Source organism: Amblyraja radiata, chromosome 24 (assembly GCF_010909765.2).
Source record: "Amblyraja radiata isolate CabotCenter1 chromosome 24, sAmbRad1.1.pri, whole genome shotgun sequence".
NCBI classification, from domain to species: Eukaryota; Metazoa; Chordata; class Chondrichthyes; order Rajiformes; family Rajidae; genus Amblyraja; species Amblyraja radiata.
The window spans coordinates 1,619,531-1,691,619 of NC_045979.1; the positions used below are offsets into that span (position 1 = coordinate 1,619,531).

The window sequence follows — 72,089 nt, forward strand, 5'->3', positions numbered from 1 at the left end:
TAACGGTGTATTGTTATGGTCTAAGTGTTCCCAGGAACGTCCCATAATGTGTATTAGCATTTGCTTTAGGATATGAGTTCTCAGTTATGTCACATGGTCATAATTCATATATTTCCAAAAAAAATTAACAACCCCAAGAGTCCAACTTGAAGATGAAAATTCACTCAGGTGAGAAGAATGAGTTTTCCCCCACAGAACAGCCACAAACTCCTGCATCTGCATCCCAGCGTGCTCAGACAGCTGGCAAACAAGATTTGATCTTGAACCTTGAAACTAACCAAAATCTCAATTAAAGAGAGAAGAAAGGATGAAGTTGGAGAGTAAAGAATGGAGGCAGATACATTACATATAGGAATTGAAGGAAGCAAAGAACATCTGACCTAAGGTAGACAAAAGTGCTGGAGAAACTCAGCGGGTGCAGCAGCATCTATGGAGCAAAGGAAATAGGCAACGTTTCGGGCTGAAACCCTTTGGGTTTCGTCCCGAAACGTTGCCTATTTCCTTCAGGGTTTCAGCCCGAAACGTTGCCTATTTCCTTCGCTCCATAGATGCTTTTCCCACTGAGAGTAGGGAAGATTCAAACAAGGGGACATGACTTGAGAATTAAGGGATAGAAATTTAGGGGTAACATGAGGGGGAACTTCTTTACTCAGAGAGTGTGCTGTGGAATGAGCTTCCAGTGAAGATGGTGGAGGCAGGTTCGTTTTTATCAATTAAATATAAATTGGATAGTTATATGGACGGGAAAGGAATGGAGGGTTATGGTCTGAGTGCAGGTATATGGGACTAGGGGAGAATACGTGTTCGGCACGGACTAGAAGGGTCGAAATGGCCTGTTTCCATGCTGTAATTGTTATATGGTTATTATATGGTTATATGCTGCTGCACCCGCTGAGTTTCTCCAGCACTTTTGTCGACCATCAATTTTCCAGCATCTGCAGTTCCTTCTTGAACATCAGACCTACATGAGAGGCCAGAATTTAAAGTGTGTAGAGGTCACTGAGTCTTGTCGGGCTGGAAGGAGTTGAAGAACTGGAGAGGAATGCACTGTTCCAATTTACAGATCAATGTCTTCAAAATTGGACCAACAGTGTAAGTAAAAAAATTGAACGATACAAGTTAGTACACAGGCAAAGATGAGTCAGCTCCATGACACAGTTTATTTTTGGTATTCTTTAGTCCCGAGAGATGGTGTCAGTTACGGAATTTACACCAATTTCTTGACTCATCAGATAATACCAGGTATGGACCTGTAATGTTCTTAGTCTTTAATAGTTTACTTTCACATTTTATGTAGATCTTCATTACAGAGTGAGTCACTGGGTAGAACAATGACCATTGGAGTTCAATAATGACAAATTCAATACATGACTTATGTAAAACTTAATAACTGTTGTCACTGGAACTGAGATCACTTTATTTATAAAATATAAAATATCCAAATAATTTAACATGACTAATGTCTTTAACCAGATATAAACAAGACACATCAGAAGAGGATATGTCCCATTCCAATCAGTTCAGATCTGTGGTGCATTTTTAGTTTAGCGATACATCGCGGAAACAGGCCCTTCGACCCAACAGGTCCCCAACAACCAAAGGTCCCTTACGCACACTGACAATTTATACTTATGCCAAGCCAATTAACCTATGAACCTGTACGTCTTTAGAGTGTGGGAGGAAACCGAAGATCTCAGACAAATCCCACATGGATACGGGGAGAACGTACAAACTCCAGACAGACAGCACCCGTAGCAGGATTGAATCTGGGTCACCGGCACTACAAGCGCTGCAAGGCAGCAACACTACTGCTGCGCCACCGCACCACCATGAGACATTCGGTCATAAGATCATGTCATAGGAGCAGAATTAGGCCATTCAGCCCATCAAGTCTACTCCGCCATTCAATCATGGTTGATCTATCTTTCCCTCTCAACCCCATTCTCCTGCCTTCTCCCCGTAACCTTTGACACCCGCACTAATCAAGTACCTGTTAAACTCTGCTTTAAAAATATCTAATCTATTTTAGTTTAGTTTGTTTAGTTTAGTTTAGTGTACTGAGGTACAGTGAAAAGCTTTTGTTGCGTGCTAACCAACCCCCACAGCCTTCTCTGGCAATGAATTGCACAGATTTGCCACCCTCCAGGTAAAGAAAGTTCTATTCACCTTTCTAAAGGTATGTCCTTTCCTTCTGAGAAACGTGGAAAAATATGAATGTTGGCTGCCGGCCAATGAGTCATGGTCCTCATTCTTCATGCATGGTATCCTGGATTGTGAGGAAAGGATGAACAAATAGCGAAGAGTATGTGACCTTTTTGAGATATTGAAGCTGCTAATATATTAAAGCTTAATTAATGCAATGAAGTTAAATTATATTTCTACATTGGGATAAAGATTCAAATCAGGAAATAAACCTTATTTATTTGAACCTGAAATTCTGATCACAAAGGTGGTGGATGCATTGTCAGTTTCCAAAATGTGTAGAAGTGTTGCTACAGATTGGAAGGAAGCAAGAATAACATCACTACTTCAGAACGAGGTGAAACAAACAGGGAACTATAGATTATTTAGTGTGACATCAACAATAGGGAAATCTTGGAATCAGTTATTAAGGAATTAAGGAACGTCTGAAGAAGGGTCGAGACCAGAGGTTTGATGTAGGGTCTTGATCCGAAACATCACCCATTCCTTCTCTACAGAGATGCTGCCTGTCCCGCTGAGTTACTCCAGCATTTTATGTCTATCTTCGGTGTAAACCAGCAACTGCAGTTCCTTCCTACACATTAAGGAAGTGGTAGCAGGGCACTGAGACAAAAGTAATAAAATGATTAGGAAAATCACCACATCCCCAAGCTCTTTGTTTCTCCATACCCACTATTTACAAGTGGACAGAAGCATCGAGTTATTTAAAATTGCATAACTCTTCTGATTTAAAGTATTTTCATATACTTGTCACTCATGTGTTTGAAGAAGGGTCTGGACCCAAAGCATTCCCAATGTGCCGTTGAGCTCCTCCAGCACTTTGTGATTTGCAGTGGGTACTAAAAGCTTATTTTGAATATATATAATGCGTGCAGATTTGTCAGTCTGACTGCTGGAATCTGACGCACTTTGAATATATTGGGGTTTCCATTGATTAGGAATTCTTCTCCAATGACGTTGGTTACACAATGTCCGGCAATAGCAAGTGCAGCAATAGGAGAAAGGTCGCATGAAAGTCATAGAACTGTACAGCACAGAAACAGGACCTTTGGCCAAACTTGTCTATGCCAATCATGTTGCCCCTTATAAACGCGGCTCCTTCCCATTCATGAAGCTGTCCAAATGTCTATTAAACATTGTAATTGTGTCTACCCCTACCACGTCTTCTGGCAGCTCATTCCATACGACCACCTCCGTCTTTGTGAAAATCTGCTGCTTCAGATTTAAAGTACTTTCATATACTTGAACGTGATTATCACTCAAATCCTTGCACACCTATCTTTATCAATGCCCTCCAGTTTTAGACTCCCATACCCTATGAAAAAGACTGCGATCATTCACTTTATCTAATCCACTCATTATTTTATAAACCTCCACATCTCCCCTCAGCCTCCAGTACATCAGGGAATAAAAGACCCAACCTACCCCGTCCCCTAGGAGGTAAAATTCCATTTAATTGGATTATCAAAATAAAACACAATAACATGTTGAATAATGCTGAAACAGCCAACTCCCATGATATATCACTAGAGATATGAGAAGTAAATGAACGTTAATAAACTGGGATTTTAAGAGTGTTAGGATGAAGGAATTTGTGAGAGATAAAGAAGATTGATTGTGCTGGGATTGTGAGATTTATAGTGTGATAAATTATGAAGTGGAGGAAATGAAAAAGGAAGATAATGGAGTCAAGGGATATGGGGAGAAGGCAGGCATGGGTTATTGATAGGGGACGATCAGCCATGATCACAATGAATGGCGGTGATGGCTCGAAGGGCTGAATGGCCTCCTCCTGCACCTATTTTCTATGTTTCTAAAATGTATACTGGTGATTGTAACTAATTGCGTCAGTCAGAATGTTTGTGTTTAATTTTATTGTGTATTGTGTGTTCTTTTTTGATTGTACCGCTGCTGGCAAATTCATTTCACTGCACTTATATGTGTATGTGATGAATAAAACTGATTGATTGATTGATTGATCATCTCAGAAAAAAGACAGTTCAAATGTTACAAGGAAAAGCAGGAAACTCCCAAACTGCCCAATGTCCTTGAATAAAGGGTGAGAAAAGATTCACTTCATTTTCTCCAGCAGCTCTCAAGGTGAAAGTGAAGCCGGAAGTTTGACTGGCTCGGATGCCATGGATCTAGGTCAGATACATCCTGACATCGTCACCAGAGAGAAGCACTTTACATTCTGAACTCACAGGCACAACTGATGCAATGATTTGCACGGAGACAAGAGACTGAAGAGTCTGTACATATATGAAACATGCAGTGACACGGCAGGCACATGCTCCCAAACACGCAGTGACACGGCAGGCACATGGTCAATAAACACATGCAAATATCAATGTAATACAAAAATATACATGGACATAAACATACCACATATACCCATTTAAGTGAACATGTTTTCATCTTGGTATATGCATTTGTGGCATGTATTTGGCTGTTGCCACATTTCCCTGAAAAAAATACACGTGTGCACACAAACACACACAAATACACACACATGCACACGCATAGAGTCATAAATGCAAATTGAACCAGGTACACACTTAGACATGAACAGGTGTCCACATTTGCACCTGTACAAACTTACATGTACTGTATACTCATGCAACTGCATGTTCACATATATTAAAGAATATTTTTATTGCAGAGTGTAAATGCATGTATGTTTCCTATACATTGAACGATAATTTTTATTCCAGAGTATGGCATCAAGAAGTCATTGGTATTTTCCGCACTAGGTGATGTATGTGTGTAGCCTGTAGACATGTCACACACACGTCTGTGTTTTTATAGATAGACAAGTGTAGGAAGGAGCTGGAGATGCTGGTTTAAACCGAAGATAGACACAAAATGCTGAAGTAACTCAGCCAGACAGGCAGCATCTCTAGAGAGAAGGAATGGGTGAAGTTTCGGGTTGAGACTCTTCTTCAGACTGATGTCAGGGGAGAGAGGGATACATAGATAATGAAGTGTAAGGTGTGAAAACAGGCAAAACGGTTGGGGATCAAGGAAAATGTAGAATGGATCAGTGTTAGCTGGGAGATAAAATGTAGTCGGATAGTCAGACTGTCAGACTTGTATATGTGAGCAGCATGTGGCCACGTTACACACAGTCTGTCAGGAGGCTGAGTCTGTCTTTCCACCTTCCATGCTAATGGTGCGACACACATTGTGATAGAGTGACACTGAGACTTGTAGCCAATGACTGACACCTGCATCCAGTGTTCTCAACATCCCTCTCCCCAGTCCATCATCCCTGCATCGTCCCACAGAACTCCTATCCCCTCATTTACTTCTCGTTTGACCATGAAGAATGATCTTGACCCGGAACATCACCTTTTCTCTAAAGATGCTGCCTAACCCAGCCGAGTTACTCCAGCACTTTGTGTCGATTGCCAGAGGAGGCAGTTGAGGAAGGTACCATAACAGCATTTGGAAGACATTTGAACAGGTACCTGGGTAGGAAAGCTTTGGAAGGATATGGACCAAACACAAGCAGGTGGTTTAGTTTAGACAAGTTCAGTTTATTGTCACGTGTACCGAGGTACAGTGAAAAGCTTTTGTTGCATGCTATCCAGTCAAAGGAAAGACAATACATGATTACAATCCAGCCACTTCCACTGTATAGATACATGATAAGGGAATAATGTTTAGTGCAAGGTAAAGCCAGCAAAGACCGATCAACGATAGTCACCAATGAGGTAGATAATAGTTCAGCATTGCTCTCTGGATGTGGTAGGATGATTCAGTTGCCTGAGTGGGATTAGCTTAGATGGGTCATCTTGGTCTACAAGGATGAGTTGGGCAGAAGGGGCTGTTTCTGTGCTCTATGACTCTAAGTCCTGGCTTTTGCTGCAGTGCATCTTCTGATGTACACATTGCAGACACTGCACTGAGGGAGGAAAGAGTGTCCTTCTCAGGTAAAGGCTAGACTGCTCTTCCAATAGACAGCTGTGCCCTGGATACATCCACAGCTCAACAATGACCTGTGCTGATGTCAGCATTGAAGAGTCTCATTATGAGCCTGGAAGGTGTGAAATGTGTCGCTGTGCTCCCATCCATCCCACCCGGGCTGCCCCTGTGATTTATCTGTGTCCCGCTCGCTGCAGCGTATGATGACAAGGGGTCACCTTTACTCACTGGCCGTTTCACAATGTAAATCACCAACTCCTGCTGGTCCTCTTTGACATTCAAATCTCCATCTCAAGGTGAGGCTGACTCATGCGCAGAATCTCCAAACATTTCTATGTTTTATCATCGAAATATCCGAGGATGGGTCACGCGCGGGTGAAATGTAATGTAACAATCCTACTGCACTATCTTCACATAAACATGACCAGTGTGAAGATGCACCTATATTGCCCAATCTAAAAGACCCCGAGCTGGTTAGGCTTGCATTAATTACAAAATTAAACTCCCTTTACTCTGCCCCAGACTCTCTAAGATCAATTTAACCCTGGTGAAATACCATCTAAAGCTCCATCAACATTCTCCCTTCAAGCATGATACTGCAATGTGTGATGGTTAGAGATTAAAGCTGCCCGTGCAGCCCTGTCCAATCCTACTTCCTTTCTACACACCCAAAGACGCAAGATTGCTTCCATGCAGTTGGATGGACGGGCAATGGACATGACTGATCAAGGCAACAGGACACTATACTTACCCTTTGGTTCTGGATTCTCCACAATCCCAACAGGTTGAATTCATTCTGCAGTTTCACTCTGTGGTGTTTTCCAACGCTGCCAACTCTTAATTATTTATTGAAATGATTCTTGGATTTGCTTTGTTGGGCTTTTTTTCCAGCTCCCACAATGTGGTTTCACTTGATAATTTAATGTGTCTACAAGCACTTTAAATACAGGCATTGAATGCAAAAATAAATGCAAGATCTTGCATATCTTGGGTTAGGTCTCAGCTGGAGTTTTGAGTCAATTTCTGGCCACACACGTTATCTGGGAAGAAAGGGCTGCAGAGAGTTTAGAGGAACGATGCGTGTGATTAAGCAAGCTGAGAAACCAGAACAGCGAGGGTAGTTCTTGGATTAGAGAAAGTTAAGATATGGACAATGCGTTAAACATTTAGCAGAGAAAGTGGGTGGAAGGATGGATTAGTAGACTGGAGGTCATAGGTTTTGTATTATCAACATTGTCCACATCTCAAGGATTGATAAGATCTGGGATAAGGATGGCAGAGTGGTGCAGAGATAGAGCTGCTAGCTTACAGTGCCAGGGTCTCGAGTTCGATCCTGACCTCCGATGCTCTCTGTATGACACTGCAAAGATGTGCAGGTTTATAGGTTAATTGGCTCCTGTAAGTTGTCCCGACTATGTGTACGGGTGATATCTGGTTGGCATGGACTCAGCGGGCCGAAGGGCCTGTTTCTATGCAGCATCTCTAAAATAAACTAAACTAAACTAGTCTGAAGAAGGGTCTCAACCTGAAACGTCACCCATTACTTCTCTCCAGAGATGCTGCCTGTCCCGCTGAGTTACTCCAGCATTTTGTGTCTACCTTCGATTTAAACCAGCATCTGCAGTTCCTTCCTACACAAGTGGAGTTGTAAGTGAAATGTTACGAACAAGATGCTTGTGATCTTGGCATCAAAGAGGGTAGACACTGCAAGCAAAGGGCAGACTGCCTTGATGTATACACCATCCTTCCACCTGCAATGTGAGTCACTGCACTTTTCTAGACCTTGCTACTACAGAAAATATATTTGAAGCTTCTCTCCCATGCCAGCCTTTGTCTTTCACTGGATGGACCGGCTTTTCAAACCTCAGTTTGATCTCAGTGATAATCTCTTCTGATAATGACCTTTTGTTCTTTCAGCCTTGGGATCTCGAATTTCAGGGCATGTTCCTCAGTTTAGTTATGCAACATGGAAAAGCTATTTAAAGTGCTTAATCCAGGTAAATTTTAATGCTTAATCCATGTAAAGACTCACACAATGAATCAATATGTTCCCACTGTGTTGACATGGAAACATGGAGTGGGACTGAATGGGTGAACACACCTGATGGGAAGCCATGCTTGAAAGGAATCCAGGTCAGAGAATCATGGTCACACTGTTGTCACCTTCCCTTCTGGGAGTGTGGCTCGAGTTAGGTTTATCCTTTGGTGCAGTTCATTTGGCGGCACACTGATACAGCTGGTAGAACTGCTGCCTCACAGCATCAGATACCCAGGTTCCATCCTGACCTCAGGTGCTGCCTGTGTGGAGTTTTCACGTTCTCCTTGTGACCAGGTGGGTTTCCTCTGGGTGCTCCGGTTTAACATAGAACTAATGTCAATGGGTGATCAACGGTTGGCGCAGACTCGGTGGGCTGAAGGGCCTGTTTCCATGCTTTACCTTTCAAATTCAAATTCAAATTTTGAATTTATTTCCTATTCACTGATTTGGACTATCAGCAACCAGAGATTTAGACGAGGTTGTTTTTATTGTAGTTAGCTCTTAGGTAATTCTATTTTAAATAACCTGATAGTTCTGGGAATTAAGATTTATTGGGTATATTGATTTATTGATATATATACATTATTGGATACATTTTTGGAACTAGAAACTGTTGCCCTTTGGAGAATTGTGAGCATTTTCCACACACCACCCCTTTCTGGAAAATCCCTGAACAATATATTTGTGTCCTAAGGAGGTCATTGAGAGGTTCATGTTGTGGAGGATTCTGGCCAAATCCACCATTAGGGGCCGAGGCAAAGATCCAAAGACTAAAGATGCCACTGTGCTAATACGCAGATCTTTAGAAACATATAAACATAGCAAATAGGTGCATGGGAGGCCATTCGGCCCTTCGAGCCAGCACCGCCATTCATTGTGATCATGGCTGATCATCCACAATCAATAACCCTTCTTCCCATATCCCTTGACTCCACTAGCCCCTAGAGCTCTATCTCACTCTCTCTTAAATCCATCCAGTGACTTGGCCTCCACTGCCCTCTGTGGCAGGGAATTTCATAAATTCACAACTCTCTGAGTGAAAAAGTTTTTTCTCACCTCAGTCTTAAATGACATTCCCTTTATTCTAAGACTGTGGTCCCTGGTTCTGGACTCACCCAACATTGGGAACAACATTGGGAATCTTCACGACCCTCTGGGATTCAACAAGTGCAGTGATGGACCTTAGTTTAGTTTCGAGATAGAGCACGGAAACAGGCCATTCGGTCCAAAGATCCTACAGCGGAGCTATAGGATCTTTGCTTCAGTCTACCGAGTCCATGCTGCTCATCAATCACCCGTTCACACTAGTTCTATGTTATCTCACTTTCTCATCCACTCCTTGCACACTAGGAGCAATTTAACCTACGAACCCACACGTCTTTGGGATGTGAGAGGAAACTGAAGCACCCGAAGGAAACCCATGTGGTCACGGGGTGAATGTGCAAACTCCTCACAGACAGAACCGGGTGCTGTGGGCAGTGGCTCTACTAGCCACAGGACCACCCACTATGCCAGATCTCTGGGCTTCCAGAACATTCTGATACTGCATAGGAAATCTAGAAATGTCTGAGACTCTCATGGCATCATAGACTGGCACAGATACGGAGCCTTCGCCCCACCTATCCACGGCAACAGTTATGCCTAATCCCATTTGCCTGCATTAGATCCAGATCTCTTTACTTGTTCGCTACTTGTCCAAATGTCTATAAATGCTGTAACGGTATCTGCCACTTCCACTTGCTCTGCTCCCTCCTTCATAGAATCCTCACATCATCTTTACACTTATTCCTCTCACCTTAAACCAATGCTATCCATTTTTAGACTCTCTCATCAACTGAAAAAAGTATTTCTCCAATTTTAGCCTATCTATGCTCCTCGTCATTTTAATAAACCATTACAATCCTCAGCCTCCCGTGAACAGGGTGTGATCTCAGGGACTCTGTCTGTGAGTGGTACTTTCTGTGAAGGTTGTTTGAAAGCTCTGGAATTGTCCAGGGTCAGTGTGCGGTTCAGTTTAATATTGTAATAGTAGTTAGTAGTTATTTTATTGTCTCGTGAACCGTGATGTAGTGAAATACTTTGTTTCAGATACAATAGAATGAAATCCTACTCTACATAAGCATTGTCATACCTAAGTAAAAGTGTGTGGTGATTGAGTAGATTCTGTCTAAGCCCCTACACAAAAATACGCCACAATCTTGCAGTTTTTTCATGTATCAACTTCTTAAATATATCGAGTGTTATCTTGGCTTTAAAGGCCCATTGTCCCTGGAGAAATCTGCCTAACCAGAAATTATTTTTCCTCTTAGGATTGTCCGGTGGTAGATTGGTGCTGCCTGTACAAGCTTGAGGGGAGTGAAACATCCCAGTCCCCAGTGTTTGTGAAGTCTGCTGAACAGCTGTGACCGATGCCGAAGAACAGTAAAGTGACCCAACGGGAGCACAGCAATGAGCCCATCACGGAGTCTGTGGCCGACCTGCTGGCTGGGGAGGAACCCATGGACTACAAGCGCAGCGTGCTCAACATGGGCGCTGCCCCGCCCGCCAAGAACAAGGACATGGAGAACCCCGCGGAGATCGACGACAGGCCGGCCTGGAACAACAAACTGCAGTACATCCTGGCTCAGATCGGCTACTCGGTGGGTCTGGGGAATGTCTGGCGTTTCCCCTACCTGTGTCAGAAAAATGGTGGAGGTAAGGACCAGCCGACGGACTTCCATCACCCGTGCACGGTTTTACACAGTGTATTTCTCCGTGAGTGTCAGTGAGCTGGAGAGGAGGCACAGGCACTCAAGAGGTCTCTGGGTGTTGGGCAGATGGAGAGAGAGGTGAGAAGAGACCATGGGATGAGACCAAGGGAGGAGTGAGAAGGCAATGAGGGAAGTCAAGGAGTGAGTGAGGCAGGTGTTTAGTTTAGCTTATTGTCACGTATACCGAGGTTCAATGCAACGCTTTTGTTATGTGCTAACCAGTCAGCAGAAAGACAAAACATGATTAAAATTGAGCCATCCACAGTGTACCGGTACACGAAAAAGGGAATAATGTTTAATGCAAGATAAAGTTCAGTAAAGTCCGATTAGATATGGTTCGTTCGAAGGTCTCCAATGAGGTAGATAGCAGCTCTGGTCTCTGGCTGGTGATAGGATGGTTCAGTTGCCTGGTAACAGCTGGGAAGAAACTGTCCCTGAATCTGGAAGGATGGAGGAGAGATTGAGGAATGGAGATTGGATTCCTCCACCACTTTGTCAGGTCAAAGTGCAGCAAGGAACACCCATAATGCAGATGGAGTGCAATTGGGGAAATGTTGTTTTTGCGATGGGTCAAGCCAGCTGTTCTACAATATTCCTTATTTGACCCATCTGCCGATGTCGCATAGCTGATTTGAATGTCATGTGGACTTTTGTTAGATTCGTAAAGTTTCTCACTTGTACTTGCCAAAGACTAATTTATGCAGATCAAGTTAATGGCCTGCGATTTAATGATGGGATTAGTTGGTAAGAACCAGGTCTGTGCCAGAAATTACTGAAATTAATTCCTAGTTAACTCCCATTTTCTCTGATCGTGTTGCGTCGAGGAGAAACTAAAAGGTTATTGTCTTCCTGCTTCTGTGGTCCAGAGTCCAGTGGACCAGTAACAGGACAATGACTTGCTGAAACTTTACGGGACTATTAACACAATAGCACATAAATAAATATAAAATAGTCAATAATACAATGCTAATAATCAGTAATACTAGGTAGCCAGACCATAATAGTGCAAAACCGAAGACCTGTAAAATAAAGTCTAGAGGATGGAGAAACGAGGAACTGCTGGTTTAATACAAAAAAGACCCAGAGTGCTGGAGTACTCAGCGGGTCAGGCAGCATTTCTTGGCGACATTGATAGGCGACATTTTGGGTCAGGAGCCTTCTTCAGTTGAAAGGATCAAAATAAATATTTGGGACCAGATGAGGGGAGGGAGAGGCGGTGAGGTGAATGTTGGAGCACATTGTGGTAATGGAGCTCTGTGGTTTAATATGGAGGGTAGTTGAGTAAAATGGCTGAATTACTTTATCCTCTGTGCTGACCTTGTGAAAAAGAAAGACAGTGGAAGGGAAATGACTGTGTGGTTCATAGGTCATGGGAGGGGAAGTGTTATAGTTCTGGTGGAACGGAGAGGAGGTTTTAAATAAGAGATGATTATCTCTAGATTTGTTCACCACATTGCTGCTCCTCCTGTTTGGTACAGCTGGCATCTCTCTCCTTAAAGTAGGTCAGTACCTCATCATGTGCTTTAGAGCAGATAGCGACCTGTAACTGAGATTTCTTCACTGTTAAAGATCAGAATGTTCTCCAATCTTCTGCAAATTTCCTGCCTACAATCTGTGCACAAAATCATCAAAATCACTGTTGACAATTTCTGCTGATTTCTTCTAATACTGCTGTGTATTATCAAGCTGAATGATTTAATTGCAGCATTGAGGAAGACTGAATGTCATGCATTCATTTCTAATCCCATCTGCCGCTGACACTTTCTACATTACGTCTTTGCTGAGATCTTTCTCTTTTTATCCATTCCCCTGTTAACTAATATTGAACTCTTTGCTTCAGCAGCTACTGGAATTAATGTATTCTTAACAACGACACACACACGATGGGGGGGGGGGGGAGTCTCACTTCTTTGCACATCTTCAATATGTACTTTTGTTAGCCGGTTGGAAATGCTTCCTCACATTAGAACCGATTTCCATTCAATTTCTTGCTAGTTCTCTGCCCAGTTTTAATCATCCACAATTCTCACACATTCATCATAACCTTAATTCCTCACTCCCAATCTCTTTTGAGTAAATCTTTACTCACCCTAATTGCAATATCCTTCCATTATTAGTCGTCCAAGAGCTGTGAGCCACGAAACAATCCAAAGAAATAAAGATATTGAGCGAGCTCATTGCCATTAACAGTTCAGTGTCTATTTACAAAACTCAGTTGCTGCTTTCCTGACTAATTGTAGACTGTTTTCTCAGCAACCCAAGTAACAATTATTAAAGGACTGCAGAGGGCAGCGGACAAAGTGGGAAATGCAACTACTGTTTTACTTATCTGAACATGAAGCCAGAAATAATGAATTTGGCTCTTCCAAACTCCGCATCATATCGTCAGCCACCAATTGTTCCACTAGATCTTCACTTCTTTCATCCAACTTCCCATCCAGGTTTAGTTTCGTTTAGTTTACTTAGAAATACAGCCAGAACACTAAGTCTGTGCTGACACTACCCAACATACTAGCGCCAATTTACAATTTTTACCAAAGCCAATAAACCTACAAACCTGCACGTCTTTGGAGTGTGTGAGGAAAATGGAGCTCCTGGTGAAAACCCTTGTGATCACGGGAAGAACGTGCAAACTCCGTACAGACAGCACCCGTAGTCAGGATCTAACCCAGTTTTTACATTAAATGTTATGTTGTAGCGCCATGCTCTCAGCTCCAATGTGTCCCAGAGCTAATGAACAGCTATTAGTTTAGACAATAGCCCGCTTCATGCTTGTCTAACTTTCTATTTCAGTGACTCATTTGTATTGTCAGTATAAATTGGTTCAGATTTATCTCTCTAAATTCCATTGTATGCCAGCAGCTACTGAGAGGCCAAGTTAATCTCTTCCATCTGGCCCACTTTCATTTCCCATCCCGTGGCTGCTATTTCTGCTTCTGAGCCAAGACAGTGATCCAGGTTGGGTGATGTCACCAGAGGAGGACTAGGAGAGGTCAGCAGATGAGGTCATGGTGAGGTCACCAGGTGAGGTCATCATGAGGACAGCAGAGGAGGACTGGGTGAGGTCACCAATGAGAAGACTTTGTCAGGTCACCAGAATTTTAGTTTAGAGATGCAGCGTGGAAACAGGCCCTTCCATGCCAACCAGTGATCACCTTATAACCATATAACCATATAACAATTACAGCACGGAAACAGGCCATCTTGGCCCTTCTAGTCCATGCCGAACACTTATTCTCCCCTAGTCCCATCTACCTGCACTCAGACCATAACCCTCCATTCCTTTCCCGTCCATATACCTATCCAATTTATTTTTAAATGATAAAATCGAACCTGCCTCCACCACTTCCACTGGAAGCTCATTCCACACAGCCACCACTCTCTGAGTAAAGAAGTTCCCCCTCATGTTACCCCTAAACGTCTGTCCCTTAATTCTCAAATCATGTCCTCTTGTTTGAAACTTCCCTACTCTCAATGGAAAAAGCTTATCCACGTCAACTCAGTCTATGCCTCTCATCATTTTAAAGACCTCTAACAAGTCCCCCCTTAACCTTCTGCACTCCAAAGAATTAAGACCTAACTTGTTTAACCTTTCTCTGTAACTTAGTTGCTGAAACCCAGGCAACATTCTAGTAAATCTCCTCTGTACTCTCTCTATTTTGTTGACATCTTTCCTATAATTTGGCGACCAGAATTGTACACCATACTCCAGAATTGGCCTCACCAATGCCTTGTACAATTTTAACATTACATCCCAACTTCTATACTCAATGCTCTGATTTATAAAGGCCAGCACACCAAAAGCTTTCTTTACTACCCTATCTACATGAGATTCCACCTTCAGGGGACTATGCACAGTTATTCCTAGATCCCTCTGTTCAACTGCATTCCTCAATTCGTTACCATTTACCATGTACGTCCTATTTTGATTTGTCCTGCCAAGATGTAGCACCTTGTACACTAGCTCTATCCTACACCCTAGGAACAATTTACAATCTTTATCCAAGGCAATTTACCTACAAATCTGTACGCCTTTGGAGTGTGCACCCAGAGGAAACTCACGCCGTCCAAGGGAGAACATACAAACTCCATACACACAGCACCCATAGTCAGGATTGAACCCGGGTCTCTGGCGCTGTAAGGCAGCAACTCTGCTGCTGCGCCACCGTGCTACCCCAATATTTGATACTGAACCAAATGTGTGTTTTCATGAGGGAAATGCATAGCAGCGAATACTGGTGGATGTCCACTTTGTAACATTAGAATAGAGTACTGACAGGCCTGGAGAAAGGTCTCGACCCGAAACCTCACCCATTCCTTCTCTCCAGAGATGTTGCCTGTCCCATTGAATTACTCCAGCACCTTTAGGTATGTGAAGAGGAAAAAATTAGTTAAGACCAAAGTTGGACCCTTGAAGACTGAAAAAGATGAATTTATTATGGGGAACAAGGAAATGGCCTTGTTGAGCAGGTACTTTGGATCCGGCTTCAATAAGGAGGACACAAACAATCTTCCTGATATCTAGTGGCCAGAGGATCTGGGGTGACGGAGGAACTGAAGGAAATCCACATTAGGCAGGAAATGGTAGACAAAAATTGAGAAACTCAGAAATTCAGATTGAAGAAAGGTTTCGACCCGAAATGTTGCCTATTTCCTTCGCTCCATAGATGCTGCCTCACCCGCTGAGTTTCTGCAGCATTTTTGTCTACCTTCGATTTTTCAGCATCTGCAGTTCCTTCTTAAACAGGCAGGATACTGTGCTGAGTAGACTGATGGGACTGAAGGCTGATGAATCCCCAGGGCCTGATGATCTGCATCCCAGGGTACTTAAGGAAGTGGCTCTAGAAATTTTGGATGCATTGTATTGTATTGTATTGTATATCTTTATTGTTATTTTCCTGAGTACTCACATACCCAGAGGAAACAAAAATACGTTACTCAAACCAGTGTCCATTCAGTGTGCAGTAAAAAATAAATAGAAATAAAAATACATATATCATGAACATGTTTAACACTACTCTCAACTAAACATCAACAGGCGTTCCGATCGGCAGCGGCACGACAGTAGCTCTGTCCAGCTTGGTGGTTGGTGCGCGATACTTTGGCAGGGGGCAAAGTCCGTTTAACAGTCTTATAGCCTGCGGGAAGAAGCTGAGGAGCATCCTGCTGGTTTTGCAGCTAATGCTCCTGTACCTCTTCCCAGATGGCAGGATGGAGAATATGTGATGCGATGGGTGGTAGGGGTCTTTGATGATGGAGATGGCTCTGTTGATACATCTCTTCCTGTATATGTCCAGCAAGAAAGGGAGTGGAGCACCAATAATCCTGCTGGCGGTCTTCACAATCCTGTCAAGTTGGTGCCGTTCGTACGCCTTGCAGCTCCCGAACCAGGAAGTGATGCCGTTGGTTAATGTGCTCTCGATTGTCCCCCTATAAAAAGTTCGTAGATGTGTAGTGGGGAGACCTGCTTTACGTAGTCTTTGGAGAGGGTGTAGTCGCTGCTGGGCTCTCTTGACCAGTGCTGTGGTGTTGGTTGTGGACATCAGGTCATTGGTGATAAATTTTCCAATGTTCTATATATTCAGGATCAGTTCATATGGATTGGAGGGTAGCTAATGTTATCCCACTTTTTAAGAAAGACGGGAGAGAGAAAACAGGGAACTATAGACCAGTTAGCCTGACATAGGTGGTGGGGAAGATGCTGGAGTCAATTATAAAAGATTAAATAGCTGCACATTTGGATAGCAGTAACAGGATCGGTCCAAGTCAGCATGGATTTACGAAGGGGAAATCATGCTTGACTAATCTTCTGGAATTTTTTGACGATGCAACTAGGAAAATGGACAAGGGAGAGCCAGTGGATGTATTGTCCCTGGACTTTCAGTAAGCATTTGATAAGATCCCACATAGGAGATTAGTGGGCAAAATTCGGGCACATGGTATTGGGGGTAGAGTGCTGACATGGATAGAAAATTGTTTGGCAGACAGGAAACAAAGTAGGGATTAACCTTCAGAATGGCAAGCATTGACTAGTGGGGTACCGCAAGGCTCGGTGCTGGGACCACAGCTATTTACAGTATATATCATTGATTTAGATGAAGGGATTCAAAGTAACATTAGCAAATTTGCAGATGACACAAAGCTGGGTAGCAGTGTGAACTGTGAGGAGGATGCTATGAGGGGTGGGAATCTTCACATGGTCCACCCTGTTTTGACGAATGCAACCAACCTGGCGTGCACAATCAAGTAAGATCTAATAGAACAAGTTGTCCTACAACTTTAGGCTGTGCACGCCATACGCAAGAAGAAGAAGGATGCTATGAGAATGCAGGATGACTTGGACAGGTTGGGTGAGTGGGCAGATGCATGTCAGATGCAGTTGATAAATGTGAGGTTATCCACTTTGGTAGCAAAAACAGGAAGGCAGATTATTATCTAAATGGCGTCAAGTTGGGAAAGGGGGAAGTACAGCGGGATCTGGGGGTCCTTGTTCATCGGTCTATGAAAGTAAGCATGCAGGTACAGCAGGCAGTGAAGAAAGCGAATGGCATGTTGACCTTTATAACAAGAGGAGTTGAGTATAGGAGCAAATAGGTCCTTCTGCAGTTGTATAGGGCCCTAGTGAGACCACACCTGCAGTTTTGGTCCCCTAATTTGAGGAAGGACATTCTTGCTATTGAGGAAGTGCAGCGTAGGTTTACAAGGTTAATTCCCGGGATGGCGAGACTGTCATTAACTGAGAGAATGGAGCGGCTGGGCTTGCACACTCTGGCGTTTAGAAGGATGAGAGGATATCCTATTGAAACATATAAAATTATTATGGTTTTGGACACATGTTCAGGAAACATGTTCCCGATGTTGGGAGAGTCCAGAACCATGGGCCACAGTTTAAGAATAAAGGGTAAGCCATTTATAATGGAGATGAGGAAACATTTTTTCCCACAGAGAGTTGTAAGTCTGTGGAATTCTCTGCCTCAGAGGGCGGTGGAGGCCGATTCACTTCAATAATTGGGTACACAATTGGGGAACACGACTTTCACTGTATAACGTTGGCTTATAGTTTTGTTTGGGTGGAGATACGCTCCCTCACACAGGAGAAAGTGCTTTGGGTTGCAGGTCTCTGGCTGGTGATGGATATGGGTCTGACACAGTGTGTTCCCTTCTGGGGTGGACGCACCTTACTGGACACAACAGTGGCACAAGACAAGCCACCGATTGAACAGTGATGCTATAGTGGGACTAGACACTGTGGGTAGCAAGCATTTCAGGGGTTATATTTAGATGACTGAAGATCACCACCCTCCGTACAGGCCGTTGCTAAATCTGCGCTCTGAGGAGCACCTGCGGTGTGATCAGATGGCAGACCTGTTTCTGGCACAAGTTCACTGAATCCCTGAATAAATGAAGTTGTACATCATGAGTCACAGGAGGATGTGGGAAACGATCCAAAATTGCCCGCAGCATTTGTTATATTATGAAAGTGTATTTACAGCTGTGACAATCGCCTGGGAACTGGCAGAGAGGAAATGTCCCTATTTCACTGCGGCAGAATACTCTGCATATCTGTTTCTCAGCTAGCCATCTCCTTCTCGTGTTTGTTGCGTGTATTTGTCAGCCGGTGTCTTCATGAAGCTTCCCATGGGACATCTTCCTGCGTGCTGCACTTCCTGCCCACTGACTCCATCCATTCCACTGACATATCTCTGAGGGGCGATAGAGCCTCCCCAGAGATAGACACAAAGTGCTGAGGTAACTCAGTGGGTCAGGCATCATCTCTGGAGAAATAGGAGACGTTTTAATTCAGGACAATTTTTCAGACTGAAAGTAGGTGGGTCGGGGAGGCAGGAAAGAACTGGAGGCGAGAAAAGACCAGGACAAATCAGGGCCGGCAACAGATGACCTTAGGCAGGGTGGTGCCCTAGTAGGAATATGGTTGGTGAGGGAAGGAGTGATCTCAAGAGAGATACAATGTGGTGAAATGTGGGACTGGTTGGGCCGAAGGAAAGGGGGTCAAGTGAGGAGGTGAGTGTTAGCAGAAGATACTTAAAATTAGAAAATTGGATTGGAAGATTTATTAGAGAGGTTGTAGCTCTAGAAGCTGACCAGATCCACTGATGTATCCAATGAGTTTCCAGCTTCTGTTCCACAATCTGTGTTGTAAAATTCCAATTATTAACATTATCGCAATCGTCCCCCACTTCTCCTCTCCTTTCATCCAAGCAGTTGCAACCTCTACTGGTGGCTATCTAGCATGTTCTGAATCTAACTTCCTGCAACCAAACTGACATCATCTATCCTGGTTGGAATCAATCCCGTGCAAACAACAACCATGATCTTGTGACAAACTGTATTTAAAACTCCCAGCTCTGGTTTTAAATTCAAGTTAATAGCTTCTCGTAGCAGAATTGGGCCATTCGGCCCATCAACTTCTTCATAGGCTTCACTTGTCTTTAATTCAGGGCCGTACGACCACTCTATCTAGAAGGAAATGTCATTCCTATTAGCATTGAGTCTCCCACTTTCTACAACTTATCGAGTCACAGTCAGACAGCGTGGAAACATGCTCTGTGTTACGTTTAGCTGGATCTGCTATGGGGTCACGTGAGGCAGGGTAGTAAGATTGTTACATCTAACCCGCGAGTGACCTACCCTCAGACGTTTTGATGATAAAACATAGAACGTAGAAATGTTTGGAGATTCTGCGCATGAGTCAGCCTCACCTTGAGATGGAGATTGAGGACCAGCAGGAGTTGGTGATTTACATTGTGAAACGGCCAGTGAGTAAAGGTGACCTCTCGTCATCGTATGCTGGAGCGAGTGGGACAGGTGACAGGTAAATCACATGGGCAGCCCGGGTGGGATGGATGGGAGCACAGCGACACATTTCACACCATCCAGGCCCACAGTGAGAGTCTTCAATGCTGACATCAGCACAGGTCATTGTTGAGCTGTGGATGTATCCAGGGCACAGCTGTCTATTGGAAGAGCAGTCCAGCCTTTACCTGAGAAGGACACTCTTTCCTCCCTCAGTGCAGTGTCTGCAATGAGTACATCAGAAGATGCACTGCAGCAAAAGCCAGGACAGAGTCAAAGAGCACGGAAACAGCCCCTTCTGCCCAACTCATCCTTGTAGACCAAGATGGCCCATCTAAGCCAATCCCACCTGCTTATGTTTAGCCTATACTCCTCCAAAACTATCCTAACTATACACCTGTCCAAACACATTTTAAATGTTGTTATAGTACCTGCCTCAACTACCTGCTCTGGCAACTAATACATCCACCCGATGTCCCCTAGTTCTTGATTCCCCCACCCTGGTAAAAAATCTATGCATTCACCCTATCTAGTCCCCTCATGATTTTTTACACCTCTTCAAGAACACTACTCAGCCCCGTGAGTTCCAAGGTCTTAGCCTGCCCAACCTCTCACTGCAACTCAGGCCCTCAAGTCTTGGCAACGTCCTCCGAAATCTGCACCGCATTTGTCCGCATCTTTCCTACACACTAGGGCCAACCAGCACATCTTTGTGATGTTGGGGAAACTGGGGTACCTGGCGGAAACCATGGAGAACATGCAAACTCCACAGAGACAGCGCTGGAGGCCTCTGTGCCTTGACTGTGTTGTACCTGCTTATGGTCACTGAAGCACAGTCACTGAAAGTCATTTTGCATTCAAACTCGGCTTCAGATTTCTGCTTTGCAGCAGTATTTGCTAACAGCCCCAGAGACACGACCAGTGGCTCTCAGCTGTATAGTGTGTGGAGCTTGACTGCTAATTCATGAGCGTGTCTAGGGCACCAAATTAGATGAATGATTCTTTGTCAGAGTTTCAAAGACTTGTTCTGTGGTCAGAATAAAAGTGTGATGTGGATTGGCACTGGACTGTATGAGCTGACTACCTTCCAGTGAATTCCAATAATGTTCCCAGTTTCATGATGTAGTCCTTTGGATCACATTGTTATTCCTTGTACTTTTTACTGAGAGAGTAGGGAAATGGACCTGGATAAGAAGAATGAGAAGATCTGAAGAAGAGCCTCAACCTGAAACGTCACCTCCAGGGACGGTGCCAGACCCGCTCAGTTACTCCAACATTTTTGTGTCATTTCTTTGTAAATCGACATCTTCAGTTCCTTGTTTCTACAAAGAAGATGGGTTAGGAGGTGATGGTTTGGGGAGATGTGAGTTAGAGGGGGCAGGGCTAAAGTGATAAGGCAAAGACCATTGGTGTGCTTTAGGGTGAGGAGAATAATATAAAGGTGCAGTCGCAAGGCGTTGGAATTAGATCCCGTGGTGAATGATGGAGGGCATTGGATCAGGGGCCGGGGAATGGGATCATGGATCAGGTAGAGGTGAATGTTAAATAGCGTTGATGAGGGTGGGTCCAAGAGTGAAATTTAGTGTAGAAATGCAGCATGGATACAGGCCCTTCAGCCTACCATGAACATGCAAACCACCAATCATCCGTTCACACCAGTTCTATGTTATCCAATTTTTGCCTTCACTCCCTAGACACGAGGGACACATTTGCAATCAGCCTACAAACACGCACATCTTTGAGATGGGGAGGAAACCTGAAAACCCACGCGGTCACAAGAAGAACATGCAAACTCCACACAGACAGCAGCCGAGGTCAGGATCGAACCGGGGACTGGCACTGAGGCAGTGGTTCTACCAGTTGCACCACTGTGCCGCTCTGGTTATAGGTTGCAATTTGATGTGGGTACAAGGAACTGCAGATGCTGGTTTAATAAAAAGACACAAAGTTCTAGAGTAACTTAATGGGTCAGGCAGCATCTTTGGAGAACATGGACAGGGGATGTTTCGGGTAGAGACCATTCTTCATGTCGTGCGACTTTAGACTTTAGACATACAGCATGGAAACATGCCCTTCAGCCCACCAAGTCCACGTCAACCAATGGAAGGGCCTCGACCCAAAACGTCACATTCCATCTCTCCAGATGTTACAATTTTCTAATGAAGCCAATTAACCTCCAAACCAAAATGTCTTTGGAATGTGGGAAGAAACTGGAGCACCCAGAGGAAGCCCACGTTGTCACAGAGAAAACATGCAAACTCCATACAGACAGCACCCATAGTCAGGATCGAACCTGGGTCTCTGGAGCTGTAAGGCTACAACTCTGCTGCTGTGCCACTGTGCTGCCCGTTGCTGTTGAAATGTATTCTTATGCTGAACCTCTGTCTAACTTCCAGGTGCTTATCTAGTTCCGTACTTCATCCTGCTCCTCATCATTGGGATCCCGCTGTTCTTCCTGGAGCTTGCAGTGGGCCAGAGAATAAGGAGAGGAAGCATTGGTGTATGGAACTACATCTGTCCTCGGCTGGGAGGCATCGGCTTCGCCAGTTGTATCGTAAGTACCACACCAGAGCTTAGTCTAAATATACTTGCATGGTGTTTTTTACTTTTCAAGAGAAGAAACCTAAATCATTAACAGATGGAATGGCCTGCGTGAAATGAAAAGGATGTAAGGAGTCTCAAACATGATTACAGCTCACCCACTTCTAATTTTATTAAAGGAAAAAACGAAGATGTAGCCAATCAATTCTAAGTAAAAAATTGAAACTGCCTGAGTGAGAATTTAGGCACAAAATGCTGGAGTAACTCAGTGGGACAGGCAGCATCTCTGGAGAGAAGGAATGGGTGACGTTTCGGATCGAGACCCTTCTTCATTCTGTCAGGGGAGAGGGAGATACAGAGATAAGGAAATGCAAGGTGTGAAAACAAGACAAATGGGATTGCCTTACACCTTTCACACACTTCCTTATCTCTGTGTCTCTCTTTGATTTAAACCAGCATCTGCAGTTCCTTCCTACACATGTTTCAGAATTTACCTCTCATTCCCCCTTATCCCACTCTCCATCCCTACATCATGGAGTCAGACTGCAGAGAAACAGGCCATTTGGCCCACAATGTACGTACGGACCAACAATCACCCACCAATATTAATCTTATTTTCCAGCACTTGATCCAGTCTTTCATGCCTCCAATCTTCATGCTGTGATGTTTACTGTCTCCCTCTCCCTCTTGGACAGAACATCGCAGATTCTATCACCTTCTGGATGAAAAAACGTTGCTTCGGATTCCCTCTAAACCTCCTCCTCTTGGTTGGTTTTAGACACTGATGTTACAGGTACTAAAGGCTAAAGGTTCTAATTACCCTATCCATGCCCATCATAACGAGAAACATTTCTATGAGATGCCATCTCAGACTGCTCCAAGGAAAACAAATTCCATCTGACTTTAGACTTGAGAGATAGCATGGATACAGGCCCTTCGTCCTACCAAGTCTACGCCGACCAGCGATCACCGCACACCAACACTATCCTACACACTAGGGACAATTTACAATTTTTACCGAAGCCAATTAACCAACAAACCTGTATGCCATTAGAGTGTGGGAGGAAACCGGAGCACCTGGAGAAAACCCACGCGATCACAAGAAGAACATACAAACTCCGTACAGAAAACACCTATAGTCAGAATCAAACCCGGGTTTCTGGCGCTGTAGGTCTCCCGCTGTGCCATTGTGTCGCTCCCTACTAGGGAAACTATTTTATCCCATACACAATCCTGCTGAACAGAACTGCACACAATACTCCATTTGTCACCTAACCAACATTGTATATAGTTGTTCCATAGCCTTCCAGTTCTTCGATTCTATACCCGGCTAATGGGGGTGAAAATCCCAGAGGACTTTTCATCCTCTTTATCAGTGTTGACACCATCAGGAATCCTTGGACTTGTACATTAAATCTCTCTGCTCCTCAAAATCATTCAGTATCCCGTCCACTCTCCATCAGAAATCCACTCTAGTTTAAATATATTTGGTAACATCCTCATAATGGTCTTTGCTGATAAATGTAAGGATGTCTTGTGTCTACTGTACTATTTCAGTAATACTGTGTGGTACAGAGGCAGAAAGATCAGATTATTCACTACTTTCACTTTTTCAGTTGATAACTGCTTTGTTAAAGGGGGATCTTTATTCTTCATCACTACCAATAACATTATCTGATTGTCTTCATGATAAAGGACAACTATGTGATACAGAGGTTTTATTGTGACATGGCTATAATGAATGATATTTTGTGGCAACTATTCAAACACATTCTCACTGCAGCATACCGCGACTCACTTCCTGAATCCCTTTCTCCACTGCTTGTGTCACGCAGTCCTCCACTGCCCTCCGCCATCACCTCACTAGGACATTCCCCCTCATCACATTTCCCAAGACCATTCTGCCCATCCATTCCCTACAATCCGTCCCTCATCCCAAAGCCTCTCAGCTCATTCCAGTCTCAATGCTCTTCCCAACCCAAGTTTTCAGGCATTTTCCCCCACTCTACCCTCAGCCCACCTCATTCAACCCATGCTACAAGTCCAAATACCCTCATCTACAAATGCCCTCCCATCTGCCTTCATGTCAGTGAGGGGCAGCACAGTGGTGCAACGGTAGAGTTGCTGCCTTTACAGTACCAGAGACCTGGGTTCGATCCTGACTACAGGTGGCATTTGTACGCTCTTCCCAAGAACTTGTAAAACTGCAATTGTCCCTAGTGTGTGTAGGATGGTGCTAGTGTGCAGGGATCGCTGGTCGGCATGGACTCGATGAGCGGATGGGCCTGTTTCTGCGCTGTATCTCTAAACTAAAGTTGAAGAGCTCACACTCTACCGTCCCTCCAGGTCATTAATGTAAATATTAATGTTAGATACAAGCCTGCCATGGTCCATGTTACCTCTCATCACCACGTCCCCTCATACCTGCACTGCTGGGGACCTTACCAAACTGTAGTTAGCCTAGTTAGTTAGTTAGTTGGTGTAGTTATTATAGTTAGTGATACAGGTTCATTTTGTTCTTCTGATTGGAGACCTTTCTTCCCAAAGACAGGCCGATGCTGTAAATGCAATGTGACAGATTGCAGATGGTCAGTCAGTGCCACACTTGGGTGATGCAGAGATGATACTATTCAGCTCTTCCCTCCTGCATGAATCCTCCGTGCTCTGCTCATTGATCAGTTGGTGCTTTCTCTCCCCTGCCAGGTTTGTTTCTTTGTCGGCCTCTACTACAACGTCATCATCGGCTGGAGTATATTCTACTTCTTCAAATCTTTTCAGTCTCCTCTCCCGTGGAGCGAATGCCCACTAATCACCAATGGCAACGTTACCAGTGAGTACTCAGTCTCATTCAGTTTGGTGTGGGGCAGACAGCACTCCTGTCTTTCCATAGTCAAAGACCAGATTCGTGTATGGTCGCTGTTAGCATCGCCTGAACTGTTGTATATGAACTGGCATCTTCTTGTCTGCAGAAATTACACTATGTTTCCCATTTATTGTCTCCTTCAGCCTCTCCTTTTTGAGTGTTATCACTGCTGATGATGATGTGTAGGGAGTTGATGAGGGTGGGATTTTAAAACGTTGGTTCAATGGCAGACATCAACTTCAGTCAGAGTTCCATGCTAATTTAATGCAAGGCCAATGCAATGTTGAATGCAGAATCTTGATGTTACAGAGGTCCATGCTCTTCTATGTTTCCCCACACCCCACTCTTTCTTCAACAGCAATGATTTGAAACGGTTCACCGCACTATTGTATGCAATTTCTTCGCTAATCGATGGGTGAGGGCCAGAAGTTGTGATCCCCAAATCACAGGGTAGGCGGGTACAGTGACACAATAGTTCCGCAGCCTCACAACACCAGTGACCCGGGTTCAATCCCATCCTCTGCTGCTGTCTGTGTGGAGTTTGCGCGTTCTCCCTGTGATCTAAGATTCCAAACACGTGCGGGTTTGTAGGTTAATTGGCCCTTGGTAAATTGCCCCTAGAGTGTTGGGAGTGTATGAGAAAGTTGGATAACATAGAACTGGTATAAATGGGTGATCAATGGTCGGCGTGGATGCGATGGGCTGAAGGGCCTGTTTCCATGCTGTATCTTTCAATCAATTCATCTTTGATGCTGAGGATTTTTTTTGTTTGATGCTCTATAAATGGAGCTGGGGTCAAAACGTCAGACGATGAAGGCCATGAGACACTGGGCCTTGTGATAGATTTGCCCTCGGCGCTTCATAACGAAAGAAACTCCTGATAGTATAGGTTTATTATTGTCACATGTACCATGATACAGTACAATGCTTTGTTTGTGTGCTCTCCAATTAAATCCCATAATACTATACATCAATAGAATTGAAACCTCTTCTTCTTTCTGTGTCCATCTTGTTACAAATGTTGACCTCGCTGTCATCGTCCGTCCTGAAAAAGGACGCTAGCTTCCGGCGACAATCAGTGGAAGCCATCACGTGTCTCAAAAGATGATGGTGGTAGCAGAATTAGCTCAGGATACTTCCAGTTTCCAGCCCCGCCACGTGGATGCTTCTGCTATGGGGCCATAGAATTAAGTCAAATGCAAGTTTATGTTTAGGTTTCGTTTCATTATCGTCACAGTGGAAAGGTTTGTGTTGCATGCTGTGCAAACAGATAGGATAATACTCTACATGATTATAATCATCAAACTCAAGTACAGTAGATGGAGCAAAGGGGAAATACAAAGTGCAGGATATAGTTCCCAGTGTTGTAGCGCATCAGTTCTAGAGGCAGGTGGAGCAAAGAGAAAACTACCAGAGTGATGGGGGGGTTGATCGGCATGCAGTGTCCTTCCCCGAAGTCTTACCTGGAGGATTTCATCACTAAGTCAACCTCTCCCTCCAGTAATGTCATTCTCTCTGACAATGGACATCGCCAAGTTTTATCATAATGTAATTAAAAGGAACTGCAGATGCTGGTTTATACCAAATATAGACACAAAACGCTGGAGTAACTCAGTAGGTTAGGCAGCATCTCTGGATAGGTGATGTTTCAGGTCAGGACCCTTCTTTGGTCTGAAACATTACCTATCCATGTTCTCCCAAGATGCTGCCTGACCCGCTGAGTTACTCCAGCACTTTGGTTCTCACTCTTATTCAACACTCAGTAACATTTGTTCTTCTCTCAGTTGTGGAGCCGGAGTGTGAGAAGAGCTCAGCTACCACCTACTTCTGGTATAGAGAAGCGCTGAATATCTCCGACAACATCAATGATGGGGGAGGCCTCAACTGGAGGATGACACTGTGTCTGCTGTCTGCCTGGTTTATTGTGGGACTGTGCACAATCAAAGGTATCCAGTCATCTGGGAAGGTAAGTCTATTGATGTCAACGAAGAGACAAGACTGTGGGCTGTTTCCTGGACTGAGTTTTATTGTCTTTCTGACTCATCCTGGCTCTTTTCCCAGCGTAGAGGATTCTAAAACTGGAGGGCAGGCTTAAAGAGTGAGGGGAGAGATATAAGAGGGGCACCAGGGGCAACCTTTGAACTCAGAGAGTCCATATCTGGAAAGCTGCCAGAGGAAGCTATATAAGCGGAGACAATTGTGACCTTTAAAGCCATTTGGACAGATATATGGATAAGAAGGGTTTAGATCAGTTTGGGCCAAATGCAGGCTGGCCCAGTATGTCATCTTGGTCATCATGGGGAGTGGGCAGAAGGGCATGATGCCGTGCTGTACCTGATGGCTTCTTTAGCCAGAGGGTGGTGAATCTGTGCAAGTCATTGGACGTTTTTAAAATGGAGATTGGCAGATTTTTGATGAGTAAGGTTGCTAAGGGGAGAAGGCATGGGAATTAGTTTGTTAGGGAAAGATAGATCAGCCATGATTGAATGGCAGAGTGGACTCGATGGGCCTAATTGGGGCCATGGGACAATAACTGGCCTAATTCTGCTCGTATGATTTATCAACTTATCAACTCTAAGATTTTGTTAAGATAGTGATGGAGCTGATCTAACTCTAATGCTCATTGCATTTTTTTTGCGGACTTTAGAGGGATGGAATCGGGTTAGCTTTACTGTGCTTGACGATGCTTTGGAATGTTTGGTGGGGCTATGTAAAAGGATGGCACGGTGGCGCAGGGGCAGAGACCTGGTTTCAATCCTAACTACAGGTGCTGTCTGTACGCAGTTTGTACGTTCGTCCTCATGATCTGCGTGGATTTTCTCCGGGTGCTCCGGTATCCACTGACACTCCAAAGACGTATAAGTTTGTAGGTTAATTGGCTCAGGTAAAATTGAAAAATCGTCCCTAGTGTATGTGGCGGGGTGGGGGTGGGGGGGGCGGGGTGGGGGTTAGGGGGAGAACGCAGGCCGGTGCGGACTTGGTGGGTTGAAGGGCCTTTTTCTGTGCTGTATCTCTAAACTCAATTCAACTAAACTAAGCATAAAAGGAATGTTATTTTGTATTCTCCACAAGATGCGCCTAGACTGGGTGTGTTGGACAGGGCAGTGTGAAGGAAAGTTTATTCTGGGTACAGGTTACATTTTAGACTGATACGGTGTCTATGTTTATCGGAGTATTGTCCTGGCTGTGACTTTGCCCATTCCATGTGAGCACAGCTCCTGATTTTGTGACTCGCTAGGTACAATCCCATGGGTTTGCATTCACTTTCTTTCAGGTGATGTACTTCAGCTCTCTCTTTCCCTACGTCGTTCTGGTTTGTTTCCTGGTTCGAAGTCTCCTCCTCAGAGGCTCAATTGATGGAATTATTCACATGTTCACTCCGAAGGTACATTCACTCTTGCTTTATAGTCCGAGCTTCACTTCAGGGAGCAAATTGTTGTTGTGTATTGCTCGGTCTCGAAGATAGACACAAAGCTGAAGTAATTCAGTAGGCCAGGCAGCATCTCTGGAGGACAGGTATGAGGGGAATGATTTAATAGGAACCCGAGGAGCAACTTTTTCACACAGGTGGGTGTATGGAGCGAGCTGCCGGAGGAGGTAGTTGAGGTAGGAGGATGAGTGGTGATCTTATAGAGGTGTCAAAATCATGAGAGTAGTAGATCGGGTAAATACATTGAGTCTCTTGCCCAGAGTATAGGAATCGAGATCCAAAGGATATAGGTTTAAAGTGAGGGAGGAAAGACGTTATAGGATCCTGAGTGGTAACGTTTATACACACAGGGTGGTGGGTCTATGGAACACGCTGCTGGAAGTGAGTGTTGAGGCTGGGACTATTGCTACTTTTTAAAAACCTTTATGGTACATGGATAGGATAGATTTCGAGGGGTATGGGACAAATACGGGCAGGTGGGACTAGTGTATAGAGGACATGGTGGTAGGTGTGGGCAAGTTAGGCCAAAGGGCCTGTTTTCCACACTGTAGGACTCAATGGCTCTAGAACTATAGCAACTTAAAAAAAAACATTTGAACAGGTACATGGATAGAAAAGGTTTGGAGGAATGTGGACCAAACTTGGGCAGGTGGGACGAATATAGATGGGGCGTCTTGGTCGGCATGGGCAAGTTGGGCTGAAGGGCTGTTTCCACACTGTATAACTCAATTACTCCATGACATGGATAGGTGACTTTTTGGGTTGGGACCCTTCTTTAGAGTTACTCCATCACTTTGTGTGTTTTTTATAAACCAGCATCTGCAATTGCTTGTTGCTTTGTCTTTGCAGTTGGAGAAGATGATGGAAACGCAGGTGTGGAGGGAAGCGGCCACACAAGTCTTCTTTGCTCTTGGTCTCGGGTTTGGCGGAGTCATCGCCTTCTCCAGCTACAACAAGAAAGACAACAACTGCCACTTTGATGCAGCCCTGGTGGCCTTTATCAATTTCTTCACCTCCATCCTGGCGACACTTGTGGTGTTTGCAGTTCTAGGTTTCAAAGCCAACGTGATGAATGAGAAGTGTGTGATTACGTAAGTCTGCCCGGATATTCTGTTTGCTGAAATGTGGTTAGGGAGAGTTTTAATCCCAAAGTGAGTGAGTTGCTGTCAGGTGAAATGCAAAGCTGATTCCAACAATTGGCCTGTTCCTGAGACCTTCTGTTGGCTGTTCCCTATCCACGTGGAGTCAATGTGGATTAGCACAATTATGCCATCATATCATAAACGTAGAACATAGAACAGTGCAGCACAGGAACAGGAACAGGAACAGGCCTTCCAGCCCACAATCCAAACCAAACATGATGCCAAGTTAAAATTATCTCCTCTGCTAAACATGATCCATATCCCTCCATTCATTGCGTATCCATGGGCCTATCCAAAAGCTTTTTAAATGCCACTATCATATCTGCCTCCACCACGCGTTCCAGGTATCCAGCACCCTCTATGTAAAAAACTCCCCACACTCACCTCCTTTAAACTTTGCCCCTCTCACCCTGAAGGAATTCCCTCTCATCTTTAGGAAGATTATATTCTATTCATTATTATATCCAATATTCAGGAAGCTGTCTTTCTTGCCTCTTGCCTGAGTCATTGTGCATTGTGTGTGGTGAATCTGTAGAATCCTTTGGAACAAAAGGCTGTAGAGGACAAGTCAATGGATATGTTTAAGGCAGGGATAGATAGATTCTTGATTGGTACGGGTGTCAGGGGTTATGGGGAGAAGGCAGGAGAATGGGGTTATGAGGGAGAGATAGATCAGCCATGATTGAATGGTGGAGTAAACTTGATGGGCTGAATGGCCTAATTCTGTTCCTATCACTTATGACCTGTGCACGCACTCTGTGTCCCCATTATATGGCTTAAACACTCCAGAACAGTAAAACAGGAGACAAAGGGTGTCAGATATGGACAGAGGAGGAGGAGGAGCGAAATGTAAAGCTGGAGGGAGGCCGGAAGGAGTCAGAGAGAAGGGGAGAGATGGGGGATAAAAGTGAAATATGGGACTCGGGGATGGGGATAAGTGTACAAAGGAGGGGTAAGGGGGGGGGGGGGGGAGATAGTGGGAGAAATCTGCTTAATATATGAAATTGGGTAATTCAATGTTCATACCATTGGGTTGTAAGCTACCCAAGCGGAATATGAGGTGCTGTTCCTCCAGTTTGCCTGTGGCTTCACTCTGGCAATGGAGGAGGCCCAGGACTGAAAGGTCAGAATGGGAAAAATGACACAAAATGTTGGAGTAACTCAGTGGGTCGGGCAGCATCTCTGAAAAAAAATGATAGGTGACGTTTGGGGTTGGGACCCTTCTACAGCAGGTGAGTGTGGGAATGGGAAGAGAGATGAAATGGTTAGAAGCGGGAGATTCAGCAGACCTTGGCAGACAGAGTACAAGTCCACAAGATTCAGTTCAGTACTGTGTCGTGTTGACCTTGCCTGTGAACATCCACCCACCACACGTACACTCAACAGGATGTCCCATTCTATCTGCGTCATGTGTTTACGTAGGTCCTCAGTGCTTTTTATGCGGCAGCCTCTCCAGCTGGTTGCAACGTCCACATTCCCATCACTACTCCAGACTAGGTAAGCAGAGACAAGAAGTTTCCATTAGCAGACGTTTACTGACGTGGACTGCGGGTTTAATCATTCTGCTGAACGATAGCACATAGATATTGTACCATGGTGAAGGGCATAATTCTGACCATCGAGTTAATGCCACGATTAAGCAATCCCTTTCATCCACTATTTTTCCCTTTGATATATTCTCCACACATTCCCACCAACTCCCCCAAATCATATGCATAACCCGGGCGATTTACAGAGGCCAATTAACCTGCCAACCGGCACAATTGGAAGGAAACCAGAGCACCCGAGGGAAACTTGAAACAGTTACAAACTGCACACATATAGCAGCCGAGGTCAGGATTGAACAATGCTCATCAGAGCTATGCAGCAGCATCTCCCTTGCCACCCCAGCAATCAACCTTTGTTGCCCTCCCTCTGTAGTATAGAGTCATACGGCACGGAAACAGGCCCTTTGGCCTAACTTACCCATGACGACCAAGATACACTCAGGTCCCATTTGCCCATTTTTGGACTATATCCCTTATATGTACCTGTCTAAATGTCTTTTAATGGTATATGCATAGTTAAGGAGACATGAACAATGGACCGTGCGGGAGAGGATGGACAGTTTTCTCTGGACAATTGGAGGTTATTCTCTGGCGGCTGATAGAAGTATATAAAAGTATGAGAGGAATAGATAGGCTAGACAGTCAAAACCTTTTTCCCAGGATGAAAAAATCGAAAACGGGAGTGCATACCTTTGGGTGAGAGGGGTAAAGTTTAAAGGAGATGTGCGGGGCAAGTTTTGTACACATAATGTTGTGAGTGCCTGGAATGTGCCGCCGGGCGTGGTGGTGGAGACAGATACGTTAGTGGAATTTAAAATGCTTTTGGACAGGTACATGGATATGCAGGGAATGGATGGTTATCGGTTACATGCAGTTAGATGTGATAGTCTTGGCATCACATTCAGCATGGACATTATGGGCTTGTAAGACCCTCTGTAATCATGGTAGGATATCCAGCTGAACTCACGTGACTTTAGGCTTTAGAGATACAGCGTGGAAACAGGCCCCTCAGCCCACAAGAGTCCACGTCGACCAACGATAGCCCGTACACTAGCACTATCCAACACACTAGGGACAATTTACAATTAACAAGCCTATTAACTTTAAACCTGCACATCTTTGGAGTGTGGGAAGAACCCGGAGTACCCGGAGGAAACCCATGCGGTTACAGGGAGAACGTGTAAACTCCGTGCAGACAGCATCTGTAGTCAGGCTCAAGCCGGGTCTCTGGCGCTGTGAGGCAGCAATTCTACCTCTGTGCCACGGTTGAAGATCTGACAGGCATTTGAGACACACACTCTGCCTTCACTGTTATCAATGCAGTGATTCCTCCAGAAATGGACTGGATATTTTTGTTCATCCTTCCTCTCTTGACAGGAATTCTGAAAAGATTATCGGATACCTGAATTCCGATGTGCTGAGCCACGATCTGATTCCACCGCACATCAACTTCTCTCACCTCACCGCCTCCGACTACGCAGAGATGTACAGTGTGATAAAGACCGTGAAGGAGGATCATTTCAAGGAACTCGGGCTGGACACGTGTCAGCTGGAGGATGAGCTGAACAAGGTGAGACTTGGCTCAGTGTCACTCCACGGAATGTCCAAACCTTACAGCAACGGAAGAGGTGGACCATGGATTAATTTTGGGTGTGGATATGCTGAGAACCTTTCTGATTTAACACAAAATGCTGGAGTAACTCAGCGGATCAGGCAGCATATACAGAGAAAAAGAATGGGTGACATTTCGGGTCAAGACTCTTCTTCAGACTCAGAGACATAAAATAGTAAGATTAAACGAGAACTTACCAGTTTGAAGTTTGATCTGTATTTTATGAGGAGTTACGGTGAGGGATTACGTGAAGAACCCGCTCAGCGCGCATGCGCGGCATACTTCCAAGCAGCGGTGTGGAATCACAGATAGACACAGTTATTTGAAGTAAACATAGTAAAGAAAAGGAGACATCAGTTATTTAGTTTGATCCATATAATGAGGGTGAGAGTGGAGGGCACGTAATCCCTCATCGTAACTCCTCATAAAATACAGATCAAACTTCAAACTGGTAAGTTCTCGTTTAATCTTACCATTTTACTTCGGAGTCACGTGAGTGACTACGTGAAGACTTCAAAGCTCTGTGATTTCAAACCGTGTAACAGTTTTATTTCACTCATTGCCGAAGTTCTTGAGGGAGGAAGTGTTATCGTAATCAACCAATGAATCTGTTTTTGAGAAACAAAAAAGGTATTTTTTAACAATAACAAAATAAATTGCTCCCCCGGGCTTAAATTAAATATTTGCAGCTTGTAATATTTTCTCTGCAAATAAATCAGGTTTTGTCAACGGCTTGTTATAAAATTCTGAATGTCGTTTCCCTCGACCATCCTGCTGTATCCAGAATATGGTCAACCGGTACGTCCATTCTCTCGGCCGTTGACGTAGATGCTGCCCTAGTGGAATGAGACTTAAATGTATTAGTATCTATTCCGGCAGCCTTCAGTACCTGTTTGAGTCATCTTGAAATGGTTTGGCTCGTTACCCGGCCATGAGGTTTCTTGTGGCTGACCCATAAGGCTTCTTCACTCCCTCTGATATTGTGGGTTGTGTCTATGTAATGTTGTAGATGGGTCACGACACACAACCGTGGCTCTGGTGGGTAGGCCCGGAATACCACTACTGGATTAGCTGTTCCTGGCCTGCTTTGTTTCACCAGACCCTGTATGATGAATGTGATCTGATCTGGGGTGGTCACCATGTTGTCCAGCCTCAACTTGTGTAGTGACTGGACCCTCTGAGCGGATACAAGTGCCATTAACATGAGCGTCTTTAGTGTAGCTTGCTCGAGGCCGAGGGATCAGGCTGGTGGCCATTCCCTGAGATATGTCAGGACCACACTGATATCCCAAATATGGGTATACCTTGGCTTAGGGCTTGATATTGTAAATGCCCTTCATCAGTTTTACCACCAGTGGATGGGATCCCATCGCCTGTTGTCCTGGGAACAGTGCCATCAACCGCTGTGTTGATGGCACTGTAGCTGATCCCTTCATCGTGGTGTAGATAGACCAGGAACTCCAGTACGTTGGTGGCTGTGGCTGTTGCGTACGTTGTCCCTGTTTCCTGGCAGTACTTCTCCCATTTATTGATGCTGGTTAAGTACTGCCTCTTGGTGGATGTTCGAAGGGATGCCGACATGGTGGTAATGGTTTGTTCGGACAATCCCAGTTCCAGGTAAGGTCTGTTCAAACCTGCAACCCAGGCGTTTAATTTTCTCATGGCATGGGTGTTTAGCTTACCTGGTAGGTAAGTAGCTGATAGCCGAATATGTCTTTCGAAACACCATTGCCAAATCATGTTGACCAATTTGTCGCATGATAATGATTTTATGCCACCCATATGGTTAATATAAGCCACCACCGTAGTATTATCAATTTGTAACCGAACATGCAAGTGCTGCATATTAGATACATATGCTTTTAAACCATAAAATGCGCCCAACATCTCTAGATAGTTAATGCCCAGTGTAAGTAGCAATGATGACTCTAGGTTAGTCCATCTACCACCTGTGCTGGATATGGAGTTAGTCGCTCCCCAGCCTTGAGCACTGGCATCTGTTTGAATAACTAAAGTAGGGTTAGTGATGAAGATAGGGCTGAAACTATGCCAAACGTTTTCTGCCCACCACTGTAGCTCTGATATTGCTTCAGTGGGTAATTTCATGACACGATCATAGTGACCTGTATGTCGTTTTAGTGCCTGTACCTTTGCTCTCTGTAAATTTTGATAGTGCAAAGGTCCGAATTGTGTAGCCGGAAATACTGCTACCATTTTCCCAATTACTCTTGCTACTTGTCGAATAGTTGGTCGCTCGTTGACCATCAAATTGTTGCATGATTGTGCTAATTCAACCATTTTTGCCTTTGGCAAGGTAACAGTCATATGGACTGAGTTAATTGTGAAGCCCAGGTAGTCCATGATAGTGGATGGCTTCAACTTAGATTTATCTGGATGTAGGACGAACCCCAGAGTTTCGAGGAGCTGTTTTGTAGCTGATACTGCTGCCACAGCCCATTCCATCGTTTTCCCTACTATCAGAATATCATCCAGATATGCCATGACAATATGTTTTTGTTTTCTTAGTATTGCCATGGCTGGGTTCAATATTTTGGTGAATAATCTTGGGGCTGAAGTTAGACCATAGGGCAATGCTTTGTACTGCCATACTGTCCCATCCAGATAAATTTTTAGGTATCTGCGATGATCCTTGTGTATGGGTACTAGATAGTAAGCATCTTTAAGATCAATGCTTGCCATGAAGTATCCTTTGGAAATCAGTTGTTTGGCAGTAACAAATGTCTCCATTTTGAAATGTATATATTAACAAACTTATTTAGTGATGTTAAGTCAATGATGATGCGACATCCACCATCTTTTTTGGTTTTAGTGAATATATTCGATACAAATTCCAAAGGTTCATGTTTGGTCTTTTCGATGACCCCCTTTGTGATAAGTCTCACCAGTTCAGCTTGTCCCTCACGTTTCTCTTTGACGGAGGGAGAAAATACCCTTTGGGGCCAATGTTGAACTGGTGGCGATTTTTCTGACATGAATTGTATTTTATATCCACTGCTGTTGAGTATAGTTGTCACTCGTGACAGTACCCCATGCTTCTTTGAACAAGTGTAATCTCCCCCCTGTTAATAAAGAACCCTTACTCTATATGCTGGCAGGAACCAGACCCACCTACCTCCATGGTTATTGGCGTTTCTTCTGTTTTCTCATGTTCTTGGAGGCTTTGTTTGTCTGACGTGCTGGCGATGTTGGGGGGTGGCGCATTTTCCATGGGGTCCGCTCTGGGCCCTGATCTAAAAAGATCTTTGGGGATAAAATGCGGTCCCTGAGCTTTCACCAGTCCCATATTGAGGACGTCGACTGGTGGATGCCGTGGGGTGCTGCCGCTTGGGTATTATAGGTCTTGGTTTGCTCGTCCCGGGGCCTGCCCTCATGAGGCTGAAAGTTTTTCGATGCCTCTTCCATGTCCCTTACCTTTTTGGTGAGGTCTTTCCCGAATAACAGAGCGTCCGTCTCTGCAGCTGGGGCTTTGCATAACCCAGCAATTTTGGGATTGAGGGCAGGTTTTATGATTTCCCGCCGGAAGTTGTTAATCTCAAACTGAGTGTTGCACATCAATGCCAGTACACTGGCAGGTATCCATGTCCGTGCTGTCCACAGAACGAGCAAAGGCTGTGATGGCCGACGTCAGGGGCCTTAGGATCCGCTGTAGCTTGAGTTCATAGTTACGAATGTGTGACCCCACGTGCCCCCAGATTTGGCTGTTCACAGTCAGCACTCTGAGGGCCTCACAGTTCTCTGGTGCTGTGTTGATTTATGCTGGCCGCCAGTTTCGGTTCCAGCGGTCTTCCAGCACGTGGGGTTGCTACATAGCGGTCCACCACACCCAGCAGCTCTTCCTGCTCCTGCACCCCTTGCATACTCCCGATCTCGTCCGCCAGCCCCTGTTCCAGACCAGCCCAGCCCTGGTCACCAATGCTAGCCTCCAGTAATGAGGGAGCAGAGGGCAGTGCATGAAACACTGTGGAGGGGGTGCCTGATCTCCCTCCGCGAGAGTGCTCTTTCTGCGCATCCCGCTGGAGCTGCTCCAATAGCTGTTGGATGCAGCTCAGGCGGCTGTCTCTCCTCCGTTTAGGTGGAGACATGTTCCCATCCGACGAATCGGATGCCACCGGCCGGATGCCTCTTCGGATGGCTAAACATCCAGGCACTAGCGGGACTGGGCTCGGCGCAGTGATGGGGATAGCGGAGCGCCCGGTAATTGTTCCTACCGCCTTCTTCTAGAGCTTTTGTGCCTTGTAGTAGCGAGAGCGCCCCTCAAGCAGCGCGTCTCACAGGCACCTGCTCCGAGAGCCGCTCCAGCGGCTCAGGCGGTTCTCTCTCCCCCCATGCGGGTGGAGAGACGTCCCGTTTCCTACCGCCTTCTTCTAGAGCTTTTGTGCCTTGTAGAAGTGAGAGCGCCCCTCAAGCAGCGTGTCTCGCAGGCACCTTGCCCGAAAGCCACTCCAGCGGCTCAGGCGGCTCTCTCTCCCCCCGTGCGGGTGGAGAGACGTCCCGTCCGAAATCGGGAAAACACCTGCCGGCTGCCTCTTTGGGTGGCTATGCATCCAGCCCGCTGCTCAGGTACTAGCGGGCTGGGCTCGGCACGGTGTCGGGGAATAGCGGAACACCGGGTGAACGCTCCTACCGCCTGTTGCTGCCCCCCTCCCCGACGGAAAACGTTCCTCCTCGAACGGGGGACAGTTTTGTTCCAGAGCCTTTTTCTCTGCCTGTAAAACACAAGCAGAAAAAGGCTCCCCTGTAATAGAAACCCGACCTCAGGGTACTCACCTGACGGTCCGTTTCATTCTGTAGCGGGAGCGCCTAAGTAAAATCATAGAGTGATCAATACAGCATGGAAACAGGTACTTCGGCCCAACTTATGTCCTCTGATCCTCGATTTGCCTACTCTGTGCATCTACCCAATCTATTCCTCTCATGATTTTATCGGGAGAGGGAAACTGGAGGTATGTTTTTTCTCTCCCCTGACTCTCAGACTGAAGAAGGATCTCAACCCAAAATGTCACCAGAGATGAGTTACTCCGACATGTTGTGTCTTTCTTCGTTGTAAAGCAGCATCTGCAGTTCCTTCCAACACACCTTCGTATGCAACACATTTAATGAATGTTATGGCACGATGTACAAAATTCCTTTGTTTTCCCTCAAATCACTGAGGCTTTTGAGAGAGACGTTTATATCCTTCAATTGAACTGAAAGGCAAAGTGTTGCTGTAAATTGATGAGTAGGGTAGAAAACATTGACCTTAAGGAATAATTAGTTCCCCATGGAGGGATCTGCCTTCTTAGATAGTGCCACCATTTAAAAGTCTGTCAAATACTCTCTGAACTCACACACCCAGAAACAAGAGGAAGAGATTCAGAAGCAGGAAGAGTCTCAATTTCAACTGCAGTTATTATTATTATTATTATTGTTATTATTAGCATTATACTTATGGGCGCCTTTCAAAGACTCTCAAGGACGCCTTACAAAATTTAATAATCAGATTACAAAACATATAAGCAGAATAAAACAAAATAAAACAAGAAACAAAAAATAGTGGGGCCAACACACCTTTCAAAGAGAGAGCGGCGGCAGCTAAACGTGCCAGCGTTCACTCTCCCTTCTGGCAGCCATCTTGGAGACAAAACAACCAAAACACCTTTTAACATTGAACATCCACCACAGTGACTCCTACACACTCCTCACTGTGGTGGAAGGCGAAATATAGTTCAAGTCCTTCAATTGTCAACTTTGATTGATCATCCACTAGGTTTCAACAGGCTCAGCATCACTGGAGGGGAGGTAGTGAGAGAGAGTGATATCCCTGATAGTCCCTCGTGCATGCAGAAGCAGAGACACTCACGTAGATATCTCTAAACCATCTACCTGGTCCTTTATCGACATTTAACTGTAGACTGTAAATGATCAAAGATCTGAAGGGTCCCGGGGTGGGAGATGCAACCTTCACGTGGTCCACCCTGTTTCAACGAATGCAATCAACCTGGCGTGCACAATCAAATAAGATCAAATAGAACAAGTTGTCCTACAACTTTAGGCTTTGCACGCCATACGCAAGAAGCAGAAAAAGAAGGGTCCCGACCTGAGGAGTTGCCTGTCTATGTTCTTCAGAGATGCTGCCTAACCCTTTGGAGATACAGCACGGAAACAGGCCCTTCGGCCCACCGAGCCTGCGTGATCAGACAGTTTATATAGTGTAGAGTACACTAGCACTATCCTACACACGAGGGACAATTGACAATTTTACTGATTAACCTACAAACCCGCACGTCTTCGGGATTTGGGAGGAAACAGGAACAGCTGGAGAAACCCCACACGGTCACAAGGAGAACATGCAAACTCCACAAAGATAGCACCCGCAGTCAGTATTGAACCCGGGTCTCTGGTGCTGTGAGGCTGCGCCACTGCGCACTACGCACTGCACTCCCACTCACCCACTGAGTTACTCCAGCACTTTATGTCTTTTTTTGTAAACCAGCATCTGCCATTAGTTACATCCACCAAGGACCTTCTCTCAGCATCATCACCGCATGGAATTCACTTGCTTGGAAAATGAAATTCACAGCACAGGGACCACCCAGTCTCTCTGGCCACTTGTGGTTTCCCTCACCCGAATGCAGGCTATAAAATTGGGGCCACCCTGAATTATGATATAGTTTATAGTGTTGATACATCATGGAAGCAGAACCTTGGGCCCACAGAGTCCATACCAACCTGTTCACACCAGTTCTATATTATCCCACTTTCTCATCCACTCCCTTCACACAAGGGGCAATTTACAGAGGCCAATTAACCTACAAACTGTAGGTCTGGGGATGTCAGAGAAAACCCACGCAGTCGCAGGGAGAACGTGCAAACTCCATATAGGCAGCACCCGAGGTGGGGATCGAACCCTGGCCTCTACCAGCTGCAACCCCCTGTGTGAATGAACCTGAAGGAAACTGTGAATGGAGAGGTTCAACCCAACCTATAACCAATGAGGGCAGGTTACACACAGATCACGCAGCCTCAGCAAGGCCACCAGTATAATCAGGGACCCGTCTCACCCAATCACTTCCTCTTCACCCCTCTCCCATCAGACAAGTTTGAAAATGCACACCTCCAGATTCAGGGATAGTTTATTTCTAGTTGTTATCAGGCAACAGAACCCTCATCTCACCAGCTAGAGTGCGATCCTATCGTTAATTGGACTTTATCTTACTTCAATGTTATATCTTGCTCTGAATGTTGTACCCTTTATCCTGATGGGTTGGAAACATGATTGTATTCATGTATAGTCTTTTCCTTGCCTGGCATGCAAACAAAAGCTTTTCACTGTACCTCGATATATACCTGACGAGAATCAACCAAACTATAACTAAAACTGTTTCCCGAGTTGGAACTTTTGGTGAAGAGTATTGAAGTCTCCTGGTGTGTGAGTGGAGCTCTGGCTGCATCATTGCCACCATTCACCTGGTCTTTCTGATCTCTCACAGTCGGTGCAGGGGACAGGCCTGGCATTCATCGCCTTCACTGAGGCCATGACCCACTTCCCAGCCTCGCCCTTCTGGTCCGTGCTGTTCTTCCTGATGCTCATCAACCTGGGGCTGGGCAGCATGATGGGAACCATGGAGGGCATCATGTCGCCAATTGTTGACACCTTTAAAGTACGCAAAGAGTTTTTAACAAGTAAGTTTCTGCAGTTCAATGCATGCCGCCATTATGGTCACAGTCCCGATCTGTTTGTCTATTTGGTGAAGATTTATCTTCATAAAACTGGGATGCTGAGGGTCCTGTCTAAGTGTTCTAATGCATCACTTGCAAACTCTAGTTTAGTTTAATTTAGAGATACAGCGTGGAAATAGGCCCTTCTGCCCACCGAGTCCACTCCGTCCAGAGAGTCCCTCACACTAACACTATCCTGCACACACTAGGGACAATTTACATTTGTACCAAGCCAATTAACGTACAAACCTGTACGTCTTTGGAGTGCGGGAGGAAAACGAGGATCTCGGAGAAAACTCATGTGTGTCACAGGGAGAACGTACAAACTCCATAGTCAAGCACCCATAGTCAGGATTGAACCCAACGTGCAGCTAGTGTGTAGGCATTGCAAGTAATTTGTGAAGTTAACAGTGTTGTGTGTTATTGGTTGGAAAAGTTAATGCAAAAATAAGGAGGGTCTTAGAATAAAGGGGAGGCCGTTTAAGACAGAGGTGAGAAACTTTTTCACCCAGAGAGCTGTGAATTTGTGGAATTCCCTGCCACAGAGGGCAGTGGAGACCAAATCACTGGATGGATTTAAGAGAGAATTAGATACTCTAGGGGCTAGTGGAATCAAGGGATATAGGGAGAAGGCAGGCACGGGTTATTGATTGGGAATGATCAGCCATGATCACAATGAATGGCGGTGCTGGCTCAAAGGGCCGAATGGCCACCTCCTGCACCTATTTTTTATGTTTCTATGTTTCTATGGTATATTTCAACTGTAAGGCATTGGTGAGCCTATGTGGTGTAGTCTAATGTGGTCTCTAGTGCTGTAAGGCAGCAACTCTACCGCTGTGCCACTGCCACCCCATCAAAATGCAGTTAAATTATCACTGATCCTGGATTATTTTTTCTGGAACGCCGGAGGTTGAGGGGAAGCCTGCTGGAAGTTTAAAAGATTATGAAAAGCATAGATAGGATAGATGGTCAGAATCTTTATCAAAGGGTGGAAATGTCAAAGGTATAGGTTTATGGTGAGAGGGTAAAAGTTTCAAGTAAATGTGCGAGGCATGTATTTTTACACAGACGGTGGTGAGTACCTGGAGGTATATTTTTGCGCTGCCAGCGGTGGTTGTGGAGACAGATATGATAGTGGCATTTAAGAGGATTTTAGATGGATATGCAGGGAATGAACGAATATGGATCACGTGCAGGCAGATGAGATTACTGGCATCACGTTCAGCTCAGACATTGTGGGTCGAATGGCCTGTTCCTCTGCTGTACTATATTATCATGTTATAGAGTCATAGAGTGATACAGTGTTGAAACAGGCCCTTCAGCCCAACTTGCCCACACCGACCAACAATGTCCCAGCCACTAGTCCCACCTACCTGCGCTTGGTCCATACCCCTCCAAACCTGTCCTGTCCTTGTACCTTTATCTTATTAAATGGCAGAATTAAGAACCTGCTCCAAAGTGAAAGGCGTAACGTGAGAGGGGAGAGATTTAAGAGGGATCTCAAGAGCAACATTCTCACCCAGAAGGTAGTCTGGATCTAGAATGAGCTGCCAGATGAAGCTGTTCATATTATAATATCTGCGCCCTGTGAAATTGGTCTATTTCTTGAGAGAAGATCTGCAGGAGAACAAGTTCACGGGAGGGATAATTTACCTAAAAGGTGGTAGCATGTTTGAGCTTTTGCACATTGTGAACATTTCTGCTCCTTGTTTGAGGATGAATCTCAGCTACATGTTACTTGTGAACCTCAGTGCCTGGGTTAACATGTGCTCTCCCCACAGTCAGCTGCATCTTGATAGCTTTCGCCATTGGACTCATCTTCGTCCAACGCTCCGGAAACTACTTTGTCACCATGTTTGACGACTACTCTGCCACGCTGCCTCTCACAATTGTGGTGATTTTGGAAAATATCTCTGTGTCTTGGGTTTACGGGACGAAAAAGTGAGTGCCTTCCGATCCTTGGTCTCCACGTCTACCTTTCCGCTGTGAAACGGCTCACATCTACAAAGAGTTTTACATGAGCTCAGCTTGTGTTGGACTATTTCACAGCCACTGGGGTTTATTTGAAGGCCACATTCTGTGGGCTCAGAGATCACAGGGACAGCTAATATCTAAACAGCAAGATGCCATAAGCAGCTTATAGATACTTATAAAATACTTAAGGGGTTGGACAGGCTAGATGCAGGAAGATTGTTCCCGATGTTGGGGAAGTCCAGAACAAGGGGTCACAGTTTAAGGATAAGGGGGAAGTCTTTTAGGACCGAGATGAGGAAAACATTTTTTACACAAAGAGTGGTGAATCTCTGGAATACTCTGCCACAGAAGGTAGTTGGGGCCAGTTCATTGGCTATATTTAAGATGGAGTTAGATGTGGACCTTGTGGCTAAAGGGATCAGGGGGTATGGCGAGAAGGCAGGTACAGGATACTGAGTTGGATGATCAGCCATGATCATATTGAATGGCGGTGCAGGCTCGAAGGGCTGAATGGCCTACTCCTGCACCTATTTTCTATGTTTCTAAGTTTTGAGATAGATTTACAGGCTTAAAGTGAGAAGTGAGAGATGTATGAGGGACCTCAGGGGAAACTTTCTGCAGGAGGGAATTCTATACTATTTTGTGCTTGATGGGGTTTTATTTTGTGTCTGTGCCTATTTGAGTAAAAACACATACAGGGTATGGGTATAGAACAAAAGAGGACAAAATTCCCTCCTACACTTTCTCACTCAGAGTACGGCCTGGATCTAGAATGAGCTGCCAGAGGAAGCTATAGAAATGAATACAATTAAGACTTTGAAAAAGACATTTGGACAAATATTTGGACATGAAGTGTTTAGAGGGATATGGGGCAAATGAAGGCAAATGGAACAATATGTCAAGTTAATCAGCATGGACAAGGTGGGCCGAATGGCCTGTTTCCAGCTCAATGACTGTGTGAATGATAGACTCAAAGTCTTGGAGTAACTCAGCGGGTTGGGCAGCATCTCCGGAGAAAAAGGATGGGCGATATTTCAAACTGAAAGAAGGATCCCAACTCCAAACATCGCCTATTCTTTTTCTCTGGTGATGCTGCCTGACCCGCCGGGATACTCCAACACTTTGGCATAAACCAGCATCTGCAGTTCTTTCTTTCTACATTTTGACTCTAGGAATGACCTCATTAAAGGGCAATCTGTGCCCTGGGTGTCAGGGACACTGTGTTGGTCTTTCGGCATGTATAACGGGTTCTTTAGCATCCAATGGAGAAGACCGGCCATCTCTTGGTTCAACGTCTTGTCTAAAGGACAACACATCTGATGGTGCACCTTCCTAGCACCTCAATACCATGCTTTAACAGTGGGGTTGTTGCTTGTAAATCACCCCCAATAGCACCATTGCCCCTTCATTTGTGCATCACTCCCTGAGAACTGCCTGTCAGATAGAATAATCATCCCACAGTATCACCCCTCCCTCAGTGCACCTCCTCCCAGAGTATCACCCCTCCCTCAGTTTGCCCCCTCACTCAGTTTGGCCCCTCCCTCAGTTTGGCCCCTACCTCAGTGCGGCCCCTCCCATCCTACTCAGAGAGTGTTGCACCCCCTCACTGAAGGTACAACACTGCCTGCCGCTGTGACAGTGAACGCCCCCCTGAGTGTAGCCCTATGTCCCTCCGTTGGACCCTGAATGTGATGATGCTGCGTTCCCATAGCCTCCACAGTCACAGCTGTCAGAGAAGGTGGGTGGTCTATAGGTTGCAGGGACAACAATACAAATGGTGTCCTGATGGGCAGAAACACAAAACTGCAGATGCTGGTTTACAAAAAAAGAGAGTGCTGGAGTATCTCAATATGTCAGGCTGCATCAGTGAAGAACATTGACACCTTCCCTGCTCCCTCAGTACCACGCCTTGACAGTTATTGCTTGTTATTCCCCACAACAGTGCCACTGCCCCCTGGAACTGCCCCTTCAGGTGTGTACCCCTCCCTGTGAACTGCCTGTCCGATAGAATAACCCTCACTCAGTATCGCCCCTCCCTCAGTGTTGCCCCTCCCTCAGTGAGGCCCCTCCCTCAGCGAGGCCCCTCCCTCAGCGAGGCCCCTCCCTCAGCGAGGCCCCTCCCTCAGTGAGGCCCCTTCCTCAGTGAGGCCCCTCCCTCAGTGTGCCCCTCCCTCAGTGAGGCCCCTCCCTCGGTGTGGCCCCTCCCTCAGTGTGGCCCCTCCCTCCGTGTGGCCCCTCTCTCAGTGTGGCCCCTCCCTCAGTGTGGCCCCTCCCTCAGTGTGGCCCCTCAGTGTGGACCCTCCCTCGGTGTGGCCCCTCCCTCAGTGATGCCCCTCCCTCAATGTGACCCCTCCCTCAGCGTGGCCCCTCCCTCCGTGTGGCCCCTCCCACATTGCTGCCCCCTCCCACAGTGATGCTTCCAGTGACATTTCAGGCCGGGACCCTTCATCAGTCTGAAGATGGGTCCCAACTCGAGACGTCACCTATCCATGTTCTCCAGAGAAGCTGCCTGGCCCGCTAGGTTACTCCAGCACTTAGTGTCTTATTTTGTGCGCCAGTTGTATTTGTTTTCTGGGCAGTAGGTTAGTGGCCACATGTAGAGCTCTTTGCCGGACTGCAGGATGTTGTTAACCTCTGCGTATTGCCAGTCATGTGTTGAGCAGGGCAGGGTTGGGAGAGTGGGTCATTGCCGGCATGGGGTGACGATCGATGGGTGCTCCTTTCCAGGTTCATGCAGGAGCTGACAGAGATGCTGGGCTTCACCCCGTACAGATACTACTACTACACCTGGAAGTACATCTCCCCACTGGCCATGGCTATTCTCTTGGTGACCAGCATCATTCAGTTGGGCATCACTCCACCGGGATACAACGCCTGGATAAAGGACACGGTACCGTAACTACTCTTCAAAGACATTTGAACGGGCACAAGGATGGGAAATTTTGGAGGGATATGTGCCAAAAACGGGCAGGTGTGACTAGCATAGATGGGGCATATTGGGCGACATGGGCAAGTTAGGCCAAAGGGCCAGTGTCCCCACTGAATGATTCTATGGGTCTATGACTCGAAGGTAAAAGAATATTTCTACACCAAGATCATTTACCAAGGGTTGGGAGGTGGTGATCACTTTAATGCAACTTGGTATTCCTGCCAGAGTGAAAGGAACGGAAGGGGTAAGGATGATGACATTAAAAGACATTTGGACAGGCACATGAATTGGGAAGGTTTAGAGAGACATGGATCAAATCTAAGCCAATGGGACTAGCTTAGATGGGGCATCTTGGTTGGCATGGACGTGTTGGGCCGAAGGGCCTGTTCCTGTGCTCTGTGACTGTGCCATTGATTTCTAGGGAGCCAGTGAGTAGTTGGGCGTGAGTGGGGGACGGGTTGTGTTTAGGATGGTGAACGGTTCTGGAAGTGTGGGTGAGCAGTGTGTAGAGGATCTGTGAGTATTAGTGAGGGTGGGGCACTCCACTGTGAGGGGCTGTTGGTGATGAAGTCAGTGATGAAGTCAGTGAGTCTCGGCCATCAGTGAGTGCAGAGTGAGGGCAATGCATGTTGGGTGGGGATGGTTAGTATGTTGGGTCTGTGAATATTGGGTTGGAGGTCTGTACAGGAGGTCAGTGAGTGTGTGGGTCAGGACTATCAGGAGTCAAAGAGTGATGATGGTGAGCGATTGCAAGGATTATTGATTGATTAATTGAAAGATACAACATGGAAACAGACCCTTCAGCCCTCCGGGTTCACGCCGACTCATTCTATCTCATCCCACTATCTCATCCACTCCCTACACATGAGGGGAAATTTACAGAGGCCAATTCACCTACAAAGATGCATGTCTTTGAGATGTGGGAGGAAACCGGAGCACCCAGAGGAAACCCACATGTTCATAGGGAGAACATGCAAACTCCACACCGACAACACCCGAGGTCAGTATCGAACCAGGGTCTTTGGTGCTGTGAGGCAGCGCTACCAGCTGTGCCATTGTGCCGCCCTAATATAGTAAGTCCATTGGTAAAGGGGAGTGCAGAGATTGCAAGGGGTCTCTGAGTGGGGATATCAGTGAGCGTAAATGGGCTTTGCCTGGTGCTAGTGAGTGGGTGTAGATACCACAGTTATAAGGGGTGTCCATGAATCAAGGGGGGGCGGCAAGTCAGGGAATAGCCATCTAATTTCGAGGAAAATTTCTATTTGTCAGTGTTAGTATTGTCACTTGGGCAGCATTGTGTTAATGGGTCACAAGGTGCCAGGGTCCAGCAACAAGCCAGGTTATTGAAATAGGAAAGGTTTAGCAAGATATTCCTCTCCATCCTGATATTTAGGGACTCAAAGCATTCTATTCTAGGTGTAGCAATGTTACAACATTTTGAGATTTAAAAAATCAAGTCTGCAATTTATCCCATCAGATAAAGCATAAAAAGAAGTTTAATTTGACACCTAATTCACTTTCATATCTTCAGTATTAAAAACATTATGGCCTTTTACATACTCGGAAATTAGCATCTAGTTCCCTATTGCTTTTCCATTGACTTAACTCAAAAGCTGTGATCGAGGACAGTCAAAAGCCCATAACTTTCTTAAAAATTAAGAGAACTGAAAGAAATGTTCAGTTATTATAGATTGAAGCATTCTGAAACAAATATGAAACAATCTTACTTGGATGACCTGAAATTAAAGCATATAATTAGCTAGTTACCTAATTGTAGCTAATTACAAAATTCAATTACTAGATCTAAACATCTATCCATTTCTTAAGAATAGATTAACATTTTTAAATAGCCTAAGTGTCCAAATAACATTCACACAAGAATTCACAATATAACATGATTTTTAAATCTCATTGTCATGAATTTATAGGCCACATGAAAGGAATTTAATGTTTAATTCCCGTAAATGAATGGCCATTTTAATCATCTTGCGAGTGGGTTTTTGTGGAACACGATCGATTGGAACGTTGCGGTTGCAGTGAATTTGAACCCCATATCGGCAGGAAAAACACTGCCGGTTCATATATTTACATAATCACATTTTCTCCAATGAAATTTTGATTAAAGTCATCCTAAGAAGCAAGTTTATATGTAAAATAAACGACTTACCTTATGTTTTGTCCCCTACGTGAGATCCGTCCTATTGTCAGTGTTGATGGCGTTAGAAGTCACCTTTTTATTTCACTCCAGCGATTAAATTGTTCCGCATTTTTTTTTAAAAAACCTCCGAGAACGCGTCGGAACAATTTTTCAGCTGGCAGCCCGAGAAAATATATCTCAGACAGACAGGAGAAAACGGCATTTTAATCCAGCCCTCCCCCCCCCACCCCCCCCTCAAAGGCGTCAAAGTCACGCACATGGCCAGTGGCAGAACTGCAGCGCCGCTGAAGGTAAGTATTGTAACATACCTACTAGGTGCAGGAGGATGAGGGGTGACCTTATAAAGGTGTATAAAATCATGACAGGAATAGATTAGATAGATGCACAGAGGCGTTTGCCCAGAGCAGGCGAATCGAGGACCAGAGGAGGTTTAAGGTGAAGGGGAAATGATTTTAAAGGAATCTGAGGGGTAACTTTTTCACACAAAGGGTGGCGGGTGTATGGAACAAGCTGCCAGAGGAGGTAGTTGAGGCTGGGACTATCCCAACATTTTAAGAAACAGACAGATACATGGATACATGGATAGGACAGGTTTGGAGGGATATGGGCCAAATGCGGGCAGGTGGGACTAGTGTAGCTGGGACAATGTTGGTCGGTGTGGGTAAGTTCGGTGAAGGGCCTGTTTCCACTCTGTATCACTCTATGATTCTACATGGGCCAAACGTGGGCAATGAGTCCGGTGTAGATGGGCCATCTTGGTCGGCATGGACGAGTTGGGCTGAAGGACCAGTTTCCGTGCTGTAATACTCTTTGACTCTAATGCAATTGTCCATTTGCTGAATGCAAGGGCCAGTGTAATGTGCCGTTATTTCCCCGTGTTCAGGCTACGGAGCAGTTCGTGATCTTCCCAGGCTGGGCCTTGGGCGTGACCATCGCCCTGATTGTGGTGGGAATCCTTCCCATTCCCATCATCTTCATCATCCGCCACTTCCACCTGGTGTCCGACGGCTCCAACACTCTGTCCGTCTCGTACAAGCAAGGCCGGATGATGAAAGACATCTCCAACCTGGATGACCACGACGAGACCAGGTTCATCTTGAGCAAGGTCCCCAGCGAGGCACCATCCCCCATGCCCACTCACCGCTCCTACAATGGACCCGACAGCATCTCGCCAATGGAAATGACTGCAGCCAATGGACGATATGGGGTTGGCTACCTGTCAGCCGGCACTCCTGAGTCTGAACTCTAAGACGGACCGGGAGCAGGGGACTCGACTCGGAATGCATTTGTAATATAGGGTGAAACCGTAAGTGGTGCAACGACTAATCGTCAGTGGTTACTGGGGCAAACAACCCACGGCCAGCAGATCAATTGGACAGTGATCTTCACTGGTAAATAACCAATCCAACAGTGCAAGCTGAGTGGTTGGTGGTAGCGTCTCCAGTCCTGGACCTTCAGCAGTGGATCTGATGCTGAAGCTGTGTCAGTGCGGGCACTGTATGCAACATTGGGAATTGCTTTTAATCAACCTGGCTCTATAACAGCACAGGCATCACATACACCTCCCTAGTCAGCACAGATATAACACTGACATATTAATCCATATATATTTTGTCCATCAGCATAAATAGCACATACACTATGCCTATATAAGCACAGATATGCACATATTCCAGCCCTATAACAATGCAGGCACGTTATATATAAGCACTTATCCACAGCAGATAAGAGCAGAATCCTGTGTCTATCCTCCATCTGCATGAGCAGATTAAATATTTAGTACTTTGTGATTATTGCTGGTGATACAGAGCCACATTCTCTGCCTGCAGCATAATCAGCACAAATGTCAAATAGATTTGAGCACAAGCGCCTTGTCTCCCAGTCCTGATTTAGCACAAATACGTTCATATATTCAACATATCTGAATATAGATGCAGGAAATCTCGCAGTGTATTAAAAGCAAATAATGCATACATATCCTGTATGTCAGTACAGATGCCTGTAGAGTTAATTGTCAATGCAGATGTCTCATGTAATATCGACGTCAGTACAGATGTGCCCCTATACATACTGTGCCAGTACAGATGTTGGATATTGTAACCACATATCAGTGTAGGTGCTGCACACACCATACTTGTGCCAATATGGATATAGCATGTAAAAGCCAAGTATCATATTGGATATTGCCAGCACTAGCCAAGTATTTAATCCATATATTGCATGTTTAAACCTGTACAGATGTTGTACATACTTGCTGTGTATGACAGTATACATGATGCATGATCTAGCCATGTATCAGGATAAATGGTGCATGCACTGGCCATGAAATGTAGGCGTTGCATGAACTAGCCATATGTGTATATAGTTGGTGTTGCATATACTAGCTGTGCAGCACCAGAAATATATGTATGTTATCCGTCAAAGGTTCCAAGTGTCGGATGCATGGATTAGTCCCCGTGTTCCTGTACAGATGTTGCATGTGCAAACCAAGTTACTATTGCTGTTGCATGTACTTGCTTTGTTACACATACTGAATGCAGATGTTGCATTGGCTGTCTCTGTCTGTGTACAGAGGTTGCATGCAGCTGCCCATTCTGCATGGACGTTGTTTACCAGCCTTGTGATAGTACAGATGTTGCATGAGTCGTGTGTCACTACAGATGTTGTTTGTGCCAGCTGCTAAGTCTGTACAGATGTTGCATGCACTGGCCGTATATCAATGCAGATGTTGCATGTTCTAACAGTATTTCAGTACCAATATTGCATGCATTTGCCAAGTGTCAGAAGAGGTGTCGCAAAAACGCCTGCTGCATCTTTACAGCTATTGCATGCACTTGATGTGAGTATAGATGTGAAAGTGACAGCTAGGAATATATATAACATAATGCATGTATTAGCATTAGCTGTGATGTTCCAAGAACCAGCTGTGTTGTTAATGCACATGTGGCACATACTTGCCACTTGTCATTACAGATGTTATATGCACTGTCGCTTCAGTGCTTAGTGCAGATGTGATATGTACTGGCCACATGGGTGTTGTAGGCACTGGCAGCTGGTGGCACAGATGCCACATGTACTGACTGCAGAGACGTTGAATATAGTTTGAGTTGATATTAGCTCCATGGACTAATACCATATCAATGGAGTTACTGACTATCTAGGTCCAGGTTTGTACTAACCCAGGGCTAATGCATTGTAAAGACTGATTAATCCATGCACAAGTAATGTAGCATTTAAGGGAAAGATTCCCCCATCAGATGGATTAACTTCCACAGATCAGGTCCCATTGACCACAAGTCTGCAAACAGAATGTGGACCAAGCACAAATGATAAGAGCACATTGGTATATTGAAACACCAACTGTGGAAAGAGCAGGTCTCTGAAAGCAGATATTCCACACTGAATCCACCTAACATTTTCCATAAACATTGCAGTATTCTAATAATAATAATAATACATTTTATTTATGGGCGCCTTTCAAGAGTCTCAAGGACACCTTACAAAAATTTAGCAGGTAGAGGAAAAACATGTAAGGGGAATGAAATAAATAGTAGAGACATGACTAGTACACAAAGTAAAGACAGAATTCAATACAAAACACAATATGAGGCAATTAATGCACATATGAAAAGGGAGGGGGACGTGGGGCTAAGGATAGGCAGAGGTGAAGAGATGGGTCTTGAGGCGGGACTGGAAGATGGTGAGGGACACGGAATTGCGGATCAGTTGGGGGAGGGAGTTCCAGAGCCTGGGAGCTGCCCTGGAGAAGGCTCTAGTCCCCAAAACTGCGGAGGTTGGACTTGTGGATGGAGAGGAGACCGGCTGATGTGGATCTGAGGGACCGTGAGGGTTGGTAGGGGGAGAGGAGGTCAGTGAGATATGGGGGGGCCAGATGGTGGAGGGCTTTGTAGGTGAGGATCAGGATTTTGTAGTTGATCCGGTGGGAGATGGGAAGCCAGTGAAGTTGTTTGAGGACTGGAGTGATGTGATGCCAGGATTTGGTGTGGGTGATGAGTCGGGCGGCTGCGTTCTGGACCAGTTGGAGTCGGTTGTTGTAGGTGGAGCTGATGCCAAGGAGAAGTGAGTTGCAGTAGTCCAGTCGGGAGGAGATGAAGGCATGGATGAGTCTTTCAGCAGCGGGAGGTGTGAGAGAGGGTCTGAGTTTGGCGATGTTGCGGAGATGGAAGAAGGAGGTTTTAATGACATGGCGGATGTGAGGCTCAAGGGAGAGGGTGGAATCAAAGATCACGCCAAGGTTGCAGGCCTGGGGAGATGGAGAGACAGTGGTGCCGTCGATGGTGAGAGTGGGGTTATTGATTTTGCTGAGTGTGGCTTTGGAGCCTATGAGGAGGAATTCTGTCTTATTGCTGTTGAGTTTGAGGAAATTATGTTGCATCCAGGTTTTTATAGCTGACAAACAGGAGTTGATATGGGAGAGGGTTGTGGGGGGATTTGGTGCCGAGGTAGATCTGGGTGTCGTCAGCGTAACAGTGGAAGTCCAGGTTGAAGTGGCAGAGTATCTGACCAAGGGGGAGGATGTAGATGATGAAGAGGAGGGGGCCGAGTACGGAGCCTTGGGGAACGCCTTGAGTGACTGTGGCTGTAGCAGAGGTGTGGTTGTGGAGAGAGATGAAGTGGGATCTGTTGGAAAGGTAGGAACGGAGCCAGCTGAGTGCAGAGCCTTCAATGCCGAGGTCTTTGAGTCTGGTGAGCAGGATGTTATGGTTCACTGTATCGAAGGCTGCGCTCAGGTCGAGGAGGATGAGGATGTTGAGGGAACCGGTGTCAGCAGAGGTGAGGAGGTCGTTGAGGACTTTGAGGAGAGCAATTTCTGTGCTATGGAGGGGGCGAAAGCCAGATTGGAGGGGTTCGAGTAGGTTATACGCAAGGAGGTGGGAATGAAGTTGCGACGCAACGATACGCTCCAGGGTTTTTGAAAGAAAGGGGAGGTTTGAGATTGGGCAGTAGTTAATGAGAGAGGAGGGATCAAGACCAGGTTTCTTTAAGATTGGTGTGACAGCAGCAGTTTTGAAAGCGGAGGGGACAATTCCTTGGGACAATGAGGAGTTGAAGAAATTAGTGAGGTAGGGGCAGAGAACGGGGAGGCAGGACTTCAGCAGGGGAGTGGGGAGAGGGTCGAGGGAGCAGGTAGTGGGTTTGGAAGAGCTGATGAGTTTGGAGATTTCAATAGGGGTGACCAGGTCAAACTGGGAGAGGAAGCAGTGTGGAGGAGGGGTAAGGAGGTCAGTGGAGATGTTGAAAGGAGGGGCCTTGGTAGGTGGTGGAGTAGATGCTGGGGAGTCGGGTACAGGGGATAAATATTGATAGATGGTGCTGATTTTATCAGTGAAAAAGTGGGGGAATGAGTTGCAAAGGTCCGGAGTAGAGGTAGGGAGAGTGTTGGCTCGAGGCTTGAGGAGGTTGCCCACTGTGGAGAAGAGGGTTCTGTGGTTTAGGCAGGGATCGCTGAATATGGAGGAGAGGTAGGCAGATTTTGCAGCAATGAGGGCATCTTTGTAGTCAGTGAGGTGGAGTTTGTAAGCTTCAAGGTGGACTGTGAGAGATGATTTATTTGTGAGTCATTCAAGTCGGCGACCAGTCTGTTTCAGTTTACGAAGTGCAGGTGTGTACCAGGGTGAAGATGTGTTGAAAGTTACGGTTCTTGTTTTGAGGGGGGCCATAGTGTTAAGGGAGGTAGACAAGGTGGAGTTGAGATGGTTTGTGAGATCATTCTGACTATGACCTTTTACTCTTGTGTTCCTCGTTACTGAGACCAAGGCCTAATCATTGGCCCTCATCATCAAGACCATGAACCTCCTCAAACCTCAGCCAACAACCTCATAGAATAGTTTAAGATGGTGTTTCACAGAGACACATGCACATTGGAACAAGGGGGCAGCTCTCGGTATTGAAGGTAGAAGCAAACTGGCTGTGTAGCAGGTCCTTGGTTCCACTGGATGGTTGAGAGGTTCAGCTTCAGATCCCATGAATCGCTGTCGTAGAATTAAGTTCTGTTCCATAAAATAAATAGAGACGGTGAAAAGCTTGAATCGGGATAAGTGATCGTCAAACTGTTGGGTTGTCACATAACGCACATCAGATTTCCTATTTTCCTCTGGGCAGTTTACTGCTCTCAGCCGTGCCCGAGTTAAATTAGTCACACAGGACTGAAGAGAGCTTCAGCTAGTTCAGCCACCTAGTGACCCGCTCTGTCCACACCCCTTGCCCACACAAGGTCGGAACGGGTACTCAGATCTGCCACTAGCAGGTCTGTAGATCACAAGGACTTAGTGCGTGCATGATTGAGAGATGGAGACATATCTCAATTTCGAAACAATTGGATTATTAGAATGTTATTGCAAATCATTGAACTAAGCCGCCTCTTCCTCGTGAACCCAGGTTGCCACAACAGATCCCCGAGAGGCCAATTCCAAGGCTTGGTCACACAATGACCATTGATAGTCACATTCAAGGAACCCCTTCCCTTCACAATCCTCAACCCTCAGCACTATGTAGCAACCGGCTTGGTTGTTGAAGGGAAGTCCATCTCAATATCACAGACTAAACAGTGTTGGTTTGCAAATTGCAGTATTAAAGCTTGCAACATCAACAGCAAGTATCTGAAGATTACTCGTTGCACTCTGTATAGTGTTCAGAGATTAACGTGTACCTGGATTAGACACCAGTAGTAACCAGTCCTGTATGTGTTGTTGGTACTTTAGCTAAAGTTGTGTGAGTTCATGTATTTGGGGAGGGAATTATTCTAGACTTTCTGTGGAGCCCAGTTAATATATAGCACACCACGGCAAGCAGTGTGGAACATAACTTTGCCATCTCTCTAGATATAATGTTGTGATATCCCAATGTTTCAGAGGTATAGTATATCAGCTTTCATGTGTTGATTTTGTTTCAAGTTGTACAATCAGATGGACCAGATATAACTGTCCATTGCACTTTATTACTCCAGAGGTTCATTGGAATGTGGAAGGACAGCATGCCCTCGTGCTGGCTGTTAAAACAAAGGTTAACTCAGTCCCCTGCCCCTCTCTGTCCACATTCCTTCGACTATTCGATCGGTTTGTTTGTGAAAGCTACAATTAAATGTGCTTTCAGGCTGCCATCATAACACTTTAAATGTCACCTTAGCATTTATTAAAATTAAGTAATTGTTGCATGGACAATTATTGGCAGTCCTGCACTATTTTTCCTCAGCTTTCCACCACTAGGTGGCACCAGTATTTAAACGCTGCCCTGTCAATGTGGTGCGGGTGACATCTATAGTTGTCCGCTGGTACTGCCTGCAAGATAAACTGCTGGTTGGTGGGACCACTGAGCTCACAACTCCACGATTAACCAGCTGGTTACAGATGGGGCTCGTCAATCCATCTGGGAGAGGGAAAACTCTGATTTAAAATCTCCACTGCCTTGTGGCCATATCTGGAGTCGGAGTCCCTAAGGTAGTTCGTTGTTGTCTACAACCTCGCTCTGGCAGCTCCTGCGAAGGCGCTGGTGCCAAACTGTAACGGCCCTGCTGTTCCTTTGGATCGATCAGCGACGTGGAGAGGGGGGACGTGCTGCATGGGCAATAGCCTGTCCTCCATATGACATCGCCCAGGCTTGCATCCGACAAACTAGGATGCATCACGCATGGTCAGTCATGACCGAGGAGGGGACACTACTACCTACTGCAGACTAATCTGGGTAGACGATGAATTTACCCTTTGAGTCCCGGTGTTGGGAGTGGATATCCACCATTGTTAACTTCCCTGTTCTCACCCAATGAACCCAGAATGACAGTGGATATCACTGCTTCTCACATTGGCATTGGTCATTGTATACAACACCAGACAGGGGCCACTCACTAGCAATAAGTGACATGACCTGTGACCTACACTGACCAGGTGACTATATTAACGTTAATATGGCAACCAGGAACTAACACACACAGTGACCTGTACGTAACATTGACACAACATATATTTTCAGGGTAAGTGTACGTTGTGTCGGTGTTCAGCACTGGTCACTTTGTAACTTAGTTACTCACCATTAATGTTTACCACCAATAAAGTGACCGGTGAAATGAACTGACCACAGGAACCAGTTACCAATAGCCCTGATAAACAGTGGTTACAGGGATAGTCACAGCACACCACTAACATCCCTCTGTAAGGGCTGATCAGGCAATAACAGTACAACAGTGAGACAGTAGGAAGGAAGTGCAGATGCTGGTTTACACTGAAGATAGACACAAAATGCTGGAGTAACACAGCGGAACGGGCAGCATCTCTAGATTGAAGGAATGGGTGACATTTCAGTTCGAGACCCTTCTGAAGAAGGATCTCGGCCAAAAACGGCATCCATTCCTTCTATCCAGAGATGCTGTCTGTTCTACTGACAGTAGATTCTGCCAGGTCTGCAGTGTGAGTCACATCTCAGGGGGTTTTGAACTGCGGCCATAGAGATGGTGTAGGGGCATAGATGTTGGGCAATGTCAACAAAGGAAGAGCCCTGTCATGAAGGTCTATCTGTCCACTTAGCTGCCACCCAGAGTGTCCCAGTGCCCTCTTATTTTCATTTTCCCTCCTTGCCTCAATTTTGAGCATGGGCTATATCTGTGTGCATTAATGCATTAATGGCATCCCCCCTGCTGGGGCAGTCTCCCTGGTAGGAGAGACTGGACAGGCATTTATTGTAAACAGATGCAAGAGTTTTAATATCTTATGGATAAAAGCCAGACTAGAAATAAAATCAAATAGAACTTTGGACACCAATATGGTCCACCTGAAACTTTACTAATGCCTGGCACAATAACACTGATTCAGTTTCATGGACACACAAGGAACTGCAGATGCTGGAATCTTGAGGAAAACGCAAAGTCCTGGAGGAACTCAGCAGGTCAGGCAACATTTGTGGAGAGACTGGACAGGCAATGTTCTGGGTCATTCTGAAGCAGTCTCGACCCGAAACGTCTGTCCATTCCCTCCACAGATGCTGCCTGACCCGCTGAGTTCCTCCAGCACTTTGTGTTCTGCTCTGACTCCGTTTCACACTGAGTGAAATGGGAATGGAGTTCAGCGCACATGTATTAGCACAGAGCACATTGAGCACACACCACTAACGTCAAGTAGGGGAAATGATAGAACACAAGCACAAAGCACGGCTCGTGAATTGTTTTAAGGCATATTTCTCTATTTAGCGCTGTAGCAATTGTAGACTTATTGCCCCATGCCCACTCAGGACCACAATCAGTAAGCTCACATCTGAAGGCTAGTGCAAATAAAACATAAACCTCCAGCAACTGCCAGCAACCAAGGGGTTAGTTTTGTCTGACTTTGAGTCCTTTTCCGGAGAAGAATCCTTCAGTGTGCTGTTGCCGAGCCCTGCAATTGTTGCACCTCTGGCCTTTGTAGCAAGAAATCTTGGCCAATTTGGTATTTGTGTGAGTTAGACAATGTAGTAATAGTCAACAGATATTTATATTGTACATTGAACCTGTATATGTCTGTGTACATTATGTTAAATTATGAAATTTCGGAAGTTTTGCTGAATATTTTCCTGCTATTGTTGGTTAGTAGTGCTGTATATATTCACTGTATATTTAATATATATTATATGGGAACATGTATAGCTTGTTTGTGTTTAGAAACATAGAAACATAGAAAATAGGTGCAGGAGTAGGCCATTCGGCCCTTCGAGCCTGCACCGCCATTCGATATGATCATGGCTGATCATCCAACTCAGTATCCCATCCCTGCCTTCTCTCCATACCCCCTGATCCCTTTAGCCACAAGGGCCACATCTAACTCCCTCTTAAATATAGCCAATGAACTGGCCTCAACTACCTTCTGTGGCAGAGAATTCCACAGATTCACCAATCTCTGTGTAAAAAAATGATTTTCTCATCTCGGTCCTAAAATACTTCCCTCTTATCCTTAAACTGTGACCCCTAGTTCTGGACTTCCCCAACATCGGGAATAATCTTCCTGCATCTAGCCTGTCCAACCCCTTAAGAATTTTGTAAGTTTCTATAAGATCCCCCCTCAATCCTCTTTGTACTACTAAAAGGGTTTTCTTGCCTATTTATCGATAGTTTGGTGATTGTTCTTTTGGTTTCCTGTTTTACTACATGTTCTGTGTAAAACCTGATGTCCTATCAAACCTCCAGGTGGGTCTGCCCAGGATGACTTTGATACGGGTCTACATTAAGCTGGGGCCACAGTCGTGAAGCTGTGCAGCACAGAAACAGGCCCTTTGGCCCACTTTGATCGTGCTGAGCACATTGGCCAGAGCTTGATTACAGTCTGAAGAAGGGTTTCGGCCCGAAACGTTGCCTATTTCCTTCTCTCCATAGATGCTGCTGCACCGGCTGAGTTTCTCCAGCATTTTTGTCTATCTTCGATTTTCCAGCATCTGCAGTTCCTTCTTAAACATTCTACACAGAATTATTGATGTTTACAGCACAAGAAGGCACTGTATCCATGAAATGGGATGATTATCTATTCCATCTTCTCCAGCTCACACATTATGAATCTGCAGCCTTGAAGGGAATAGATCTTGAGGTGCAAATGTCTCTGTCCACTATTCAATGGTCAGCTTCTCTGCTATGTGACTGCGTCTACACTTCCCAGCTGTGCAAAGGGATCCCAGCCTGGAATCGTATTGTTCACAGGCTGCCAGCATTGCTGTTCAATGATGAATGGATGGATATAGGGCCCAGTTACCACCAACATTAGTCTGAATATTAACCCTTTATGCGAGGATTAGAGTCATAGACTGCACAGAAACAGACCCAACTCAGCCATGCCGATCAAGATCCCTCGTCCAAGCTAGTCTCATCTTTGGCCCATATCTCTCTAAACCTTCCCTATTCATGTACCTGTCCAAATGTCTTCTAAATCTTCTTTCTGTACCTGCCTCGTCTACCTCATCCTGCGGCTTATTCCATACACCCACCACCACATGTGTGAAAAAGTTGCCCCTCAGGTTCCTATTAATATTTCCCTTCTCTCCTTAAAAAAAGGAGCTGAACCGATCATATTTAAACTTTTTCAGAAGACATTTGGTGGTTGACATTTGTGTAAAAGGCAATGGATCTCTGAATGTGCATTTTATATTTAATGTGCAAAATGACCACAAACATTTCCTGCTCCGTTTACAATCTCTATTGCCAAGATACGATGGGTGAAACATAACAGATTCAGGGCTGAGGGCAGATATTGTCTTCATAAAACCTGGTCCATTTGATGCCTGTAAAGTCTCCTGCCATCCGCCAGCTGTTATCCTGCTTTAACAATGCCTCTTCAAAACCACCATCGTACCTGCTTCCTCATCCTCCCAGCTGCACCTTCCACGCACCTGTCGCTCTCCGGGTAAAACAGCTTGCCTTACGAACCCTTGAAATTTCTCACTCTCACCTTGAAAGGCCAGGACAGAGTGGATGTGGAGATGATGTTTCCACTAGTGGGATAGTCTAGGACCAGAGGCCATAGCCTCAGAATACAAGGATGTACATTTAGAAAGGAGATGAGGAGGAATCTCTTTAGTCAGAGGGTGATGAATCTGTGGAATTCTTTGCCACGGACAGCTGCGGAGGCCAAGTCAATGGATATTTTTAAGGTGGAGATTGACAGATTTGTGATGAGTAAGGGTGTTGGAGGTTATGGGGCAAAGGTTGAAGAATGGGGTTGAGAGGGAAAGATAGATCAACCATGATTGAATGGCGGAGTAAACTTGATGCGTGAATCACCTTATTCTGGTGCTAGCACGTGATCCATATCCCTCCATTCCCTGCATATATATCCAAAAGCCTTTTAAACATTACTATCATATCTGCCTCCACCACCATCCCTGGCACCATGTTCCAGGCTCCCACCGCCCTCTGTGTAAAAAATGAGTCCTGCTCATCAAGCTTAAACTGCCCCTCTCATCTGTTAGAGGAAAAAACGCAGTTTAATCGGTGCAAACTCTTTATTGTTTTGAAGATAGACAAAAAATGCTGGAGTAACTCAGCGGGTCAGGCTACATTTCAAAATGATGGGTGAGGTTTCAGGTCGAGACCCTTCTTCAGACAATGTTAGCTCACCTGTTTTGTAATCACTCCATCACGAAGTGTTAGGTGAACCACAAGGCTTTTATTAAAACGTATGCAGAGAGAATAATACATACTTCTGCATCAGTGTCATCTTACAGACTTATCATCTTGCTGAGCTAGGGACAAGCAGGGCTAATGTCAGTAACTGCATTCCTTACTCAAGACCCGGAACGGATTTCATAGCACGGTGGAATGTGGATCATGCATAGTATATGTGATGAAGGTTATATTGGCAAAGATTAAAATCTACATCCTTCCTCTTAAAGAAGCAAACTATAACTAAACAAGCGTATAGTGGAGTATGTAGAAAAAATCCAATGTGAGGGGAGTGCACTTTACTTTATGTACTGTGAGCTGCGAGCAGCAAGTGAGAAGACAGTTCAAAGGTACTTTAGATTCAGCCTGCAGATGCGACCTGCGTGCATACGATATCCACCGTTTTCTCCCTTCACTGGAGATTGAATAGGAGCAGGGAGTGATACTGCAGGTGTGACCGGTGTTGAGGGTGAGGGTAGAGACCTCGGCAACGGCCAGGGAGGCGAATCAGCCAGCAAAGCCCTTGGTCCAGGGTCAGCAGGGTCAGCAGGCAGTTGTGGGACCGTGGGGTTGGAACCGTTGGACTGTGGAGGAGACACAGCTGTGTAGTCAGGATAGTGTCGAGGTCACTGGCTCATTGACCGGGCGAAAGGTGTTGTCGGGTACGTCTGTAGGTGGCATCATCAACACTGACCAGGTAAGAGCGTGGCGCAGGAGCAGTGCCTTGAATGACGCCAAGCCGGTCGTAGCCTTTTGGCATTTGCAGGCGGACAACCTGTCCCTTGGTCAATGGCGGCAGCGGTGTGCTTGACTTGTCATAGTATTTTTTCTGGATATCGTGTCGCTCTTGGAGTTTTGCCTGGAACACAGCCGGGGCATGAATTTGTGGTTGCAACATCTGTTTTGCTATGGGTAGCGTAGTGCGAGTCTGCCTTGACATAAGGTGCTGGGCAGGGGAACCCAGAATAGGATCACAGGAAATGTTCCGTAAGTTGAGTAAGGTGGAGATGGACGTCGGAACCGGCCCGATGGGACCGTTCCATCACTTGTGTTGAACTTCTCACCGCACGTTCGGCCAAACCATTGGACTGCGGGTACTCGGGGCTGCTGGTGATGTGGCGAAAATCCCAGCGTTTAGCGAAGTTCTTGAAATGCTGACTGGTAAATTGGCTGCCATTGTCGGAGAGAAGATGAATAGGAGCCCCGTGGACAGAAAAGTGGCGTGCCAGCTTTTCAACAACCATGGCTGAGGTGGGACTGCGGAGTAGGTCGATCTCGAACCATCCGGAGTACGAGTCGACCAGGACCAGGTACTGATTGCCATGCCACTCGAAAATATCAGTTGCAACTGTAGACCATGGCAAGTCAGGTGTGGGGTGCGAGAGAAGGGGCTGTTTGGGTTGGTGCGGCGCTAGGCTGTTGCACACCGCACAAGACTCGACTTTCTCACGCACAAAGTGGGCCAGAAGAACATACTCTTTGCCCTCAGAACGGTTGCCTCCACACCAGGATGACCCCTGTGGATGGCATCGTAATACTTGTTTTGCAGAGATACAGGAACAACTGCCTTGTGTCCTTTCACCACAATGCCATCCTGCAGTACCAGTTCATCACAAACAGGGTAAAATGGATGAATCAGAGGTTGTAGGCTGTATTGTTTGTCTGGCCATCCGCATCGGATGACAGAGGAGAGTGACTGTAGAGTGTCGACTGCAGCTGTTTGTGCTGCCAGATCATCCAGACACGAGGATGGGAGGTCGGAGACCATCATAACAACAAAAGCATCATCGTCTGACAGGAGTTTCTCGCAGGAGTCGCGCGGAGCTCGTGACAGAGTGTCAGCTTGGTGCATATCCTTACCGCATTTGTAAACCAGTCTAGTGTCGTACTTTTGTAAGACCATCACCATACGTTGACGGCGCGTGTGTATCGGCTTGTTCAGAATGTTGACCAGCGGCTGGTGGTCAGTTTTCTGAACAAGCCAATATACGCAGCCCCTGCACGCCTTCAATGTATGATGATCGTATCACAAAAGTACGACTGGACATTAGACAAGGCAGTTGTTCCTGCATCTCTGCAACACAAGTAGTACGATGCCATCTACAGGGGTCACCCCGGTGTGGAGGCAACCGTTCCGTATGTTTGGTAATCACTCCATTACAAAGTGTTAGGTGAACCACAAGGCTTTTATTAAAATGTATGCAGAGAGAATAATACATATTACTGCATCTGTATCATCTTACAACTGCTGAGCTAGGGACAAGCTGGGCTGATATCAGTAATTGCATTCCTTACTCAAGTCCCGGACTGGATTACACAGCATGGTGGAATGTGTATCATGCATAGTATATGTGATGAAGATTATATTGGCAAAGATTAAAATGGTTAATCTACATCACCCTAGTCTGCTTTCATGAAGTCTTGAGAGATTGCAAAATTAATATTGCCAAATATGCCAAATAATTTTGGAGGTGGGATCTCAACTAGTGGCTTGGCTTCTCGGGATCGTCTGCAGGTGGCGCTGATGAGTCAGGCAGCAACAGGACTCAGACAGCACCAGCCTGATCGTCTCAGATAAGAACTTGCAATTCAGAGCCAGAGTCTGCGAGGAATTAAAGGTCACCGCACAGACTGGCGCTTCTTCCTCCAGAGTCCCGAGACAGAGGCACTTTCATTATTAAAGGGTAGACGTGCAGAGACTGCACCTGTTTATAAAGACTCCAGGCTCAATAATATCTAGAGCATGAACGGAGACGCGGAGTTGTGGATGTGGATTAGATGGAGGACAAGAGTTATATTTGGATGGGGGCCAGACTGCGAGGGAATGGGAAGAGGGTTGGTAGGGAGGTGACAGAGATTGGAGGTGGATAAGACAGTCACGTATGGAGGGGGGGGGGAGAATAATTAGTGTGAGTTTCCTCATGCAGGGTTTGGAGACAACATGAAGTAGTGGTTGAAATATTGAAAACTGTTTGTGGTTTCGATACATACAGGAGGGAGAGGGAAGTAAGGTATAGTGAGAAGTAATCAGAGTGTGACATAACCACCATCATTTGCTCCACTACAAATCCATAAACATTTTAACCCCAGTAATCCTGCGTTTTGCAAAATTAGTTTACACTTTGGATGTTCTGGTTGTCGCTATTCAAAATAAAACAGACTGCACTGACAGTCACAATTAGTTTTTGAAAAGCTTCATTAAAATCTAATTGCATAGTATATACAATAAATACTGTCAGTGTTCATCTTTCATCATTCATCAATCCAATGCATTGATTGAAAGATACAGCATGGAATCAGGCCATTTGGCCCACAAAATCCTATGTTCTATGTTATCCCACATTCATATCCACTCCTCTCACACGAGAGGTAATTTACAGAGGCCAATTAATCTACATGCCCCGCACATTAACACAACAACACACCAAAAGTAAAATAAATGATCATGTTACACCTTGGCAGGACAAATCAAAATAGGACGTACATGATAAATGGTAGGGAATTGAAGAATACAGTTGAACAGAGGGATCTGGGAATAACCGTGCATAGTTCCTTGAAGGTGGAATCTCATATAGATAGGGTGGTAAAGAAAGCTTTTGGTATGCTAGCCTTTATAAATCAGAGCATTGAGTATAGAAGCTGGGATGTAATGTTAAAATTGTACAAGGCATTGGTGAGACCAAATCTGGAGTATGGTGTACAATTTTGGTCGCCCAATTATAGGAAGGATGTCAACAAAATAGAGAGAGTACAGTGGAGATTTACTAGAATGTTGCCTGGGTTTCAACAACTAAGTTACAGAGATAGGTTGAATAAGTTAGGTCTTTATTCTCTGGAGCGCAGAGGGTTAAGGGGGGACTTGATAGAGGTCTTTAAAATGATGAGAGGGATAGACAGAGTTGATGTGATCAAGCTTTTCCCTTTGAGAATAGGGAAGATTCAAACAAGAGGACATGACTTCAGAATTAAGGGACAGAAGTTTAGGGGTAACATGAGGGGGAACTTCTTTACTCAGAGAGTGGTAGCGGTGTGGAATGAGCTTCCAGTGGAAGTGGTGGCGGCAGGTTCGTTGGTATCATTTAAAAATAAATTGGATAGGCATATGGATGAGAAGGGAATGGAGGGTTATGGTATGAGTGCAGGCAGGTGGGACTAAGGGAAAAAAGTTGTTCGGCACGGACTTGTAGGGCCGAGATGGCCTGTTTCCGTGCTGTAATTGTTATATGGTTATATTTAGACAAGGTATTAAATCTAAGCCATAACAGTGCGAGGCAAGATAGTCAGAATCTTGGGAGAACAAGGGGAGAAATCTCAGGGTCGTGGAATAAAGCATTTTGATAATAATTTATTTCAGACAAAAAGATCATGAGGTTTCAGGCAAATTTCCTCAAAGGTAATTTCTCCAGTTGCCATCGTGCGAGAGGATTAGTTTAATAACTATCAGCCAGTTCTGAAGTCAATTAATTATTGTGAAGCTCGGATGTTATCGGGGGGTAAATATGTTTTCAGAAGAGAAATGCTTCCAGGCGGCATGGTGGTGCAGCAGTAGAGCTGCTGCAATACAGCACCAGAGACCCGGGTACGATCCTGACGACGGGTACTGTTTGTATGGAGTTTGTAAGTTCTCTCTGTGACCACATGGGTTTTTGCCGGGTGCTCCGGTTTCCTCCTACACTACAAAGATGTGCAGGTTTGTAGGCTAATTGGCTTCTAGTGTCATTAGTAATAATAATAATAATAATACATTTTATTTATGGGCGCCTTTCAAGAGTCTCAAAGACACCTTACAAAAATTTAGCAGGTAGAGGAAAAACATGTAAGGGGAATGAAATAAATAGTAGAGACATGACTAGTACACAAAGTAAAGACAGAATACAATTCAAAACACAATATGAGGCAATTAATGCACAGATGAAAAGGGAGGGGGACGTGGGGCTAAGGATAGGCAGAGGTGAAGAGATGGGTCTTGAGGCGGGACTGGAAGATGGTGAGGGACACGGAATTGCGGATCAGTTGGGGGAGGGAGTTCCAGAGCCTGGGAGCTGCCCTGGAGAAGGCTCTGTCCCCAAAACTGCGGAGGTTGGACTTGTGGATGGAGAGGAGACCGGCTGATGTGGATCTGAGGGACCGTGAGGGTTGGTAGGGGGAGAGGAGGTCAGTGAGATATGGGGGGGCCAGATGGTGGAGGGCTTTGTAGATGAGGATCAGGATTTTGTAGGTATCCGGTGGGAGATGGGAAGCCAGTGAAGTTGTTTGAGGACTGGAGTGATGTGATGCCAGGATTTTCTGTGGGTGATGAGTCGGGCGGCTGCGTTCTGGACCAGTTGGAGTCGGTTGATGTAGGTGGAGCTGATGCCAAGGAGAAGTGAGTTGCAATAGTCCAGTCAGGAGGAGATGAAGGCATGGATGAGTCTTTCAGCAGCGGGAGGTGTGAGAGAGGTTCTGAGTTTGGCGATGTTGCGGAGATGAAAGAAGGTTTTAATGACATGGCGGATGTGAGGCTCAAGGGAGAGGGTGGAATCAAAGATCACGCCAAGGTTGCGGGCCTTGGGAGATGGGGAGACAGTGGTGCCGTCGATGGTGAGAGTGGAGTTATTGATTTTGCTGAGTGTGGCTTTGGAGCCTATGAGGAGGAATTCTGTCTTATCGCTGTTGAGTTTGAGGAAGTTATGTTGCATCCAGGTTTTTATAGCTGACAAACAGGAGTTGATATGGGAGAGGGGGGGGGGGGGGGTTGTGGGGGGATTTGGTGCCGAGGTAGATCTGGGTGTCATCGGCGTAACAGTGGAAGTCCAGGTTGAAGTGGCGGAGTATCTGACCAAGGGGGAGGATGTAGATGATGAAGAGGAGGGGGCCGAGTACGGAGCCTTGGGGAACGCCTTGAGTGACTGTGGCTGTAGCAGAGGTGTGGTTGTGGAGAGAGATGAAGTGGGATCTGTTGGAAAGGTAGGAACGGAGCCAGCTGAGTGCAGAGCCTTCAATGCCGAGGTCCTTGAGTCTGGTGAGCAGGATGTTATGGTTCACTGTATCGAAGGCTGCGCTCAGGTCGAGGAGGATGAGGATGTTGAGGGAACCAGTGTCAGCAGAGGTGAGGAGATTGTTGAGGACTTTGAGGAGAGCAGTTTCTGTGCTATGGAGGGGGGCGAAAGCCAGATTGGAGGGGTTCAAGTAGGTTATACGCAAGGAGGTGGGAATGAAGTTGCGACGCAACGATACGCTCCAGGGTTTTTGAAAGAAAGGGGAGGTTTGAGATTGGGCGGTAGTTAATGAGAGAGGAGGGATCAAGACCAGGTTTCTTTAAGATTGGTGTGACAGCAGCAGTTTTGAAAGCGGAGGGGACAATTCCTTGGGACAATGAGGAGTTGAAGAGATTAGTGAGGTAGGGGCAGAGAACAGGGAGGCAGGACTTCAGCAGGGGAGTGGGGAGAGGGTCGAGGGAGCAGGTAGTGGGTTTGGAAGAGCTGATGAGTTTGGAGATTTCAATAGGGGTGACCAGGTCAAACTGGGAGAGGAAGCAGTGTGGAGGAGGGGTAAGGAGGTCAGTGGAGATGTTGAAAGGAGGGGCCTTGGTAGGTGGTGGAGTAGATGCTGGGGAGTCGGGTACAGGGGATAAAGATTGATAGATGGTGCTGATTTTATCAGCGAAAAAGTGGAGGAATGAGTTGCAAAGGTCCGGAGTAGAGGTAGGGAGAGTGTTTGCTCGAGGCTTGAGGAGGTTGCCCACTGTGGAGAAGAGGGCTCGGTGGTTTAGGCAGGGATCAGTGAATATGGAGGAGAGGTAGGCAGATTTTGCAGCAATGAGAGCATCTTTGTAGTCAGTGAGGTGGAGTTTGTAAGCTTCAAGGTGGACTGTGAAAGATGATTTCTTTTTGAGTCGTTCAAGTCGGCGACCAGTCTGTTTCAGTTTACGAAGTGCAGCTGTGTACCAAGGTGAAGATGTGTTAAAAGTTACGGTTCTTGTTTTGAGGGGGGGCCATAGTGTTGAGGGAGGTAGACAAGGTGGAGTTGAGATGGTTTGTGAGATCATCAGGTGAGATGGGGGCTGAGTCCAGGGGGAGAGTGGTGGAGAGGAGGTCAGAGAGATGGAGGGGATCAATGGATTTTAGATTACGGAAGGTGATTTCTCGGAGGAAGCGGGGGCGAGGTGTCGGAGAAGGGATGGTGAACCGTATAAGCTTATGATCAGAGAGGGGGAAGAGGCAAGGATGGAGGTCGAGTACCGGTTGATTTGTGGAGCAGACCAGGTCAAGGATGTGACCTTTGTCATGGGTGGGAAAGGTGACGTGCTGAGTGAGAGAGAAGTTGTCAAGTAAAAAGGCGAATTCAGATGCGAGCTTGCAGGTGGGGGAGTCCATGTGAATATTTAAGCCACCAAGTAGCAGCAGACGTGAGGAGAGGGATGAGGCAAGTGTGATGAGTTCAGTGAAGTCAGATAGGAAGGAGGGGTTTGGTTTAGGTGGCCGATAAATGAGGATGACTGTCATGGAGGAAAGGGTTTTGAAGGCGAGGAATTCAAATGATGCTACTGGGGGGAGGGTGAGTTCAGTGATCCGAAAGTTCTGGTTGAAAATAACAGCGAGGCCACCTCCATGGCGGGAGGGGCGGGGTTTGTAAATGTAATTAAATCCAGGTGGGGATGTTTGATTGAGGGAGAAGAAGACATTGGGTTGTTGCCAGGTCTCAGTGAGCAGAAGGAAGTCCAGAGTGTTGTCAAGGATTAGTTCATGGAGGGCAAGGGCTTTGTTGTTGAGCGACCTGGTGTTGAGGAGGGCAAAGTTGGCATTATGAGAGGGTGGAGGGATGTGGGCAGGCTGGAGAGATCTGAGGTTGTCCCGGTTGACAGTGCGTGCGGTCAGCTGGGATGGGGGGTGACGCGGGTGAGGGGGGTAGAGCATGGTAGTGAGCAGATGGATGGAATGGAATGTCCGTGGTTGAAGTGAACACGCCTGCACCGAGAGCCTCTGTGGATGAAACGGGGTCGACGTAGAAGTCTAAGCTGTTTAATGACTTGGATGCAGGATGGGATGTGGTTGTTGAAGAAACCAGTCATTTGTAGAGTTGAATATTTGAACATGATGGTGAGGGTGCAGAGAGGTGTCCAGCGGTGCAGGTGCAGGTGGAGAGAGTATCCAGCGGTGAGGGAGCAGAGAGGTTGTCCAGCAGAGCGGGTGCAGCGAGGTGTCGAGCAGTGAGGGAGCAAAGAGGTTGACCAGCAGAGCAGGTGTAGAGGTAGTCCAGCAATGAGGGTGCAGAGAGTATCCAGCAGAGCAGGTGCAGAGAGGTTGTCCAGCGGTGCGGGTGTAGAGAGGTTGTCCAGCGGTGCGGGTGTAGAGAGGTTGTCCAGCAGTGCAGGTGCAGAGAGGTTGTCCAGCGATGAGGGTGCAGAGAGTGTGTAGGATAGTGCTAGTGTACGGTGTGATTGCTGGCCAGCGAGCGACTCAGTGGGCCAACTGACCTGTTTCTGTGCTGTATCTCTCAATTAAACTAATCTGTAAAGATTTACTGAGAAATTAATGTACCTTTGAACTTCTCAATCAATCTCCCACAGGGTATTCACTCTCTTAAATTCTTAATGATTGTGTTAGGGTTCTGAGTATTTATGTTGACTATTGGTTAGTTTATCCCTTTCACCTTGCTCAAAGTATTTCCATCGATAAATGTGACAACAGTCCAGACACTTATGGCGCCAGACTCCCTAGACATTAGTCCATCCAGCTGTGTCAGGCTGCATCCTCATTAACGGATGTGCTGGGATATATTTGCCACTTCTCTACAGAAGCTCCCTGCCCTTGTTATCAGGCAGTGACCTAGTTGCTCCAAACAGCTGCAATGGGAAAGTTTGAAAGAGGAACTTAGTAGCACAGCCCAGACCAATCATCTTCACTTTGTTTAAATAAGTCACTGACCTTCAGTCAGTACCAAATGGTTCTGATTTATTCAGTCGGCACATATTTCTGTGTTAACATCGAACACTACAGCACAGGAGCAGTCCCTGTTTGTGTCGAACATGATGCAAGCTCAAATTTCATTGGTCCATTTTGGGACATATGATGACAAAACAGTCTTGATGCCAACTTAAACTGATCTCCTCTGCCTCTACATGATCCATATCCCTCAATTCCTTGCATTGTCATGTGCTATCTAAATGCCTCTTAAACATTGCGGTTAAATAGTAATTATTTTAATTCACCTTCAGCATCCGGGCAAGGCTGGCAAAAACAACATCTTTTGGTCATCTCTCGATGCTGTGAAGAAGATGATGGAAGTGTTGACCTTTACTGATGCCAGTCAGCTCAGCAAAGGCCCTCCTACACCTCTCTTCATTAATGAGTAACAAATATTTACGAGGGAGGATGAAGCGAAGGCTGAGCTATCATTGGTGTGAGACCTCGGTCAGAGACAGGAGACGGTGACGTTTCAGGGCTCCTGATGATCTACTAGTTGGTGGACTTTGCCACCCTTGTAGCTGGGCAAGTTGCTGCTCTCCACCACTGCCTACCACACACCGTAGGGATGGTACACCAAGGTTCTGAATCTATGCCGTGACCGATTGCTGTCTCTGCTTGCTCCGTGGACCGGGATTGTTTTACACTAGTAGTTTGTGATTTAATTTATTGTTTATTATTAATTATCGCTATGTATTATGTTTACGGGCCATTAAACTGCTGCAAATAAGAATGTAATTGTTCTGTTGTTGGACAGTTAAACACTCTTGTACAGCTACTGAATCCAGCAATGGTAGCTCTTGAGAGCAAGTCCAATGCTGAAGGGGTCTAGTTTTAAGGGCCTGTCCCACGAGCATGGGACTGCATGCGGCAAGCGTGACTTAACGTGGTCGCTTGAGCCGTACGGCCTCGCGGAGCCGGTCCCACTTCGATCTCCGGAGCCGTATGGAGTTGTGCGGAGCTGGTCCCGACATCGCGCGGGGCTCCGAAAAACTGACACTGTCCCAAAATTCCGCGCAGCATTGAGGCCGTACGCACCACCTCGACGGGCATGCGCAGCGTCTCGACACCGTACGCAGCGTCTTGACGCCTTGCACCACGCGTGAACTTCCCGCGGACTTCGCTCGAACTTCACGTCAACTCGTACGGGATCACTCGACCTCCGTGCGGCCCCCGTTTCCGGTTTGGTCGTGCTCGCCGCATGCAGCCGCATGCTGGTGGGACAGACCCTGTACGGGGATCACTCGACCTCCGCGCGGCCCCCGTTTCCGGTTTGGTCGTGCTTCCAGCATGCTCGTGGGACAGGCCCTTTACTTATAATGGGAAGATTTGTTTCTGTGCTACGTGACTCCATGACACGCTGAGGGGTGGCACGGTGGCGCAGCGGTAGAGTTGCTGCCTTGCAGTGCCAGAGACCCAGGTTCAACCCTGATTATGGGTGCTGACTGTATGGAGTTTGTGGCCGTGTGGGTTCTCTCCGGGTGCTCCGGTTTCCTCCCACATCCCAAAGACGTGCAGGTTTGTAGGTTAATTAGCTTCTGTTAATTGTCCCTAGCAGGGCTGGCCGATTGGACCGATTGCTGCCAATTGGGCCCCGCGCCTAAGGGGATCCCCGCGCTAGAGTAATTCAAAGCTCCGCTCTAGGATCTTTGGAGTAATCTACTCTTGCCTCGCGTAGATCTACCCTGGGTGGAGAGGTGGAGAGAGAGTAGAGGGGTGGAGAGAGAGTAGAGGGGTGGAGGGGGAAGAAAGGGGTAGACGGGGAGGGGGTGTGAGGGGGAATGGAGAAGGGGGAGAGGGGGAGGTGGGTCGTTCCCTCACGGTCCCAGGGCAGCGCTCCTGCCCCTCCAGTCGCCGTGCTTCACGCACACAGCCCCGGCTCCACCCCTCTCTCTCCCCAGGGAGATGTGGTGAACACTACAGGGAGGGCCAGGCTGGGCTTTGGAGACCTCCGGGGTTGGGACGTTTACAAACCTCGACCTCAGCTCACACCCGTCCGCCCGGACCCCGGCATCCGCTCCTGCCGCCGGCCCTCTTCCTCCCTCCCTCCCTTCACTCCTTCGCTCCATCCCTTCTTTCTCTCCTTCCCTCCCTCCTTTCTCTACTTCCCTCCCTTCCTTCTGTCCTTCCTCCCTTCTCTCCCTCCCTCCGTTTTCTCCTTCCCTCCCACACACACACACATCACGCACAGACAACTAACACACAGACAACTAACACACACACACACACAACTAAGTTTGGATGGGGAAGAAGCCCAAAGGGTGGGATGGGGCTGAAGCACAAAATTTAATGCCTGGACTGGTTTTTCACCAATGGTTATTGGTTTTCCAGGACCTATTTAATTAAATTACTTTTTTTTTCATTTCACAGTCACTATAACAAGTGTACTTTTCAGAGGTGATCTACACATTTTGTTTATTACCTGCAGGCTTACATGTATGCAATTTTATATTAAATTGTAGCTTAGATCTGTTTGGTCCATTAACTCGCAGGCACTTTATAAGCGCACATTTTGATCACTTTCCATTCTAACATAGAGATATAAAGTCTATAATAGACTTTATTTGTATTTCTATGAATCTACAGACCTTGGCTGGGAACCTGGGTCTCACCAAAATTGTTCCCAATTGGGCCCCGCACCTCCTAAGGCCGGCCCTGGCTCCGAGAGTCCAGGGTAGCACTAGTGTACGGGTGATTGGTGGTCGGTGTGGACTCAATGGGCTGAATGGCCTGTTTCCACGCTGTATCTCTAAACTAAACTAAGACACTTCAACTGTCCCCTGGGAGATTTCATGCTTTCAGTAACTAATTCTCTTCATGTTTAACCATTCACGGCACTTTTATACTTTTCGGGGAAAGAAGAGAATATTGAGCACCCAGAGATCAGAATGTTTGCTGTCGGGTTAATTTCAGAATTTTGATGCTGATTAATTATAACTTCAGTAACATTTCATTAATTTGAACAATAGTCTGGAAATTATTTCCTAATCCTTATCAGTCCCTGTCACTGGCCCATGCTTATTCCTGCGAGCACTTCACACACAGACAAGCACGCAAGAAATGGAAGCACAAGTTAATCTTCCCCCTTCCTTCTCCATCATATATTCAGCTCACAGGTGATGTCTTTCCTCAGTGTCACTTTCCTGCACCTAACCCCAGGGGAATTCATTACCTTAATATCTGAAATTATACGCAGGAGGAAATAACATTGATAGGTCACATGGACTTAAAAGGACTGGACAAGCTAGATGCAGGAAAAATGTTCCCAATGTTGGGTGAGTCCAGAACCACGGGCCACAGTCTTAGAATAAAGGGGAGGTCATTTAAGACTGAGGTGAGAAAAAACTTTTTCACCCAGAGAGTTGGGAATT

The 72,089-nt window shown here is 46.0% G+C and overlaps 1 protein-coding gene across 1 annotated transcript; it reads left to right on the top strand.

Moving 5' to 3' along the window:
* Positions 1-10,575: 10,575 nt before the first annotated feature.
* Positions 10,576-51,080, top strand: slc6a17 (solute carrier family 6 member 17). The gene is made up of 11 exons (XM_033042255.1): positions 10,576-10,861; positions 22,128-22,285; positions 24,976-25,102; positions 26,920-27,101; positions 28,410-28,520; positions 29,415-29,656; positions 32,632-32,824; positions 40,357-40,549; positions 42,367-42,526; positions 45,287-45,449; positions 48,530-51,080. The coding sequence occupies exons 1-11, from the start codon at positions 10,576-10,578 to the stop codon at positions 48,893-48,895; spliced, it is 2,181 nt and encodes a 726-aa protein (XP_032898146.1). The 3' UTR covers positions 48,896-51,080.
* The last annotated feature ends 21,009 nt before the right edge of the window (positions 51,081-72,089 follow it).

Excerpts from the sequence above, each read along its gene's own strand:
- slc6a17 (XM_033042255.1), top strand. The coding sequence starts at position 10,576 with ATGCCGAAGAACAGTAAAGTGACCCAACGGGAGCACAGCAATGAGCCC. Across the intron at positions 10,862-22,127 it reads GTGTCAGAAAAATGGTGGAG|GTGCTTATCTAGTTCCGTAC; the intron begins GTAAGGACCAGC and ends TCTAACTTCCAG. Across the intron at positions 28,521-29,414 it reads TTCACATGTTCACTCCGAAG|TTGGAGAAGATGATGGAAAC; the intron begins GTACATTCACTC and ends TTGTCTTTGCAG.